Genomic DNA, 63,426 nt, shown 5'->3' on the forward strand with positions numbered 1-63,426 from the left:
CTTATATAGGCCACCAAGTTTGTTTAATTTTTCCCTCTTAGAAGATGGCTGGATAGCCCCTAGTCAGCTGCACTGGCTGGTCTCCTGTGAGGCAGGGCAACTTACCCGTGTTATGCCCCCTGCTCTTTGCGACAAATGAATGGAGCAGGATCTTTTACATGCATGAGTTGTGACTTTCTCACACACACGGCACCTCCATTCTATATATTCTATCCGAGGGATAAAGCGTTTTGCCTCGTACTAGATGGGACGGTATGCTTACACGTAAATGCTCCTTCAAATTCGGGAATCGAACCCGGATGTTTTAGATCTTTATAAACTCCTTTTTTTTTTCAAAGAATGTATAAATATGCTTTTATAAATATTGCCTCATTTTGAAATGACTATAGACATGAACATGTTATTCTTATACTATCTGTGTATCATTAAATGCATGTTAAATTTACGTGTTTTTCTACACTTTGTTGAAAGAAGTAAAAAGTAAAAATTTGAATTTGAATTTGAACTTGATCAGGAGGCAGAATAACCGAGTCAAATCATCACAGAATTGATTGAAGTAACAGAACTACTATGTTTGTTTATAGTTTTGAAGAATTTCTAAAAAGGATATCTCAAGAAATTAAGTTTATGTCATAGAGATTACAACATAACGCAAACTACCCTTTTGTCTTATGCTTTTCATTCTCACATTGATGATCTTACAGAAATATCTCACACATCCAAGATTCCTTTGGATATTTTTCTTCCAAATAGATAGCACAAATAGTATCTAAAGATAATGTAAAAGATTTTGATTATTGGATTTGATATTATGATATATCTAACCACCTACCTACAGGTATATTCTACTAATTTACAGTATCCAGCAGAAAATGTGAAAAACACATCTCAAACGAGATGGATTATGTATAGACAAGAATCAGATAAAGTGTTTCATTCTTTTGACAATGATTTAGCACAGCAGGACTGGCACGATGTATATCTTCAGAGGACCGCTGATAAGACCTAGGATGTATTTCTTGATAATTCTTGAAGTTATTATATTAACAATTTTCTAAATGGATAAATGATATGTCATAGATACCGTTGGATCACCATGGGGAATTTTTGTTTAATTTAGTGTTGCAAAGATATGGCATTCGTGATTTAACACTTTCATGAATTATTGAATAATTATCTTGTATAAAGTAATATGTCTTATTCAAATCTTCCGAATCTCAGAAGTCTAATATTGTGTGTGTGTGTGTGTGTGTGTGTGTGTGTGTGTGTGTGTGTGTTTGTGTGTATTTTATAGAGATCAATTCTTGGATCCTCTCCTGTATCCTATATATATCAATGATATCTTAAAGTCCTCCAGCACTCTTAATTTATATTGCCAATAATATTAACACTATTAATCCCCATGAGGACCTTAAAACGCTGATTGATATTTTACATAAATGCAAACAGATAAAGTTTCTCAATGGTTTGCATGCAATACATTGTCCGAAATTGTATACCTTTTAAACATAGTTTTTCACAAATTGATAATAATGTTTATTATAATGCATATATTGATAGAATGCCTTTGATTAAAGTGAAATTCAGCAAATTTTAGGCGTGTAACGACGTGTAATGATCATATTCACAATATTCACACATCTTATTCAAAGCAATGAGAATTCTATATTAAAAAACCCCTCACATTTCAAAATTCCCGTATTATTTCATATGCTCTGACTGTACTATAACAAACTGGGATATTGCATGGGGAAACTGTGGCTCAAGTAGAATAGATTATATTTTCATTCTTCAAAAACGTATTGTGGGATTAGTCACTTTTGTCTATTCCCATCCGGTCCCACATTTTATCAATTGAAAATACTGAAAGTTAATGATAAACAGACTTTTCGGACTTCAGTCTCTATGCAGAAAAAAAAAATATATATATATATACATATATACACATTCAACCTCTTCCTAGAAATGTTCGGTGTTGTTTTGGTGGGGTTTTTTTCACCGCATACCCTGCACTTCATTCATGCCCAGCTCGTCGATCATCAAATTGTAATCTCGAAAACCCTAGAGTCATCATAGCCAAAAAATCATTAGAACATCACGGGAAAGACGTCCCGAATTCTCTGTCTCTAAATCTGAAATAAAGTTCATCATGGAATATATATTAAAAAAAAAGAAGAAATAAAAGATATCCCTATATCTCAATATTTTCCGATACTTCAAAATTCATGTCATGAGTTTTTGCTTTTATTTATCTCAAATAACGAATTGAAGGTGATGAATAAGGCAGAAAGATTCTCTATCACCATATTTTTTTTTTTTTTGATAGAGATATTAGCGTGGTTTGCTAGAAAAGATCTCGTACCGATTGATTGTTTTTCTGTTGATTGATCATGTCAATGATGGCCGACTTTGTATTGTTTGCATACATTCGGGATGAACTTTTTATCATGTGAACTTCTGAAATCAAATAAAGATTATCTAAAAACAAAAAGTGTGTGTGTGTATATGCTTGAATAAATGTATGTATGTATGTATGTATGTATGTATGTATGTATGTATGGTATTACATTGATATTTAATGTCCAGATATACATCCGAGCAGTAAAAAAAAATGCCACCATGGGTCGTCTTAAAGTATGTACTGTTTGATATGGCACTGTATCCGTATTATATATAATGATAAGAATATGGAAGTCCGTGGCCAGAATTATTTTGGTATATTTTCATAGCGATTAGTTTCTATCGTACCATACTTTCACAGAGTGAGGGGTGTGTGATGCTGAGCCACAGTAGGCCTACATGAAGATTAGTAAATTTGCTTATCAAAGGGGACCATGAAGCATACCAGCCTACCTCGAAAATTCTTCAGTATTATGAAATCTATATAAAGTAGACCGCAAACGATAAAGCTAACAATGAAATGGACATTGTAAGACGGCGAAACACTCCTTCCAAATATGAAATATCATTGTCGTGGTGCAATGTGGAAGAAACTGGACCTTGACCAAGCACTCCTTTAGAATGCGAGCAGTTCGTGTTCAACCCATTTGTATAGATATACTGTACAAGCATTCGCAAAAGTGGAACACACGAAGTCATTCGCATCAACAGGTAAGCTTCAGGACATTTAATGAGAGAATAGCATACTCATAATATGCCTTTTAGGAGATAAATCTCAAGTCTAAAAAAAAAAGCCAACGTATAATCGGATTAAACAACGCATACTTGTCGGACGGGCAGAAAGGTAGGAATAAATGCTATATCAGGTCAGAGCTTTTGGCTTGCGCACGCTTGCGCTTACATGTAAACTTACCCCTTTTAATTCTCTCTTATTTTGGTCCCATCTTTTTATCCAATTATCCTTCTTCCCTTTTTATATGCTTTCAACGGGTAAGTTCAAACCGCTGTATAGCTGAAAAGAATCGCATGCTATGTATTTAGCCATTTCTACACTATCAATGGGAGTTGCTGTAAAGTTGAGAGGTACTTCAGTTGTTTGTATGACAACATGGTGGACAAGGAACACTGTTCGTAGAGACAGCAATGTGACGAACTTTTATGGCAGAAATTAAGCAGCATTTTGTCACTTTTTTCACCTCGTCAAGAAGTCCCTCATTTACCGTGTTACATACCACATACCAATCCATTTTTCAGGAATTTGTTTATCTTCGTTAAAACTAGGATCATGACGATCATAAGATCAAATTCAGCTTCTCTTCAGATTATGTGTATAATGTATGTATATAATGTGATCCATACCCTTTGGACTGTTGTAAAATCTGTATTTCATGCTCTTGATACGGATGATATGAAACTCGTATAGGTGCCGAAAGGAGCTTTAGCATGGTAACGTTTTGCTCGATTGCGCTTGTAGGTTTGGTACACGTTTGGTGTTTTTCATCGCTATTGCACGAACTTTCGGGATAACGCATTTTCTTGAGTTCCTATTGGCCAGGATAGTATACTCATCGAGTTTTAGCAGGAATGAAGCTCCTTGGGGATATGGAATGGAAACTAGAATGATGTCACCTTTCAGAATGAACTGCTTGATTGTGTATTCACTACATTATCAGATTAACCTGCATCAGCTGGTGATGTTATAGTTCGTGTGTATGCAGAATGTTCAGTGCACCTCAAATTCAATAATAAATTTCCTACATTTTATTTTTTTCTGTAATGTCACCTTTCATAAATGCGGGGATTTTTAAGATATTGATATTCCGACAATTAAGGTAAGTGTTGATTTAAAATGATATCAACATGTTTATCTTCACTGTAAAGATAACTTGGCAGTTTCATCCCTAACAAAGGGGGAGGCCGCCGAAAATTTGAAATTTACAGTTAATGCATCTCTCTATCGTATATGTGTCATATTAATAATAATATATAATTAAATGCATAATACATATATATATATATATACCGGGTGTCCCAAAAAAGCGGAACGGTGGATTTTCAGTATTTTGCGTTCTAAAAGTGATATATTTTTTGACGTCATTAGAAAAAGAATCTTCCGCAGAAGACAATGATACCAAATTCATTAATTTGTGTAAGCTCGTTGATCCATGTCAACAAAAGATACAGCTTTCACATTGGGCGCGCACACAGACACAGACAGACAGACTGACACACACACACACACACTGTTTTGTTTTGGGGTTTTTTCTGACCCGCGCCCAATGTGAAAGCTGTATCTTTTGTTGACATGGATCACCGAGCTTTAAAAACAATATTAAAGACCCCAGGTGATTTTCAGGTTAGTGCCCTGTAAAGTACATATATCTACAATGAGAGATAAACACGAGATTGGTTACAATGATGTAATAAATATGAATACGGATTATTGTAATGTATACGTTCCCGACGTTCGCAATCATTTTCAACATGCTCTCTATCATTTTCAATTTGCGTGATACAGGACTGAAAGACATTGGCCAGTATGGAAGGAAAAGAGCCTTCCTATGCCTCTGGTGTGCACATGTACAAGGGTATAGTGCTTCCTAATGTTGTGCTGGACTCCAGTATTGAAGCAATGCAGACTTTTGAAGTGCGCTCCGACGATATCTGGCTGTGCACCTATCCAAAATCAGGTATACGATTTTTTAGAATAAATTGCGCTCCATCTAAACTCCTTACACGATTCTTGTGAAGAGTTTCATGGCCCGAATTCACGAAGGTGGTATAAATGAAACCATGGTTTAAACCATGGGCAAAAACCATGGAGTGCCAAGTGTCGCACGGTATATTTCGTTACGAAATTGGCAATTTCGTCGAGAAAATGATTATTTTGTAACGAAATGACAACATTTTGTAACTAAATGAATATTTCGTCCACGAAATGATAATTTCGTTAACGAAGAGGTCATTTTCTCGACGAAATGACCAATTTCGTAACGAAATATTCCGTGCGACACTTGGCGCTCCATGGTTTTTGTCCATGGTTTAAACCATGGTTACATTTGTACCACCTTCGTGAATTCGGGCCCATGTGTCTAGATTGGTGCCAGCCAGCCAAGACTAGCTGAGAAATAGTAAATGAAGAGCTTGCTTCCAAAAGACGCTAAATCCATCATTTTCCATGGATTTAGCGCCTATGGGAGCAAGCTCTTGCATATATCTACGCGTACATATATATATATATATATATATATATATATATATATATATAGAAAACCTTGTTTGACTATTCAGACGTAAAAGCCCCCTTTATTTATCTTACCAAATATAAAAGACAATAAGAGTTCCTTTAATTCGCGATATTCAATTCATTTGATTCCCTGGTGTGTATGAAATATTTGAATTTGAACAATTAGTGTTTACTATCCTTTTCAATGAGTATCCGGTATTACACAATGCATGTGTGTGTGTGTGTGTGTGTGTGTGTGATATTTTAATTCAGAATATTACATTAAACGCACATTTCTGTCATTCCTGTGAATTCCCCTTTTCAGCATCTGTTCCATATAGTTTATATCCATGAAAAATCAACATGATTCAAAGCGGTTCATATTGTCAATTTGACATTCATTCATTTGTGCATCCTTTCAAAGGAACTCACTGGATGTTTGAGATTGTAGGTCTGATCCTCGCCAGAGGGGTGCCAGAAAAGATCAACCGGTCACTCGCCATCGGCGCCGTGGAGACGATCGACATGACGCAAAAGATGCCGGCTACCCGCGAGGAAGAGCTCAAGAATCCTTTGGACCTTTCTCCCTTTGCGGATAAGATTGCGAAGGCGCCGTCCCCTCGTGTCATCATTACCCACCTTCCTCTCCGTTTCCTACCGCCAAAGCTGGAAGAAAGAGGGAGGGTACGTCAGAGCAAGTCCATCAGTCTGTCAATTAGAAAGCTGAGCCTCTCATCAAGCATTGCTCATCAAAAACACATACAAATTCAAAGAAAGGGTACTGGTGGATTGGCGTGATCCTATAAAGTGAAAAAGCGTGTTATTATCATTGTTGTTGTTGTTTTTATTATAGATATTGTCATTATCATTTTTGTAATTATCATTATCATTGTAGTGTATAAATTAGGGAATGAGTTTATACGATATGATGTTATCATTATCATTGTAGTGTATGAATTAGGGAATGAGTTTATACGATATGGTGTCATTTAATCAAGTAAAGAAGGGAATGAAAATGGTCAACCACTGAACTTCTTATACCAACAAATACCCTTGATTTTGGCATTTGATTAGATTCTGTTCTGATCCAATCAAGCTTCCTGAGGTCCTTAAAGTGCAATTTAAAGTCAATTTCTTAAATTGTTATGTTTAATTGTCCTACCCTGATCAATGGAAATATCTTCGTGCACTCACAATGAACTCCCAATCGGGTGACGAAATCTATTTACAAAATTGTGACTAAACATTCGTACCTTAGGCTAATAATGTACACTGTATTAGAGCAATTCTATTTTATCATCGACATTTTTCGTTCTCGTATATTCCCTTATCTTTAGCCGTTAAAATGTTCTACTAAACTCTTAGATTACCAATCATTATTTTAGAGCCTACATTCTACAAACTTCTGCTTTTAATCAGGTTCTTGATATAGGTGTTCCCGGTCAATTTCATGCTTTTGTCATTCAAATTAATTCAACGTGCATTCAAATTCACACAGCGCACGCACGCGAATATATTCGGACATTCACGTTCAGAATCCGAGCGATGAATTTCATTTATGGGCATTATACACTTGTATATCGTTTTCGTGAAATCAAATTCACGATTGGGCGTTCAATTTCAAAATGCAACCATTGCAATGCATTGTTTCAATGTAGGCCTAGTCGAAATTGTTTTTTTTTTCCAAAGGTGTCAACCAACCTTACGTATCATGCGCGTATGTAGGCATATACATGGCTTAATGTTTGCTTTTGTTTGTTTGTTTGTTTGTTTGTTTCATTTTCCATCTAAGAAGATGGCTGCGATAGCTTGCGATAGCTGGTTTTCTATGGGGTCCAGTTGGATATAAGGTGGGAGCACTTCACCGGGTTAAACACTCTGCTCTTTGCGATGAATAAATGAAGTGGGATCGTGCATGAGTTGTGACTCTCTCACACATGGGACCTCCATTTTATGTCCTATCCGAGGGACGTGTGCCTGTCTATTCCTTTTCGTGAAGCCCGAGTTGATATTTTTCAATGAACAGGTGGACCTCTATACTGGTTTAATAACCTTCATCATAGATCCCAATATATTCAAAGCTTAACGAAAAGACACACATACACGGTCCCAAACTAACTAAAGCCAGGACTTCTTATAAATTGAATGCACTTATTTGGAACATGGTTGCCTATTCATGAATTTGAATAACCGACAAGATTCCGTCGCCAGCTTGACATGAATTTGAATGCTCATTGCTGAAATCCGTGCTCCTCTCTTAAATTTGAATGTTCCAATAGTGATTTTGAATGCTCCGACAGTGAATTTGAATGATCCGACAGCTAATTTCAATGCTCCGATGTGAATTTGAATGCTCCGAGAGATGAATTCGAATGACCGGATTTTGAAGATGATTGCTGATTCAGCGCTGTGAGCGCGAAATGCGTGAAATTGAAAGCTCGGAATAAGAACTTGAGTGACAAAAGAATTAAATTGACCAGGTAAACCTATCATTATATTACACGTCATCAAATCTGTTTATATACATTTGTTTATGTTCATCTTACATTGACTATTTTTGTTGTACTTTTCTTTTGAAAACAAATGTAATGTAAAATTGTATGAACTGTGACATATGGAACAATGAATAAAAAAAAAATACAAGAAATGCTATGCTTATCAAAAAACATTCATTTTATGATCATGATCATCCCTGAAGTTTCAAATGTTGCAGAATAAATCTTCTGACGCTTTTTGTTGTCATTCACAGGTTATTTACGTGGGTCGCAACCCCAAGGATGCCCTAAACTCGCTGTACAACATGGCAATGAGAGTTGAGACCAAGCCACCGGACTTTAGCTGGGAGCCCTTGCTGGGTTCATTTCTGGAAGATAGTAAGTGTATAGTCCCAAGTGACCTTGTAAGATGGCACCCAATGTTACTGGTGCTCTTTGACCATATCCTTAGTTATCGCCATCTCCCTTCGTATCATCTGTACTCATTAACAATAATTTCTTTTCTTTATTTTTTTTCACAGTCTAGTTTACGCCTGCGATCATTCGTAATTACTTTACGTTATGTTATACCTTATACCTTTATGTTTTGTAGGAAAAAGCATGAAAAGAAAATGGATCTAATTGAATCGAATCGAATCGAATCTAAATATCCATGATCGCATAACACTGCAACTAAGTTTGTCACTGCGTGATGGTGATAAGAATCAGTCTTTGTGACTAATTATTTTAGAAACTTATGTTATCCCTCTGTTAAAAACAATTTTGTATGCGTTACTTTCATCTTCACTCGCCCTCCACCCGCTTGCAAACCTTAATCTAATTCAAATCTTTCTTTGATCAAACTGTCTTACCATTATTCCGCAGTTAAGACTATAAGACGGAAGCCGATGCATATATAATTATATATGAAGACCTTGCTTCGAAAAGGCGCTAGATCTATTGAAAAATGATACAGTTTAATTTTGCACACAAATTTTCGAGCGACGCGCTCTTTCTCAAGTGTTGATACTGAGAAAACAATATTTAAACAATTAAGCCACAACAATATTGCAACCGTAATTGCAACCGTAATTGTAGTATAGTAAGTTTGAACATGGTTGATATGTCATTTCTGTGGCTACAGTGTAATGAAATTTACACCAGCCTTCAACCACAGTCAGTTCCTTATACTGATAGATGATATAAAGAGCTTGCTACCAAAAGGCGCGAAATCCATCATTTTCAATGGATTTGGCGCCTTTTGGTTGAAAGCTCTTCATATTATATCGACAAATCTGATATCACATTCATAATGTTAATAAAAATAATTATCTTAAACGTGTTTATCAAGACAAAATATAATCATAATAATGACAACAGGAATACATGTTGAACGTTTATATACCACTCCCTTTATCCGCGAGATCATTACTTTATCTTATTTTCATTTCGTTAAGTTTCAGAAAGCACTAATTATTCCTGATGTCTCTTCAATTTCTTCTGTCTTGTGATGCAGAGGGCATATACGGACCTTGGCGTGATCACGTCAGGGAATTCTGGAAAATCAGGGGAAAGAAAAACGCAGCATTTTTCTTCTATGAGAGTATGAAAAAAGTAAGCAGTAAAAAAAAAACACAGCACCTCTATCATTACCATGTTTCGTTAATTCTTAAAGAATTAGGATCTCCCTGAAGTGGAATGGAAACTTAGGACAACCTCTTTCCTATACGGATATTAGTAAAGTTAATAACAGAAATTTTGACTGCGTTGGCATAGATATATGCAGATACAGTAGATCACTAGCGAGAGGAAGTATGCAGTGAGGTATAAGTATGATATTCTGGACTTTAAAGCAGGATGTCGTGGTTCAAATCTTCCTTCTTGTTCTCAACCAAGGACGAGATGTTTAGATGTCCTTCACTACCCAACTGTAGGCATAAGTGTCTGGCGTAAATGTTCAAACGAAAAGGTGACGAGGTACCAATTTCAGCTTGTACCCTCCCCTAAAATATTTCTTACCGCTGTGGCGGTTTTCAATTTACCTGTCATTTCTGATTGCTTGATGGTGCATGCAGTTAATCTCGAAGTAAAAGGATAACGGCCTACTAGAAACGTTCAACTTTTCAATGCCTGTCACGAAACTTCCTCATCTCTTATCGTAACTTTCCTCTGTTCATTGAACATATATATTCTATTCACAAACTTCACAGATGCTTTAAAATGAATTTCTGTAATGTATATTTGATTAACAGACAAACAATAATAACGACATAAGGCTGCGTTCACATAGAAGTATACTATTCGGGTATTCGGGCTCGTTTTTCGAGGGCACGCGAATAGTTTGAATCGAACGATAGGATTTCCTCACACCGGTTCACATAGGAGGGCACTATTCGAAAGTACCGAATAGCTGCGAATAGTATAGCAAAGTGGGAGTCGAGCTTGCTCGATTTTCTTGCAGCGTATACCGTCTCTCGTTTATGAAATAATGACACTTTTGGTCTGGATTTGCCCTTTAGCAAAAATAAGCATGTAGACTGACATTCTGATGCAGTTTAGAAATTGTTAATAAGATTTGCTGGGATGTAGGAGGAAGAAATCCTCACTGCATGGGATGGTGAGTTGACGGTACGGGTGATGGTGTACTCGGTGCCCGAATAGCGAATAGCGAATAGCGAATACCGAATACCGAATACTTCTATGTGAACGCAGCCTTAAGGTTACGCAGCAGTGTGTTCATTTCACAAATAGGATCCAGTGGGCAGTGTTCGAGACGTGGCCGCGCATATCGGCGTTGACCTGACCACCGAGGAACTTCAGAAGGTTGTAGAGCACAGCTCGTTCAAAGGAATGAGTAAGACGTACGCGACCGGTGGGGCTGGCGCAAAAGAAGGCAACAAGGACTTCTTTGAACAGATCAAAACTTTACCGTTCTTGGGCAAAGGTAAGCCAGGACCCACATAACTGCCGTTTCTCATTTCCGATGCTCTTTCTTCTCCTGTATATTTCTATCGTACTTTTATTCACATTTTCACTTAGATTTATCATCACCTTTCAAGTTTCGAAGTTTTCTAGTCTTGTTATTAATTATATGAGTTCAAAATTCCTCAAATCCTGCCATTTGTAAATCACTCATGCCCTTTGGAATTCACTGTTGACAAATAATTGTATTTCATTATTCTTGCAGGCTATGCTGGTCAGTGGAAGGATCGCTTCACCGTGGCTCAGAACGAGATGTTTGATAAATTTTACAATGAAAAGATGACAGCAGAAGACCCTACGTTTGAGTTTGAATGAATGTGTCATCTCTGTCAGTGTAAACGTGTCTTGCGTCCCACGAATCTACAACATGGAATTCCTGGCATCCGCATTATATGTTTTAGGCTAAAGACCTTTCCTTTTCTACCCTCTTTCTCTACTTCTTTTACTTTTAACTAATCGTAGTCCACATAGACATACGCATAGTCCTCATATTCCAATCAATATCGATTATTTGCAGCCTTTTGACAATGGTATATACAACGCCAACATTTGACAGTTCAGTTAAATTTTAAATTGGGCATTCTTTTCAACACAAGTATAACGTGTAACAAAATTTGACAATTGTACCAACAGTACTTACAATCTTATATAGGTTACCAAGTTTGTTTGTTTAATTTTTCCATATGCAAAGAGGGGACAGTTATATACTTACACACAACATTGCTCCTTTAGATTCGGGAATCGAACCCTAATCTTTTGGATCTTTATACACTCCATTTTTTCCACAGAATGTATTCATATGTTTTTATAAATAATGCCTCATTTTGCAATGACTACAGGCATCCCTTCCTACCTGTGTATCATGTAGAATGCACGCAATTTTGTACTGCGTGAGTTTTTTCCGTATTTTGTACATTCTGTTGAAAGAAGTAAAACTAGAAGTTTGAATTTGAATTTGATCAGGAGGCAGATTGACCAAGTCAAATCATCGCAGAACTGGCAGACGTAACAGAAATTATGTGTTTGTATGGTTTTGAAGACTTTCTTAATTGGATATCTCAAGCATGTCAAGAAATTAAGTTTACAAGATTCTTTTGGATTTTTTTCCCGAATAGATCGCACAAATACATTATCTAAAGATAATGTAAAATATTTTGATAATTGGATTTTATATCATGATATATCTAACCATCTATCTATATTTACCATTTTACAGTATCCAGCAGAAAATATGAAAAAAAAAAACACCTAACGAGATGGATTATGATGTATAGAAAAGAATCAGCTCAAAATATTTCATTCTTTTGACAATGATTAAACACAGGAGGACTGGCATGATGTATTCAGAAGACCACTGATAAGACTAATCATGTATTTCTTGATAAGTTTTGAAGTTGTTATAAGAAAATGTTCTAAATAAATAGGTAATAATTATATGATAATGAATAAATGCCGTTGAATCACCAAGGGAATTTGGTTTATATGTTACAGAGACATGGCCTTCGTGGTTTAACACTTTCATGGATTATTGATTACTTGTAGAAAGCAATGAAAAAAATAAATATAATGTAAGTCTTTTGATTCTGATATTGTGTGTGTTGTTCCTCAGTAATCAAGTTCTTGGCAATCTCCTGTATCTTGATTATAAATCAATGCTATCATATAGTACTCCAGCATTCTTAATTTCTGTTCACTTGCCATTAATACTAACATTATTTATTCCCATGAGGACTATGAAACGCTGATTAATATTTAATGTCTGCATATAGATAAAGTTTCTCAATGGTTTGCGTGAAATACATTTTCCTAGAATGTTTGCCTTTTTAACATAGCTTTTCAAAAATTGATATTCAGTAATACTTATTATTATTTCATGTATGAATTGAAGTGAACTTCATGAAGTGAACTTCAGCCATTTCTTTTTGAATTATAATTGACTCTAAGTTAACTTGCAATAATTAAATTCACAATATTCACACATCTTGTTTAAAAGTAATGGCAATTCTAGAATTAAATAAAAACCCTCACATGTCAAAATTACCGTATTATTTCACATAATGCTCTGATATTACCACAACAAACTGTGATATTGCTTGGGGAAACTGAGAATCAAGTAGAATAAATTCGATTTTTATTCTTCAGAAACGTATTGTGCGATTAATCACTAAGTTTCTTTTAATATCTAATCCCATCCGATCCCATATTCTATCAATTGAAAATACTGAAAGTTAATGATATACATACTTTTCGGACTTAAGCCTCTATGCAAAAAATACACATACAACCGTCTTCCTGAAAAAAAAAAAAAAAAAAAAAAAAAAAAACTTGGTGGGGTTTTCACTGCAAACCCTGCATTGTATTCATACCCAATTCGTCAATCACCAAATTGTAATCTCGAAAACCCTGGAGTCATCATAGACCAGAAGTCATTAGAACATCACGGGGCAGACGTCCCGAATTCTCTATCTCTAAATCTGAAATAGAGTTCATTATTGAATATTCTTTAAAAAAGTATTATCATTATAATATCTGAATATTTTTCCAGTACTTGAAAATTAATGTCATAACTTTTTGCTTTTATTTGTTTCCAATAACGAGTTGAAGATGAATCAGGTAGGAAGATTCTCTATCACCCCCCCCCCTTTTTTTTTAATAGGCTATAGAAACTTTCGCGTGTTTTGTGAGAGAAGATCACGTACCGATTGACAGTTTTTCTTTTGATTAACAATAGTTGTGTATTGTTTGCAAACATTCGGGATGAAAGTTTTATCGTGTGAACTTCTGGAAATCAAATAAAGATTATTGAAAAAAAATGTGTGCGTGGGTTTGTGTGTGGGTGTGTGTGTATTATGTATGTTTGGTATTTCACCGACATGGAATGTCCAGATATACATCAGAGCAGGGAAGAAAACATGCCACCACGGGTCATCTTAAAGATGTACTATGATGGTACTGTATTGTTTATCATAATTTGATTAGAATACAATGTATAACTGTGGTTGAATTATTTTGGTATCTTTTCAGTGCGATTGGTTTCTATCGTTCTATGCTTTCACAGAGTGAGGGGTGTGTGATACTAATCCATATAGGCCTACATGAAGATTAGAAAATTTGCCTATCAATGGGTACAATGAATCATACCACCCTACCTCCTATAGCGTCTTCAGTATTATGAAATCGACAAATGGCCTGCAAATGATAAGGCTAACAATTTGACTACAATGGACAATGTAACACGGCAAACACTATTTCCAAATACGGCATTGTCCAGTCAGTCCGCAGCACGTATGCTAATGAGCCGATCCGGCAAGATTTATTCAGCACTCTCGTTGACGATCTTTGCGTTCGAAAGGTGTCTCGTCGTGCGAGATTTTGCGAGACTTTGATAGGGCTATGGTTTTCACAGTGTAGCGACTTGTACATACATTCGTCATGGCTACAAGTCACGGTAAATTGTTCTCCAGACTTTGATCTTTATTTTGATACTAAATTTGTGTATAACATCGGATCTTATCATGACTATATAATCAGTTGAATTTGAGTAAATTTTACCTGCTTTTCACGGAAGACTTTGTCGTCTAAAGTTCTTTTTTGGTTCCTGACCGGATTAAGAAACTGTTGTTTCTGATTTTGGCTTTTTCGTAGAGAGGAAACTTAGATGCTCATCATATATTGGAGTCAAGGAGACGCAAGCATGATTTATACTAGTTTTTCCGTTTTGAAATGTCTGTAAAATTCACTCCTAAGCCGGAAGTATGCTCCACACAAAGTGTACAGTGGCGCGAGAGAGCTTTCTCATTGGACAGTGCTTGCATCCAGCGCTTGAACTTGGCTTGAACTACACCCGTGCCAAGAAACCGCAAGTGGCATGAAACCGTTATGTAGCAGCGTAATAACGTAATGCAAGCGCTGAATGCAAGCACTGTCCAATGAGAGAGCTTACTCTTGAGATTGCACGGTTTTAAGCTAATCAGCACTGACATCGATGTATATTTTACTGGTTCCTGACCGGATTAAGCAACAAATTGTCAAGATATTTACACGGATACAAAGATTTGGAGATGGACTACCAAATAAAGCATTTTCATTGAGACGCAAGGTGACTTTGGTATATTTTTGAACGTCTTGAACGTGTACTGCACGAATTACTTTTTTCATCATTTTTCAAGCTCAAATTACGCTATGATATTTTTCATTTACAATAATTTGAGTAACATGTGACGATAGTTTACATATTTTCCTTGAATTTGATACCAAATTTGTGAACATAAGGTGTATTTTTGTTGCCGAAAGCCCAAAGACAAAATCCCCTTACGCAGCTCATTACGTATGCAAGCCTAGAGCGGGCTTGCATACGAGTTGAATAAATACGAGCGAATTATCGGGTGCTGCGGACTGACTGTGTCGTGATGCAACGTGGAAGAAAATGGACTTTGACCAACTGTTGACCAGGTACTCCTTCGGAATTCGAACAGTTCGTGTGCAAGCCTTTTGTACAAAGTTGCATACAAACATTCGCAGAAGTGAAACACACGAAGTCATTCATATCGACGGGTAAGCTTCGGGACTATTAAAGAGAGAATGGCGGCATGTTCATATTATGTCTTTTAGGAGATAAATCTTGAGTCTACTTATTAAAAACAAGAGCCAACGTATAATCGGATTACACAACAAATTCTTCTTGGACGGGCAGAAAGGTAGGAATAAATGCTATATTTCATATACGCAACAGGTGAGAGCGTTTGCCGTGCACATGCTTGCGCTCACGTGTAAACTTCACGGCTTCTTCTTATCCGTTTTTCTCTCTTATTTTGGTCCCTTTTACCCATACACCCTTCTTTCCTTTTTATATGCTTACAATGGGTAATTTCAAACAGTTGTATAATTGAAAAGATTCAGATGCTATATAGCCGTAAGTACACACGCTTATTTTCAATAGGAGTTGTAAAGTTGAGAGGTACTTGATTTGTTTGTATATATATCATATCTATAATGACAAGGAACACTATTCGCAGAGACAAAAAGGTGACAAACTTTTATGGCAGAAAATAAGCAGTATTTTGTCACATTTCGACGCCACCTCGTCAGGAATCCATCAGCCAAGTCCACTATTTAGCCTGCTACATTGCTTGCCACATGCCAATCAATTTCAGGAATTCTATATCTTCGTTAGAATGCAATAATAAGATCTCTCAGATACTCTTCGGAATATATGTATAATGCATGTGTACAATGTGATCACTTCTCTTTGGACAGTTGTAAAATCTGTGATTTCTTGCTCTGAACGAGCGTGATATGAAATTCGTATAAGCAGCGATTACTTGTATGGTACCCTTTTGTTCGCTTGCGTTCATAGGTTTGTTACACGTTTGGTGTTTTGCATCGCTTTTGCACGTACTTTCGGGACAACGCATTTTCTAGAGTTCCTGTTGGCCTAGATAATCCTCCAGTTTCAGCAGGTATATGGAATAAAAAAAAAAACGTGTAGCTGAAATAATGTCGCCATTGAGAATGAATTAATTGATTGGGTATTCACAACATTGACAGATAAACCTGCATCGGACGGTTACCCCACATAGTTCGAGTCTGCGTAGAATGTACAGTGCACCTCAATCTCCGTTTAAAATTTCATGCATTTTATTTTGTCTGTAATGTTGCATTTCATAAGCACGTTTAAGATAAGTGTTAAATTACAGTAATATCAACACATTTAGTACATCGAGACAAGGGTTGATAAACTGCGAGCAATGTTGATATTCAACAATTTTCGCCCATAATAGGGCTTTGTCAAGACTTTCTACTGTTCACTTTGAATAGCTTTACAACGCCCTTACTTTTACTTGCTGCCCGTTAGACCTCCTGATATGTAGGGCAGCAACAAAAGCTCTCAACTTTCAGTCTGTCTTGCGGCATTCTGTTCCCTAAAGTGATCCCCAGGTCTGCGGGAGGTTTACAGTCATTTCATTTTCCTGGAGCGCCGGCGGCGTCCCTTGACAAAGTTCAATGCTGAAAAAACTCACATGGAGTTTCTTGTACACTTGTCACTTAAAGAAAAAAAAGTCAAAAGACAGATGACAGGTATATTTTGGTGGAGGTATATAGTATAGCTTGGGCATGTTTTTGTTTACCCTATATATCTCTTACTAGCTTCCAGGGACAATCTATTGTGAATGAAAGAAAATCAATATTGGCTGGTTCGAAGTTCAATCACTTCATTCATATAAGGCAAGTTCGGCTGTTTTTTTTTTTTTTCTCAGTCATGATAATCTAGGTAAGGTCACGTTGTCCTCAAGCGAATAATAAAACAAACGGTATTTGGACTGAGCATCGCAGGTAAGTAAGTGTGTTACGTCTGATACATGGTTATGTGCCTATTCATACACCTCTGGCACTTTTACTTGAGACAGGAAAACAAATCGTATTGTCATTTTACATTATGGTTTAGCATTTCAAAAACAAACAAGCTAACGATCAGTCACTTAAACAAATTAACTTTATTTGGCTTGTAAGAGTCACATGTTGGTGGACCCATGGACCTACTACACATGGACATTCATCGCTCGTTAATTAATTCGTGCACCTGTTTCTGTCAAAAGCGTCACAAAAACATTTTGAACATGCTTTCCTGCTTTGATCCAGTGTTGTCCACCGACAGCCAGCCTGGATAAAAACAAGACGGCGCTTTGAGAAATCTAAAGACTACGTGCGCAGAAGATAATAACTCTCTTAAATCAAGAAAAATGTATGTGCAGTTGTAGTGTATATTGCGAAATCATCGCTAAAGCAATTTCATTTGCGAAATGCAATTACTTTACAAGAAAAAGCAAGTAATTAAGCAGGTTGACTGTGATTTGTAATCTATTTTTCCCCATTTGTCGCACATCGTTTCAGAGTAAACATGGGCAGTGACAGTAGACGACATGCTTGTCTTGCCATTCAGGGATGTGACATGCATGGCCGCAAGTGGCCGCTTCAGTAATTACAAATTTTGCGACGCAAAATTTGTCCTTGTTTCAGGTTTGCTGCTCCCCATCATTGGTGTTTATTCAAAGGCAGTTGAGTCTGAAAAGGCACCTCAGCCAAATAGGACGGAAATGAGGGAAACCGGGTTCTTTTGTCAGTGATAATGCACGATTACACAATCGTCATTGCCCAAACGTCTGAATGTACTCATTAAGATGCACATAATCAGGTGGCGGTGGTGAACATTGGATCAAAGAAAGACCTCCGTTCATGGTCCATATATGTAGTAGGTCCATGGTTGACCGATATGGTTTGTCAAAAAAATGAAGACAGCTTTTCCTAAAATCTCTTACTTATCAGATGGCTTAATGAGATTTGAATGAATATTTGAATGAATATGTTTGGTGTATATTTTTGAGGGAGAATGAATGCCCTCGAAGGTGATATCAACTTGCGGCCTGTATGCAGTGAAACGGCATTAGCAGATTTGAGAACATTTTGAAAGAGATGTGACAAACGTAAGTTGAGACAACATCTTAACACTGCATTTGTTTCCTTTTGTTTTTGCCTTCGTTGTCATTGCATTTAATTATGCTGATATGATTTTGTGGTATTACAAAACATTGCAAAAACATGTGAAAATCTACTCTTTTTACAAACGTTACTTTTATTTTCTCTTAGTATATCCATTACTATCCATTATCAACTTGAACAGGAAGCGGAGCTCATCTAAATAATGAACTCCGCTCCATTTCAACAACTAACTTGAACTTTTGCTATATAAGAGTTCAAGTTTAAAAGCAAGTTCGAGGAGTTGGCGTAATATCACTTTAATTTCGAAGAAAATGTTTTGAATGATGAAAGCGGAGTGTTGATGTGGGTGGGACATCTAACTCGTAAAGAAAATGAGCTTAGATATCGCATAAATTTTAGGAATAAGATAAGTTACGATGAGAATGAGTTACAGTTCCACTTTTGATTAATTTAGCATATGCAGGCTGCTTATTACAGTCCTCACTTGTTCTTCATCGGGTTCGAGCACTGTGACATACAAATACCTACATCCACCATGAAGGATAAATACAAGATTGGTTATAATGATCAGATATACATTCTGATTATTGCATGTTATACGTCCCCGTAGTTCGCAGTCATTTTCAGCGTTCTCTCTTTTTTATTTTCAATTTGCGTGATACATGCAGGACGGAAAGACATCAGCCAGTATGGAAGAAAAGGAACCTTCATCTGCCCCTGGTGTGCACATATACAAAGGGACTGTGCTTCCCAATAATGTGCTGGACTCCAGTATTGAAGCAATGCAGACATTTGAAGTTCGTCCAGACGATATCTGGCTGTGCACCTATCCAAAGTCAGGTATACGATTTCTCATGGGACAGCATTCCATTTAAACTAACACAATAAAAAATACAGATATGTCAGGATAATGATTGAAATGACGAGTTTCATGTGTCTGGAGTCGTGGTAGCCAGCCAAGACTTGATAATATAAATATAAATATATATATATATATATATATATATATATATATATATATATATATATATATATATATACATGTATATCATGTATCAAGGTCATTATACAAATATCAAATCTTGAAATTCTGATAAACGCGTTTATAATGTCATGGCTAAGAGCATTTGCGATTTCCTATATACCTGCTCGGCGGACCTACAATGTATATTGTGTCAATGTGTGTGTCTTATTGCGTCGTATGGGTAACTGCGAGGAATAACATGAGAGATTGAGTGTGGTAAATACGCCGATTATTCCTAGAGGATATGACGACAGTTAATAGTGAAAACATAGCATCATACCTATATTTTTGTATATATACACATTTGTAGCTACCTAGCTGGATGGATAGATACACTTGATAGGGAAAAATCAATTTCATGCTTCTTACGCACGCCTGCAATAGAATAGAATTAAATATCAATATGTATGTATATTGTGATATTGAAAGAATTTCCATCTACTTTTATGCATATATGATAACATAAGATAAGTCTTACGCCCAATAATGATCACACACATTTTTCTCTTCGAAGGTGTAGCGGTGTTTAATTCACCTATTCTGTCTCATACTTTGTTAGCGTGACACCATTTTATAACGTCGAGTAAATTATGTTCAACTTCCTTTAAGTTAATATTCTTAGTTCCAGATGGAAAAGAATGAAATAAACTCAAATCATTTCAATTTATTTTGTACAATGACAAAAACCATTGTGTACGAGTTTTGTTTCTATTGTTATGAGGCATGTACTCATCAACGCATTATGGTTTATTTTGTTACATTTTTTTCTGTCCTTTTTTTTACCTTCGAAAGGGAAAAAATCATTTAGGCGTAAAAATCCTCTTTATCTTATCCTACCAATGTAAACGAGAATGAAATTATCATATAAAACATATTTCATTCGATTCGATTCTATTTTTTTTTTTTTTTTTTTTTGCTTGTCAGCTGAAGAAACCCGGAAGAGTGGACGGGTAGAGATGAGCTGAGGACCTGTTTTTTTTTTTTTTTTTTTTTTTGCTTGTTAGCTCATGAAACCCGGAAGTGGGCCCCCACACTTTTGAAAACAGTGCGCCGGCCCGCGAATATTTTTTCCGTACATGGAAACGCTACAGGACATGAATTATTCATAAGTTGAGCTGAAAGAATGAAATGCGCATGCACATGGACTTCGGACAATGAACGCCACATGCACATGCACATGAATGCACATTCGCTTCATAGCGAAGTAGCCCTACTGTTCTGTGGAAGCGGTTTATTTACGAACGAATACGAGTACCCGATCGACAAAAAAAGGCGTGCGAAAGATTTCGGAAGAACTCTCATTTGGCCATTTATGCATGTACGAATAGTGGTAATGTGGCATCAATTCCAAGCCTATGGCTGTAGTTTAGGTTGTAGCTTGTAAAGCTGTTTATTTCACGCGAGCTGCGAATGTACCTGCTTCAAATCGACTGCACTTTCTTCGAACCCTGCATGCTCGCTCATGCTCGCCACGCCGGCTGCCCTGGCTGCGCTGACAATCACGATGCTGTCTGCTCCCCGCATATTTACCAGCGGGGTTACGTAGGGCGCTCATGAACTGCGAATCGTATGTACTGTATGTAATGTATGATTGAGGGTACCACCTATCGTCACCCTAAGGATCTGTAGCTTGTTTATTCCAAAAGTATAAAACAAATTCGCCTAAATCTTATCTCAATATGCCATAAGTACTGCAGTTTTGAATGTCGTGACCATTTTCTTCGCGCAGCGGGGTACTTAGATCGGCACCCCCTCCCTCCATAGGTAATACACGTGAATTTCACAGCCATGCGTCGTTACCGTGAGCGGATGTGTAATTGAAACGTGTTCAGTCTGGTTTGTTAGTTTGTTAGTTTCATAGCAAATGGCACTTAATCCCACGCGTACATTTCGTTCTACACGCAAACAGCCATGATACGCAGGGTGCCGATGTCAAGGTACCCTGCCGATAGGTGGTACCCCCTTACCATACACTGTATGTACAGTATGCGAGTCCGTTCATTCGTGTACAAATTGGCCGAGCTATAGAATAAATTGTGAAGTCCACGCGCTTGCGCACTTCAAAATTTCAGCTCAACTTATGAATAATTCATATCCTGTAGCGTTTCCATGTACGGAAAAAATATTCGCCGCCGGCCCTGTATTGTAACAAAAATGCACCCAGGACAGGCCCTCTGCGGCCAGAAAAAGAGAAGGTTTCCTGTCATTCAGCACAAGCCATTCACTCTCAGAGCTATTTACAGAGTAAAAGATAGAGGTTTACAGAGTTAATACTTCTTACCACATAGACTTCCAGGTGCCAGTGTGGACAATAGCAGCTTGTTAAGTATACGTTTAAGACATCCTTTACTGCTGGGTCGCAATCGCACCACCCTATGACATTAATTAAAGACTCCCGAAAGTAAAGAGTTAATTATTTTTGTTTATTTCATTATGAAGCCAAAAACAATAGATCCCCGTGGGAAGCTTACGTTAATTCATTCATTGCCGATGTTTCAGGTGTACGCATAAAGTAGGTATATATGCAAGAGATTCAGTTATTGGTAGAGTTAATCTCCTTATGTTTTTTCGAAGACTCTACCTAAAACAATGGAGAACTGTCTGAAACTTTGATTAAGCCTTTCAGTAATGCCGCAGAAAAGAGTTTAGGTAATGGAAGTGTTAATTTTGTTATATGTTTAAAGAAACCCCCAAACAGGGGGTCCTTGTCCAAAACTGCATTAAGTCACTCCGTGTGGTAGAATGTGCGGAAGGTACGCCCAAGGCATCTAGCGATTTGTTCCGTGGTATAAGGAGTTTATTAATTTATGTTTTATATGAAACCCCGGAAAGAAGGTACTGGCGAGTGTGGTGTTACAGATAGGGTAACAGATAAGTCGGTAAGGTCAAACGCCGATTGGTCATCGCTTGTATGGTTTGCTTTGTCTAAAATGGGAGAAACGAGAGTAGTTTTTGATTAAGAAGTAATGACCAAACGTAATGTAATGATTTTCTTTATCTGCCCTCCCATTTTAGTGGTCGGGAGGGGTATAAATATGTCCGGGTTCTGGTCTGGAAATGAGAGAGAATCCGACGAGCAGGATCTCAGAGAGCAGACAAGTTTGAAACAAGGCACGGGCCTGGACAGGTAGAGGCATTGGGTGCTGCAAGTCCCTACATAGAACAAAAAGCAACTTTGGTTTGTAAGCTACGAGTATATTTGCACATCGGCTTACCCCGGGCGGCGGGTTGGAGTCGGTGAGGAACAGAGGATAGCACAGACGGTTACTGAGCAGCGGCTCGGTGATAGACATGGGCAGCGGCCTGTGCACGCAAGTACCCTGAGTTTCCTCACTGCCCAGCTCTCCTCCCTCCCCTGTTAATTTAGTCCCGTTATAGTTAAATCTGTTAAGTCTCCCCCCCCCCACCCCTTCCGGGCGGCTGGTCGGAGTCGGTGGGCAACAGAGGATAGCACAGTCGGTTAAGCGGCGTTCCCACTACCGCGCGATCCATTACGAACGCCACGATTGGACATTCGTAACTGATAGTGGAAGTTTCGTTGAACTCGTCTGAAATTTCACGTTTGGATACGAGGTTATGCGAGTCAATACGTGTTGGTTCGCTTAGATGCGATATGGTCACGATTGGTCTATTTCAAGTATAATACGATCTGTCACGATCTTGTCTCCCGTTCAAATACGATCCGATAGGATTGTCCCGATTGAGTCCGATTGAGTCGGATTGGTTCCGATCTACCACGATCATTACGATTGGGATCCCCGATTTGGTGCGTGCAGCTACGTTCTGATACGTTCCAATACGAATACCGCGAACCAATGCGGGCTGTTGAGATAAGATACGATATCTTTCACGATCGGGATCAAAAGCAACCCCCATTTAAGTTGCGATTGGAACCGAACGGGAAATTATAGTCCGGCTGACAATGGACATGGATTTCATCGTTTCCTTAACTTCTGCAGAGTGATTAGGCCTACTATCCACAATATCATTGATGATGGCAAGGGTTGACAGGTTGAGAATGATGACAACGTGACCTTTGCAGTACAATGTATTGCGAATGACAATTACGTTATCATCAGAGAGAAAGCATCACCTACGCCAGCCACAACCTCAGATAGTCCCTCCTCTAATTTAGCCTATAGAAATAAATTATTGAATCGACCTGCTCACCCTTCCCCTCTTCCTCCCCCCCCCAAAAAAAAAAACAACAACAAACAAACAAACAAACAAACAAACAAACCCGGAATACACAAGATCAGATCATTGCCCTCTCTTCCCTAGAAAAAAAAAAGATAAAGACAAACTGTTTTCACCTTCCTTTGAAATACATGAAGCAACATAATACATTGTATGTGTTATATACGCTAGTTGGCCGAACTGTTAGTATTATTTCTGTGTTTGATTTCATATTCGCATAGTATGTATCATATGCAAGTTTGTTTAAAAATGTCGTTATCTCATGGGGTATTGAAAGTTTGGTTGGTTTGGCTTGATTTATTGTTGTTGTTTTTAACAGTGTTTAACAAAACCGATATACACACAACAGAAAGGTCACTCCCCTAAATAATGTCACTTTTTAACAATAAAAATCAAGCAAAATTATTTCGCAGGGGTATTTCTACATTTATTGATTAACTTCTATATGAGAAATAATGACAGTGATCTTTATAGTCATGCACGAGTGACCAAGCATCCACGACAATGGTCACTTTTCAAAAGTCACAAAAGTTACTTTGTGGGATATGTGAAACATTCTACTTCAGGTGGGTGTTTCAGTGATGTCGTTATTTCATATTTCATTGTGTCACCCCTCCCTTAATCAACCTCGCGGAATACAAAACATATACAATTTGCAGGTAAGATAAGGGCAAAATAAATGTGAAAAAAAAATAAGCAGAAGGAAAGTGAAAAAATCGATCCCGATTAACACGATTAAGAAGCACGATAAATTAAGATTTGCTGCGTTGTGATACGATCCAAGACAATCTGATGCGATGATCACAATCAAAAATTAATAGTGTTAATCGCAGAAAAATTTTGAACCGTCCAAAAATTTTCTACGATTAACGCGATTGCTACGATTGACCTCAAGATCTGATACGATCCAATAAGATCACCACGATTGCTTCACGATTAAGACCACGATTCCAATCGTGGCGCCAATCGTGATAGTGGGAACCCGCTTTACTGAGCATCGGCTCGGTAATAAACATGGGCAGCGGCCCGTGAACGCAAGTATCCTGAGTTTCCTCACTGCCCAGCTCTCCTCCCTCCCCTGTCAATCTAGTCCGTTTATAGTTTAATCCGTTAAATCTGTCTCCCTTTTATGAATATGTTAATTCTGGTTGGTAAATATAACGGTAGGTCGTGAGAACTTGACCTCGGCTGATGCTGTTTTGGTCTGGCAGAGCCTTATAATAAAAACATTAGGAGCAGCATCCGATGCTCTCGTGCCGCCAGGCTCGAACGTCATTTTCCCATGTGTTTCACGTCATGATCTGATGTAGTAATGTTTTCTACCACCCAACTCGATATTTGTTAAAACCAAGTTTCACGAGTAATAAAACCTAGTATCTGAGTTGTGCTCAGACTCCCAAATAAACTGTGTGGTTCGTGAGCTGCTTGCCCACTGACTGCTTAGACTGCTCGCTACCAGGAACGTTTTTGTGTGCCGATGTAGGACGACGCTGTTGTGATTGTGATGTTGGTGCTATAGTTATTGGGAAAACGTACAGACATAGACACACATCCCAGAGAGACACGAGTACACATAATATGCACACAGACAAGACGTTAGTATATAAGTGATATATTCCTCGTCACGTTGGTGGTTATAAATCATATCACAGAGGATACACACCACAACTTTTCGCCACAATATTATGTGTGTGTGTGTTTGTTTGTTTTTTTCAGAACATTACATTAAACGCACAATTCTTTCGTTCCTCTTAATCTCTTTGTGCATCTTTTCGAAGGAACTCACTGGATGTTCGAAATTGTTGGTCTGATCCTCACCAAAGGGGAGCCAGAAAAGATCGACCGGTCACTCGCCACCGGCACCGTGGAGATGATCGACATGACGCAAAAGATGCCGGCTACCCGCGAGGAAGAGCTCAAGAATCCTTTGAACCTTTCTCCCTTTGCGGATAAGATTGCGAAGGCGCCGTCCCCACGTGTCATTATCACCCACCTTCCTCTCCGTTTCCTACCACCAAAGCTGGAAGATAGAGGGAGGGTAAGTCAGAGCAAGTCCAGTCTGTCAATTATGCTGAACATTTTTTACCAAGCATTGCACATCAAAAACAGACAAGGATAGACCACGAGTGGATTTGCGAGATCCTACAAAGTAAAAAAAAAAAGTATTATTGTCATTATTATCAATATCATTATTATTACTATTATTACAATTATTATTATCATCATCACCATTATCACTGTAGTGTATAATGTTAAGGAGTGACTTTATACGATATGGTGTAATTGATAAACTTAATAAGGGAATGAAGTGGTCGGCAGTTGAGCCTCTTGTAGCCACCAATGCCTTTCATTTTGGAATGGAGTTAGATTCTGGTCTGATCTAATCAAGCTCTCTGAGATCCTTGAAGCAAAATCTCAAATTGAATTTCTTAAAATCTTGTGTTTAAGGACGTTCCTCAGTTAAAGTGACATCCATGTCATTTTTTTGAAACTTTCCATACCGTAACTTTGACCCATCCGAAGCCCAAATAGGTAAATAAAACCATAGGTTCATGTGCTTGTTTTTCTTCTACGGGACTTTGAAGAATATATGACTAATCTGCCGTCCTGTACCAAAATGATAGTGTTACAGGATCAAGACCATGATTGGCAACAAAATCTGCAATGACAAGCTTAGATCCCTATAATTCTTTCAAAATCCACGTCATTTTCTCCAAATTTGCAAGAATTGCAGAAAAGGGTACCCAAAACGAGGAAAAGGTTTTGAAGTTGGGGTTTACACTCTCATTCTTGAGCAAGCAGCGCCCTCACGCAGCAGAAAACACCGAAATCTCTCAAATCCTTCTCAACCTCGTTTTCTGTTAGAGGTGAGCAAAAGGACAAGTTTCATAAAATTTATGCTGTACATTCAAAACCAATGTCAATTTCACGAAACTTTACCAAATTGTAGACAGAGGCTTACTTATTCCAGAAAAACAATCAAAAGTGGGGTTCATGTGCTCGTTTTTGTGCTAGCAGCGCCCCTATGCGACATAATTATATCATCGTTAGTCCCCAAAATCTGGTCAGGAACTTGTGCAGGGATGCCCTGACAGGGTGGGTTCATAAAACTTATGCTGTACATTCAAAACCCATGTCAAATTCATGAAAATTTACCAAATTGTAGAAAAAGGCTCACTTATACCAGAAAAACAATCAAAAGTGGGGGTTCATTTGCTCATTTTTGTGCTAGCAGCGACCCCACGCGACATACGTAAAATCTGGTTAGGAACCTATCCAGGATCGCCCTAACAGGGTGGGTTCATAAATCTCATGCTGTACATTCAAAACCCATGTCATTTTCACGAAACTGCACCAAATTGTAGGAAAAGGCTTACTTATTCCAGAAAAACTATGAAAAGTGAGGGTTCATGTGCTCGTTTTTGTGCTAGCAGCGCCCCCATGCAACATATATCATCGTAAGTCCCCAAAATCTGGTGAAGAACCTATGCAGGGATACCCCGATAAGGTGGGTTCATAAAACCTATGCTAGCTGTTCATTCAAAACCCATGTCATTTTCACGAAACTTTGCCAAATTATAGAATAGAGCTTACTAATTCCAGAAAAACAATAAAAAGTGGGTGTTCATGTCCTAATTTTTGTGCTGGCAGCATCCCCAGATGGTAGAAATCACCTCACCGGACCCCAAAATCTGGTTATAGACCTCTCGTGGGTGTCCTGATTATAGGTGGGGTTGGTGAATGTCATGCTGTACATTCAAAACCCATGTCATTTTTACGAAACTTTATCAAATTGTAGAAGAAGGGTTACTTAACCCATAAACTGCTGAGGGTATTTTTGGCATCTTTAGTTGTAGGGCCACACAGATAATATGGAAATTATTGAAAAATATTATATTTCTAATTTTTATGTGATGTTCATTTTGAAGAGGATAGATTGAAAATTTGAGCTAAGAAAATAATTTTCCAGTAAATTTCAAGTATAATTTTCATATTCTGCATCAAAAACCAATTTTCGTATTGAAAAATACCGTAATATTTTTCAAAAATATGAAAAAGCATGACATAATTCAAAATTTCCAATATCGCTTTCCAAATTTTCTACCTAATTTTGTACATTGGTATGTTACGACACTAATACAAGAAATTCAGGTGTTTATCTCTTTTTACTGCTGAGATGTTTGAATAATTGTGAGTAATGTAATCAATGTCCATGTAGTTCCATATATTGATTTTACTGTTGTACTCTGTTTCAAAACGCATATTTTGACATCTTCTTTAGCTATAAAATTTCACTTTTATGATAAAACTTATTATTTCTGCTCTGGTTTGTTAAATGTAAATGTGTTTCAGTGAAATAGCTTAAGTTTTCACTTAAATACTTGTTCTTAATAACAAAATGACAAAAAATGTAGCTCAGGGCCACTAACGTGGCCCACAGCAGTTTATGGGTTAATGCAGAACAATTGTAAAAATGGGGGGGGGGGGGTTCATGTGCTCGTTTTAGTGCTAGCAGAGCCTTCTTGCGACAGAAATCATCGTAAGACCCCCAAATTTGGTCAGGAACCAATGCAGGGATATACCCTGCTATATAGATGCATGAATCTCATGCGGTTATGCGGTTAACTCGAAACCCCATTTTCTTAAAAAAAAAAAAACACACACACACACACAAACAAACAAAAAAACTTGCCACAATTGCAATGATATGGTGAAAAATATTCAGAAAGAAAGGTCCATGTGCGTTTTTGTTATCATTTCTCTTACACAGCCATAATGATGTCATGGATGCAAGCGTGGAAAACTCCATATTATTGACATTCACGCTTGTTTGTTTGTTTTACCCACTTGCTGTAACCATGTAGAGAAAGTGATAGTGAAGAAGAGTAAATATAAGGAAATGGGAGTTTTGGCATTAGTCTGACGGTCCTCCAAAGGAAAAACAAATCTTGATACAATGACGTTGATTGTAGATTGCATGTGTTGGTTGTTGCAGTGGTTGGTAAAGTGCGTGTTGTAAGCTATGGAGATGTACCTTGCCCCCCCCCCCCCCCCCCCCCGAAAAAAAAATCTTTAATTCTCCTTTTGTTACACCAGATTTGGTAATAAAAATATATAAATATATATATACGAATGGTGAAAGTGATGAAAAGTCTTGTTTGATAACACTTTCGTGACCTTCTATTTTGTAACCAAAAATAAAAGAACAATATTTTGTATTACTAGTAATGACAAATCTAGATCTAATTTAGATTTTAACAGAGATACTCAGATTGTTTTAGCTGCTAGACCTAAAGATGAAATGTGTGTCATATGCTTGTTTTGTTGTTGTTGTTGTTGTTGTTGCTGTTGTTTTTAACACCTAGTCCAATAGACTAGTGAGCCTTAGACCCCGACTAGGGCCTAGAGGCCCTTGGTACCTTAGCACTCGACTTTACCATGTTGATGACCGGATGATGAACTTCATGTCACAAAACAGATCTATGGATTGAAAATGGAAACAGCTCTGTTCCACTTCCAAGCTTCGCGATTCCGTCAATCAGTGTTGTGCTACAATGACCATTTACGGCTCGGAGTACAGATTGTAGCGCGTACAGTCGGCACGCGAGCCGAGCGTGGCCGCCCAACGCGGCTGCCCGGCGCGGCCGCGGTGGGGAGCTGTCGGGTATCCGTACGTACACGTACCATTACGTACACGTACCACACTTTAGCTCGATCAAAGAGTATAATCTCTTTGAGGTCAATCTACTAGCAGCTGCTCAGCTCAGCTAGCTCAGCTCATCACTCGTGCGTGTGCTTCTACGCTCTTTGTTACGTCACTGACACCTGCGCAGCTAGAATGCGCACAAACTCAACTGAGGAACGTCCTTAATTGTCTTATTCTAATCACTGGAAATATCTTTGTGCACTTACAGTAAAATCCCAACCGGGTGACGAAATTTATGTACCAAATTGTGACTAAACTTTCTTATCTTATGTTAATCATGAACTCTACAATTATCAGTGCATTAGGTAATTTTATTTTTTTTAAAAAATCATTACATTATCGACACATTACGTTCTCAACTTATGCTAGAGTCACACACGGCCGGACTGGGTTCATAAGGAATTAAAACCGTATCGACCCGGTTCGAGCCGTAGAGACCCGCACTGATCCGTATCGTAACCCGTGTCAATTCCTGATGGATTCCGTGGGCTACGATACGGCGGTGAAAAAAAAATTTGGTCATGTTTAAAATTTTGTCACGGATTTCAATTCCATATTGATATCCGAATTGAACCGGTTCGAACCGCATTGACTGGCATCGACCCGCTGCTAACCGCAGCGCAGAACCATATGGACCCTTGCCGTATACCGCATTGCCTTAATGCAACGGATGATGACAAGGTTTACGGTACGGGTCGAAGCTGGTCGCCACTGGTCGATAGGGGTTGAAAAGGATTCAGTTAAGGATTTATTAAGAGGATCTTTATACGGTTCGATACTTGTCAATACGGGTCTCTACGGCTCGAACCTGGTCGATACGGTTTTAATTCCTTATGGACCCGGTTCGAAATCCGGCCGTGTGTGACTGTAGCATAAATTTTTCTCAATTCCGGGACTAATCCGGCTCATTTTCACTCGGATCAAATCCGTTTTGTGACCCGGCCGTGTGTGACTCAAGCATTAATTCACCAGTCATTACTTTAGAGCCTACATTGTACAAGCTTCTGCTTTTGAGCAGGTTCTTAATGTTACACTTTATAAAATCTTTTTTTATATGTAAATTTGTTGTTGCATTTTTCTTTTGAACAAGTGCAAAGTGCACTACGTTTTCTTCTTTTTCTTTTCTTTGTTTCTTTTGAACTGTGGCACAATGAATCAAACAAGAAATGCCATGTTTATCTTAAAAAAAAAAAGCATTTTATGATCATCCATGGAGTTCCAAACGCTGCAGAATGTATCTTCAGACGCTTTTTGTTTCAAATCACAGGTCATTTGCGTGGCTCGCAACCCCAAGGATGTCCTGAACTCACTCTACAACATGGTGATGAGGGTTGAGACCAAGCCACCGGACTTTAGTTGGGAGTTATTGCTGGGTGTATTTTTGGAAGACAGTAAGTGCACTCTACCATGATAGTGGCAACAGGAAAACATTTCAATAACGTTTACCTTTCCACTACCCGAGACATGGCTGGCGCAACGTTTTTAAAAGTGTGTGTGTCGGGGGGGGGGGGGGGGGGGGGGCAGTTCATAATTATTTCTGGTGCTACTCACGGATTTCCTCAACTGAAAAGGGGAAAAAAGATAGAGTAATAAAAACTAAGGCCTTCAGCGCAACTTTCTAATGCGCCAGTTCCGGGTTTCTTCAACTGACAAGCAAAACACCACACACACGCACAAAAAAACACATACACAAAAAAAGTAACCACTTTTGTTTTCTCGTGCAACTTCCTGGGTTAAAAAAAAAGTAGGGGCCAAGTGGTTAGGCCCTATGTGTTCCTATGTATTGTCCCCCCACCCCTTCACCAACCCTCCCCCTCCCTCCTTGCCCTGGCCCCGCGAGAGATTATTTGATTAACTCATCTTCATTTCATTAGGATTCAAAAAGTACTAACTATTTCTGATGACTCGTATCATATAATATTTTGCTTTATTTTCTTCTTGTGCTGCAGAAGACGCTTTTGGACCCTGGCGTGATCACGTCAGGGAATTCTGGAAAATCAGGGAAAAGAAAAACGCTGCATTTTTCTTCTATGAGAGTATGAGAAAGGTAAACAGAAAAAAAGAAACAGCAGCTCGATCACTACCATGTTTCGTTCATTCTTTAAGGATTAGCATTCAGCATTTTTTTTTAATGGCATGGAAACTGAGGACAGCCTCCTTCCTATACGGATATTGGCAAAGTTGATAACAGAAATTTTGACTGCAATGACATAGATATATGCAGATACAGCATATCAATCGCAAGCAATACGATATCAATTCCTTTGGACAGAATTTAAATATGCGATGAGGTATAAGTATGATACTCTGGACTTGAAAACAGGATATCGCGTGGTTCAAAGCTTCCCTCTTGCTTTCCACCAAGGACGAGATGTTTAGATGTCCCTCGCTACCGAGCTGTAGGAATAGATATCTGGCGTAAATGCTTGAGCAAAAAGATGGCGAGGTAGCAATGTAGCAAATATTAGATTTCAGCTTGTACCCTCCCCTATAGTATTTCTTACCGCTGTGTCAGTTTTCAATCTACCTATGTACTATTTCCGACTTCCTGATGGTGCGTGCACACGATGCAATTTATCTCGAAGTAAAAGGATATCTGCCTAGAAACGTTCAATTTTCATTGCCGACTCGGTCACGACAAAACTGCTTCATCTTTTTTTTTTCTTTTTTTATATCGTAACTTTCCTCTCTTCAACGAACGTTCATTCCAATCACAACTTCACAGATGCTTTATAATGACTTTGGATTAAAAGACAAACAACAATAACAACAGTCAGGTCACGCAACAACGTGTTCATTTCGCAAATAGGATCCAGTGGGCAGTGTCCGAGACGTGGCCAATTTTCTCGGCGTTGATCTGACTGCGGATGAGCTTCAGAAGGTGGTAGAGCACAGCTCGTTCAAAGGAATGAGTAAGACGTACGCCACCGGTGAGGCGAACGCGAAAGAAGGCAACAAGGTCTTCTTTGAACAGATCAAGAGCTTTCCATTCTTGGGCAAAGGTAAAAGCCACGACCCCCATGACTGCCTTTTCCCTAACCTTCTTCTTCTTACCTGTTATCTCCCTTCTCTTAATCAAATGTTAATCGTCCAGTTTCTTCTCAGTCTGCCACATGCCTACTTCTTCTTTTACCCCCTTTTGCCCTTTCTTTTATCCTTCTTTGAAATCCTCTTGTCTTTTTTTCCCTAATTTCCTTTATCTTTACTTGATTGTTTGTTTTCACCCTTACTCTCTTCCATGTTTCCTGATTGTCATCTCTTTCAGCTGTTTATCAGCTCGCCCTTCATTTCTTCTTTTCCTCCTTCCCTTCAATCCAAATATGTAAAATCACATTGAGTGATAGTTTTAGTTTTGATTTGTACGCATGTGTTTCACTTTTTAACCTGACGATTACGATGATTATTGTTTAAGAGGTTAAAGGTTTAGAGTTGTATTTTTTTAAATTAGTTAATGTGAATATGATTATAAATGAAGTTAATGATTGGATGATTATATTAGAATTTTATTGTGTTTTTCATGTTTTAAAGTTTGATGTGGGTCATGGCGTTAAGGGGTGGGGATCAGGGGTTGAGGGATAATGTTTTAGTTTTGAATGATTGTTTGATGTTATTTAGGGGCAACATGTGTGAGCTCACATGCCTATACGGGCAAGAGTGAATGTCTTGACTTTTGTGTGCCCTGACCCTCATGTTGTCTCCATTTATTTCATATTCATTTTGTGTAACGTGTACAGTACAGTGTATTCCTTTGTAATATTCATCCTGGTTTTTGTTTCATGTTTGTAATGTTTATTATATGTATCCTATATTCTTTACCTGGTCGACTGAATAATGATAATAGTAATAATAAGCATAAACAAAACCAAAAAAAAAATCTTCCGCAAATCTCTTTCTTTTCATGTACCTCTAACGTCCTTTGATTTAACATGTTTCTCTCTTTTTAGATTTATCACCACTCAAGTTTGAATTTTTCTAGAATTGTAGATTATGAATTCCATGACTTCATAATTTCTAATATTCCCCGCCATTTGTAAACCGTTTACGCCTTATGGATTCACTCATGGCAAGTTTTATTTCGTTATTCTTGCAGGCTATTCTGGACAGTGGAAGGATCGCTTCACCGTGACTCAGAACGAAATGTTTGACAAATGGTACAACGAAAAGATGACAGGGGAAGACCCTACTTTTCAGTTTGAATGATCGCGTCATCTCATATGGGAGTTAATGCGTCTTTCGTCCAATTTATCTACAACACAAAGTTCTTAGCAACCAAATTATATGTCTCTGGTCTAAACGCTGTCTTTCATTTTTTTTTTAAGAAATCGTAGTGAGTTCACTCTTTATGATTTGATTTGTAATCTGAAAGAAATTTTGATGCAAATACCAACTTAAAAAAATATCATATGACTTTCCATTCAAGTACACAAGTCGAAAAACTGCCAAGAACAACGTTACGTCCATTATAATGAACTTTCCTAAAATGCCTAACAACGTTGAATGACAATGGAAATGTGTGTGACTTAAAGCAAACAACTAATAAAGCAAACGCACACAATACATGATATATGTATATGTAATGTATATATACCAAAAAAAAATGAGACTTAAACAAAATATGTGAATATCTAAAGTGAAAAAGAATGAAGACCATTTTTAGAATATAAGGACGCCAGGAAGATAAAAGAAAATACATAGTAGCACGGTCGGTATTCTATAATGCTACACTGTGTCAGTGTCTCAAGCTCTGTTGACGTTATCAGCAAGTTATCAGTTATAACAAAAAACAACAGTGACAACAACTACATCTCCACTTCTTGAGAAATAAACCCAACTGAAGTCGTTCCCTTTTGCTTGGACATATCAAGTTCTGTCATTTCCTGTGTAAAAAGCGTCGAGTCAAGATAACTTGATGCTCATCTGTGGTAACGTCCTTCTTACGTTTTGTTCCAGCCACGGTCTAGTCGATGTCTGTTGTCACTTATATAAACTATGTCATATATATATATATATATATATATATATATATATATATATATAATATAATACATATATGTTAAACATTTTGTATATACAAGATGCAGCAAATAATACACAGAAAACGTGTTGTGCTTGTACCTGAAAGGGTTTAGTATAAGGAGAGACGCATGCACATGACGCAGTCACACACTGGTACACATACTACCATTCCAATACTGTGTTACGTCTAAATCTGTTACTATTTCGTCGTTTCTATAATATGCATGCATATTGTTAGGAAATCAAAATAAAAAAGAGTGAATGAATAAATACACCCGTGCGTGCTTCCATATTTGTATATTATTGTCTCACTCTTTCTTCTTTATATATAATAGTATATGTATATATATATATATATATATATATATATATATATGTGTGTGTGTGTGTGTGTGTGTGCGTAAATGTGTGTGTTTAATAACTTAAGACACACGAGACACTTTGGCATTTACTTTCTAATTAATATTTCATGACGTATGTTATGGACTGAGTTTATTTTTACTGTAGTTGTGGTTGAGGTGCTCCAGTCATTTTTACGCTTAATAAAAAGTTTTCGTACCTCAAAAGTTTCCCTGAATTTCCTCGTCTTGGTTTGTGTTTCAGATTAAAGTACGTTGTCTGTGAGACTTACTCGCCCCAAAGTGCTCTCATGGAATAATTTGCCATTGAGAATTAGGTCAGCCTCAACACTATCCAACTTTAAACGTACATGTGGCATCTATCTTGAGGGAAATTTGTAAAACAAGAATTGATCAGGGAAGATGAATTTAAAAGTATAGTAAAATAGAAAGTATCTTTCTGCAATTCCATGTGAACTACAAGTATGTGCATGAGCGTTTTTGTGACACGTGTTTGTGTGATTGAATGTGTGTGTGTGCGTGTGTGTGTGTGTGTGCTTGTGTTGCATCTGTCCTATGTAAATATGTTACTATTATACTTCTTGTTAATATGTTTAAAACTTTAGTATGTTTTGTTTTATATGTTTATCCGGGACCCCTTTTTTACAAGCTCTGCTTCTTATGGGGTCCCAAACCATTCATTATTCTTAATGCTGTATCCTTTTGTAAAATGTCAAATGTTTAATGAATTGGTTAAATAAACTTGAAACTTGAAACTTGATGTCTTAGTAATCATGCAATAATGGTTTCGTACCAGAGCTGCCTCCGTACGGCGGCAAGGTAGTATTCAATTGTACGAAACCACTGACTGCGACCAGCAGCGTGCAGCCCCCATACGCATAGCTAACTGCGACCAGCAGCATCCGATAGCGTAATGGGGCTTCGCATTGTAGCATACAGGATCATGACAGATTTAGTATCGCGGGTAAATGTCAACGTAAAGTTCAAAAATTTATTCAATTTGAAGACTTACCAATTAAGTTGAAGTATTGAAAACAGGCTTCGGACAACGTTTGGTTCTGCCAATAGTCCCTTTCTGTTCGAATTGATGACTGAATGTGACTCGGTCGAGAGGACCTTTAGAGAGCTACATACACTGAATACTACGGCCAGCGCATGCGCACACAAACATCTTATCCGTTCATGGATTTGAAATTTGTGCGCATGTGATGTCTTCGCATGCACTGACTGTAGTATTCAGTGTATGTAGCTCTCCCAAGGTCCTCTCGACCGAGTCACATTCAGTCATCAATTCGAACAGAAAGGGACTATTGGCAGAACCAAACGTTGCCCGAAGCCTGTTTTCAATACTTCAACGTAATTGGTAAGTCTTCAAATTGAATAAATTTTTGGATTTTAAGTTGATATCTACCCGCGATACTAAATCTGTCATGATCCTGGATGCTACAATGCGAAGCCCCATCACGCTATGCGTATGGGGCTGCTGGTCGCAGTTAATTGCATGATTACTAAGACATGAGAGCACTTTGGGGCGGGCAAGTCTCACAGTGTTAGTTATATGAAAGGTACTTAAACCTGAAACACAAACTAAGACAAGGAAATTCAGGGAAACTTTTGAGGTACCAAAACTTTTTGTTATCTTTAAACGTTACTAGTATCTCATGTCGTTGTTGTCACCACTTTCAGCGTTCAGGGAGAGAAAGTTACTGAGAGAGTGTTAGAGGTGAACGCCTCAAGAGAACTTGTAGAAGTTCAACGACCAAACACATATCCACACATAAACATGAACTATGTATTTATAATATATAATATATACATTATATATATATATATATATATATATATATACACTGTATATATGTATTATATACATATATATATACATATATAAAACATATATAATATATATATGTAATATATATATATATATATATATATATATATATATATAATATGTATATGCACACCAACATGAAAATTATCAAATTTTAAGTCTTAAATAGGATTATTTCAATTACTTTATTTACTGTTTTGCATTTTCGAGCAAATATCCTTGTTACACTGCAAAGTCTTAAAAAGTGTTTTTAAGAGTTACCTTAGGAAAGCTATGCGCACATTTCACTTTGATAACAGCTCAACCTACACAAAATTCCTTAACTATACACTCCTGATAATAATGTTTAAACAATCCGTAACAATCATGTGCATCCGAACATTGAATAATATACAGAGCGAAACATGAAGAGCTTTGAGAGATTCTTGCTTTATATATCAACAACAACGTTACGATACTATAGTACAAATTCATTAAATGTTAAATAGTACAAATTCATTCCATCCTCATCCTTGGTTGACTTGTATTATACGCTTTATGTATATATTAACAAAGATGTAATCGCATCTACTTCTCATTTTCATATCTATGTACCTTGTCAAATTATGTTTTGCAAGTATTACAAATATCCTGTACAATTCATATGCAATGTATATACTTTCTATTTTGATGGAAGTGAAAATAAAGTTGAATTGAATTGAATTGAATTGAAATGTTTTCAGCGCAGTGTGTGTTTTTTGCATTTCGTAAGGAGAGTGACTGGGACTTGTTCGCCTGAACTAGAGGATATAAGCAGGGAGGTGACACCTCAATGATATAAGTCGTATTAAATCCATTATTTACACTTTATAGTTGAGGGCTAAAACAAGGGCGATATAGGCGCAATTCGTTTTTTGTCATCGCATGATAATTATCGGATGTCTATAACTTGGCCCAGGCAATCTGTTACTCTCGTTTATGCACTCAAGTTAACGTACAAGTTATCAGGACTGCATTTCGAATTATGTGTTTGTCTGTGTGTGTGTGTATGTGTGTGTGCATGTGTGTGTACGTCTATATGTGCGTATGTGCCTGTGTGTGTGCATGTGTTTGGGTGTTTTCTTTTTTTCCAATTAAGTTTCCATCTTTCAATCACCGAGTTAACAAACATAATTTGACAAGTAACTCCATACAGTAGGCCTACCTGTCTTCAAGTGACTGGCAAGTTGTCTTTGTATTGTTACATGAACTTTGTGCAGGAGGATGATACTCATGGCTGGATGACACTTTCGAATTATAAGGTGGATTTAAGGTGGTTTGACTTAATCAATAAACTGCCAGAGAACATTGTGATTAAATTGCTTTTGGTTTCTTTTTCTTCTCTATCTTTCTCTTTCTATAATGGAGCATAGTTATTCACATAGGTTTCAAGCCATGATTTCTTCATCCGCTTAGTTTTTTGACACATACTAGGCATATAAATCTGTATCGATAACAAACATGAGTGATTGGAAATAAAAATTTCATTTGAATTTGAATATATTAAGAGCTAGCACGTGGTCGTTGGCTTGCTTGTTTGTTTATTTTCAGCTATGCTTTTCTGGAATTTACTTTTCTGAGCAGCAGCGAACACTCCTTTGATTAGCCTTATTTGGAACTTTTCTGTGCAGGGTCACCTGAATGAGCTATTCTTGCTTTTGCACAATTATATCAAAATAACGATGAATATGACTTGGATTGATAAAGTGAAGTAAATGATAACGGCTTATAAGTACCGGAGATATTGTCAGCCGATAACAGTCAACTATCTAGTATTCAGATTTATATAAATTAGCTTGGAATGAATACCAATGACAATGTACAGTAATATCGATATGAAGTGATATAATTATTGAGAAGTCAATTTGATTTACAGTTATGCCTTAATGCAATAAACACAACATATGATCACTATCAATCTATCTCTTCATTTTTTCATGCTATCATAGGCTTCAAATTCTAAACTTCACACATAAAAGTTCACTAGAACTGGTATATAACTATACATTCACTAAATTTTAAAAACGACAATTAAATGGAAATCCTTGAATAATAAATAGCAATCACACTTACATGGAAATCCTTGAATAATAAATATCAATCACACTTAAATAGAAATCCTTGAATAATAAATAGCAATCACACTTAAATAGAAATCCTTGAATAATAAATAGCAATCACACTTAAATAGAAATCCTTGAATAATAAATAGCAATCACACTTAAATGGAAATCCTTGAATAATAAATAGCAATCACACTTAAATAGAAATCCTTGAATAATAAATAGCAATCACACTTAAATGGAAATCCTTGAATAATAAATAGCAATCACACTTAAATAGAAATCCTTGAATAATAAATAGCAATCACACTTAAATAGAAATCCTTGAATAATAAATAGCAATCACACTTCTGTCTAGAAAAAAAAAAAGAAAAAATAATCATCCGCACAATTCACTGGCTAAAAATAAGTCCATTGCAATTTGTATGTGAAGGGTATAGACTATTAAAGAAAGTTGGATAATTGTAGAAAAATAAGCAATAACAATGTTAAACTCCCCTCCCCCCATTTACAAAGTGGGGGATGACACATACAATCATCTCTTCAGGTTTCGGGGGTATATGCATATCTCTTTTTACCAGTGACATTCTTTTTATCACGTATTATTACTATTAACACTGTTTTTCTTCCCCATATCCATCTTGTTATTATCATTATTGTTATTATTATCATCATGATCATTATCATTATTATTATCATCATCATCATCATTACAATCACCATTATCGTATCATATTCTTAGTCATCATCACCTTGTCTTTTTCAGTATTAAATCTGATCCCTAAAACAATCTTCCCCTGCCTCTAATCCATGAGTTGGTTCCTTTAAATGTTTGACAAGAGACGTATACAAAGGAGATGGCTTAAATGTATATGACAATGCTTGCTATTGTTATTACCAATAGAACCATCACTATTGTTACCGTGATTACAAAGATCTTTTAAATGACACATAGTACGCTGTAAAAAAAAAAAGAAAAAAAGGAAAAAGCATGCATTGCACAACTGGACGGCTACGTTTGTGATATCATGTATTTCGTTCTTCACGATATCTGGCATATACGTTTTATTAAATTTATTTCAATTTTTTTCTGACGATTCCTTTTGCCTGCCAACAACATGCGTGTGTCCCCAGGGTTAAAAGAAACACGACGATAAACATTTTTTGCTAAACTTGTCATTGCACATATCACTCAAATTTGGTAATTCTTCTTGTATAGAGATGACCCCCCCCCCCAAAAAAAAAAAAATACAATTAATTACTTGTTTTGTTTCGGTGTGTAGAAGATAACAACACATGTTTGTGGCAGGACCGTAAGATGGGGTGGAGGTATAAGTTGCCCCCCCCCCCCTCCCCCAATGTTTAGAGCTATCTTTTTCTTTGGACCCGGAATGTCCCGGATATGATATTTTCAGAAAAAAAAATGATCAATAACTGAGAAAGTCACGCAAGAATTAAAGGATTTATTTGTTTTTATAAGTTTCTCGAGTTTGTTAATTCCGTCTCTCAGAGCGATAGAATAATGGCAATATGGTGGTCTTTCATTGTCACTGCCAGTGAGCGCTATGAACCTCCATAGACTTAGTACACACCTGACACGGGGAACAATACGTGACAGATTCTACGATTTAGCTATTCAAATTGTCCCTCAATATACTTTTTTGATTAAAAAAAAAATCTCCAAATTCAACCAGAAGTGTGCACAGATCATTAGATTTTAATTCTAAAAATGCAAAAACTCCCCCATGTAGGAGAAAGACCACCTTCCACACCCTACCCGGCTAGTTCCACTTCCATAATCTTAGTACAATGGAAAGAGGTGCACCTGGAAATACCATGATTTAAGTATAGACATTGCCCTGACTATTTTACTTTCAACTTTTCGACTGCCTATTTCCAAAGTACCCCCACCCCCCCCCCCCCAAAAAAAAATAAAATGTGAACAAGATCGTTGAATTTCAGATCTAAAAATAACCAAAAGCTCCCTGGTGTAGCAGTGGGATACTCCCTTCCCATACCTTCCCCTTTTTCTCTCTCTCTCTCTCTCCATATAAGACAAGAAATGTAGGACACATTGAAGACGCACACATCAAGATATAGGTGACAGATGCATTTTAGCTGTCCACATTGGCCTTGAATATTAATTTTCCTTTTTTACTCTTCCATTGAAAAATTTCGAAATATTAAAAAAAAAAGTCTTCTTCATTTGGAAAGGGGACCCCACCCTTCAACACACACATCCTCTAATGGCCTTCTTTCCATCTCTTTAGACACCGTGATAGACTCAGTACACGGTAAAGACGCAGACGCCGAAAAAGAGGTGACACATACAATATTATCCAGTTAATTAAAAAGTTCCCGAATATCCCTCTCCCCCAAAAAGTGCACACAAGATGGTTGAATTTCAGTTCTTAAAGTGCAAAGGCTCCACACCTTTGGTCCTTCTCCATGGATATAGTACACGCACACATAGCAGTAAAGACACACACGGACAAAGAGGTGATAGGTACCACAATTTAGCCTCTCGCAATGCCCTTGAATGTTAATATTACTTCATACTTTTTTTTTTAATTTTCCCCAATTCCAATCCCCCTCCCAAAGTGTGCTTAAAACCGTTCCTTAAAAGCAAAACCTCGCTTGTGCGGGAGGGGGATATTCCCCTCCCATCCTCCCCTGCTCAGTCGCTTCTCTCCCTTGCTGCACCGTTATTTCAAAATATTGAACATAATGTTCTTGCCCCTGCCCCTAGAAAATCATTCCTGCGTATGGCCATGTATGTGAGTGTGGTCCGAGGACAAGCGTGGGCAATGTAGTAACTTGAAAAACAAAGTGGATGCCCTTTAAAGATACTATGAGAGTCATGATACACAATGTTCATGCATGCAGGGGCCCACGACGGCGAGACTGAGAAAGTAAAGCTCTGCTCCAGCCTATTTCTCGATATAAAATTCAGGGCCCGCGAGCCCCGCAGTTTAACACGGGGACAAATAAAGCAAACTGAGCATTGGGAATTGGGGATTACACCTGGTCATTGAAAACAATGACCATTTTCTCCAATTCAACGGCTTGATCACCTCCCAGTCCATCAAATGGTATGGGATGCAGGACGGAAGTCGGATTGTCCGAAGCGTAGTCTCTGGTGACCACCACACCGTCCTGCCGAAGCCAGTACACGGTATCGTTGAAAATGCTCACGTCCCTCATGAATCTGCTTGTGGCTGCACTTTGAATGTCAACTCCTGGTATCTTAGTTTGCCCTGCGCTCTCTGGGGACAGGTCAGTGTAGTAGGCTGTGTCGGTTCCCTTCGAGTCACAATAGAGCAGTCGACCAGCTGTGGAACAGAACAAAGACATGAGAAAATATATAATATATATTTGATTTAACATAGTTGTTTTAACAAACATGGTAACTGTGTAATAACAGAATGAACGAGCAGTCTTGAAACTTCCCTGTATGTCCAGAAATAATGTGGGCATTTATCAAAGTTTAGTATGAAATGTTAACTTACTGTCAGTACAGTAACAGTCATTCGTCAAACTACGTCGTGATTTACTAAGACCAACCTGGAAAGCCAGTAATAATGATAATAATACTCATAATGTCTTATTTACCCAGGGAAGCCTCTTCAGTGTTGCCACTGCTCTACCAGAGGGCCCTGCCATTATTATTACCCCAGCGTTGCCAGGTACCCATTTATACACCTGGGTCGAGAGGGACATTGTGGGTAAAAACATCTTGTCCAATGATGTAACTCTGTAGGCACTGGGCGGGATTCGAACTCGTGTCCTCCGAATAGGAGTCGAGAATCACATCCACTATGCCACAGCATTCCCACAAAGAGACAGTGTTGTTATAATCAAGAACTAAACGAGAGTACTCACTCGCCATTCAAAGCATATAAATTTGAACAATGTCAAAAAGTAGGCCATCAACTTCAGAACCACAAACCTGGAACACCCACAGAAAGATGCATTCGATTCATGTGTGAGTCCTTTCAGAATGAAGTCATAAGTGAGGTACTTCTATTTGTTTGTGTATTCTGGCATATAAGAAGGAAGGAAACATTGGCGGATGGTGAAGAAGAAAAAAAAAGGCATAAAGGCGCGAGATTTGAAAACAAGTAAATTCACCTAAACTGAAAAATAATCACTCTGGCTACAGCGCATGCTTAGCAAGATAAGCTAACTCATTGGAGAAAAGAAATCTACTTCTGTCATTTGGCTGCATCCGTGGTCGTATATGACTTTTTTCACACGAGGTATTGTGTTTTGACAATTTTGTTAGTCGTCCAATGTTGTTCCTGCGTTTATAAATGTGAATTGATATCAAATCATTTCTGGGAATCAAGAGTGTTTTGTCGGTCTAGGAAATATAAGCATATATTTCATCACCGTTTGCTCCTTTCCCCATATATGACCACATCTCCAAGTCATGATTGCATTAAACTTAACTTGAATAATTCAGTGTACATCTTACTCACAACTTGTGTCGATTGACAATCCGGTGATGAAGTAGCTACCAGGTGTGTTAATAAACATCCCAGTACAATCTGCATCGTCTTGACGAAGGCTTTTACACATAATTCCTCTGACGTTCTTTCTCGTCCAGTACATGTAGCTAAAACACAGAAAAAGGACTGGCACAAATTTGTCACATGGTCGACGTGTTTAACTGATTAGTGTGCGGGTTCAAGTCACGAGTTCGACACCCACGAGTCATACAGCCCTATGTGTAGGTAATACAGCCCATGAGTTCGACACTAGGCAAATAAGACCGATCAGGCTGACACTAAACAAGACCCATGGAGTTCGATAGCAAGCAAAGACACAATAAACAACAAACAAACAAACAAACCCACAGGTTCGACACGTTAAACGTAATGCCGAAGTCGTGGACCGTATGACTTGCTGGTGTCTGTCTCGTGGGATGACCCTCGTGGGATTACAAAGCTCATTTGCGGAAAGTTTTACGTGGTGTCAATGCATAATAGCAAGTGGAAACGTGGTATCACATTTATGTTCGTTAAAGTGTTGGAATATTCTTGATTTTCGGTCGTTTTGATTATCATTCAGCAGGTTACTATTATGTTTTGACTGGCCCATTGTGTTCGAATGCCCAATCCACAGCACATTCCGCTAACATCAGAACAGCCGACTTTCCAGAAGCTATCATTATCTGGCTCTCGGCTTTTGTTTTGTTTTTGTTTTTTTCATTTTCTATGCAAGGCTTGCAGAAATCAGTTTGGGAAAATAAGTTCTATATCGATGTTACTATATTGATGATACTTCAAGTAAGGGGAAAAATATATATTGGCCTATTCTTACCCGTTGTAAAATACGAAAGAAAACCCTTTAAAACCAGGGAGGTCCATTACATGCGTCTGATTTCCTTCCGGGTCAATTGACATCTGAGTAAGCTTGGTCCAGTATAAGAGGTAAAGCGTCCTTGGTGGCTCCTTAATAGCGATTGCTCTTATTGCGTCTAGAAGTATGATAATAGTGATACAAAATGATGTGTGAATTTGATCATAATTTCATAAATTCACGGCAACCGTCAACATAACCATCATGGTTTTCACTTCATTCAAATTATTTTTGCTGGTCCACATTCAAATTTGTTTGTGCTGGTCCACATATTCAGAATTTTATTCATAGTACACCAAATTCAACCTTGATTCATTATCAGCACGTTTTTTTATGCATTAAATGAATGCATTAAATGCCAATTGCCTTGATTTTAATTAAACATCAGAATTTTCGGGGACCTCCCCCTTCGTCAGGGATGAAATTGCTAATAAATTTTATGTATTCCTCTATTGTGACATTATTATTGCTATTTCTAGTACTGCCAATACGCGGAGCAAATACAATGTTTGGAACAATAAAAATATGTATATATATATATATATATATATATATATATATATATAATATGATAATGTAAATATTGACTTAACATACTGACAGCCTTTGATACAAAACATGCATTTCTATTTTTAAGATGAACTGTATTGGAACAGTAAATAACTGCACTGTCCACGGCTCCATGACTTTTGCTCCTGCGACAATATTGCTTCCATGGAATATCTGCACACTGAACCAAACATAGATTCTACCCACAAACATATCCTTTAAAACGCTACATAATCCTCACATCAAACTAGAGCCCAAGGGAAGATCAGCTATAATTTGTAATATACGGCTGAGTGGGTGATCCTCCGTTTCGTCACAATATTTTCTTGGATGTTGTCTATTCTAACTGAATATGGAAATAATCACAACAACAACAAGAAGAAACAACAACAACAACAAGGCAAGTTTTATCTGAGTTTATATACGAGTGATTGTTTTTATCATATCAGTGTGCAAGTGGATGTTTGCCTATGCATGTGAACGTACACTCTGAAAAAATCTGCGTCCTTTTAGATTCGGTGACTTGTTCTGGAGCCTTGTTGAAAAGACCGGAGCGCCAAACGCCAATGCTGCTGGGTTACGCCATTTCCTGACCCACTTTATCTGACACACTCTTTCTGACACACTTTTTTTGCCATTCACTTTGTACACGAGGCAGTTTTCATGAGAGGGCCTCTGTTATTGGCTACTGTGCTAATGAATATTCAAGACTATGGTATGGCTTGTCGAACGTCGCGCTCAAAGCCGGCCAATAAGAGGCGGCCAGGAGCTGGTGAGCTGGAGGCGCGCGGCAATTTCTAACCTCATCCACGTGTAGGCCTTGCTACTACGTGCGCTTCCAGTACCCTTGGGCCTCTGTGTAATCTGTAATTTCGTGCCTGCCTAGTAAGTCGGCAGTGAACTTGGGCGCGATCTTCCCTACGGCACGATCTACACGCGAAGGGTATTCATACGTCATTGAAAAACTGCCTGTGTCATTCCCACGACAGGAGGGATGATGCATGTACACTTGTGGGAATGTGCACTAAGTTGACTCAGTACAGCACTATTCATGTGAATTTTATGAAAAGATATAATAAACTGTGAAGGAATTATGAAAAAATAGCTAACCTATTTTAGAATAAAATCGTAATCGATCTATGCTTAGATAACCTAATTCAAATTGGCAGAGACATAGAAAAATATTTGTTTTACAATCGTGATACGTTCAACTACTCATCTGTGCTGAAATCCGCATGTCTGCTCCACACATGTTATCGCTATCGCTCAAACTTCGATCGCGGTGCCGGTGGTACGTGGCTTGTGTGTGTTTACAACATGTGTGCATATGGAGGAAGCATGGGGCTGAAAAAACAGCACCACGTGGTGAGTTAAAAAAACAAATCGGACGTAAGAAGTCTTACATTCAAGAGCTAAACAGACAAATAGCGAAATCAAAGTCCACTGAAAAGGTCTTGACACTGTAATGTATGTTCCAAATTCATGTCTGGCTTAGTTTCGAGAGAATTTTCTGCACTTGTGAAAGTTTTCTTTGCAAGAGATCAGGAGTGAGATCGGTGAAGTAGCTAAACGTGTACTCTATGTGACCGTTGCATGCATGCGTGCACGTGGCTGGGAGAGTGCGGCAAGAACGCTAGGAATGCACCACCAGCAGGTACGGTGGGCTGCAAATTCTTGGGGCAAAATTAGACTTCATTGTTCAGCCCGTCTAGTATTTATAATATATTCATGATAATTCTAATTCTTCATGAAATCACCATAAAAATACTTCATATATTCATAATACATTTTAGAAGCGTAATATGAAATATTTTGACTTTTTTTTTGCAATCCAAAGAAAAAAATATTTTGAATAAAAATTAATAATAAATGATAGTTCTTGACTCAAGTCTAAACTTCGTGCGTCTTCTTGCAGTTACCCCGCAGTTGCCCATGGATACGACGCATAAATAATCAGCTGTTTGCTGAGTCATTCCTACCCTACTGCCTCTGTTCAAATTGAGAGCGATTGTGATTTTATCGGTGGCATTTATAGTTTCATGACCTAATCCAATAAAACTAGACAAATGTAAACATCAAATTTGTGACAGTTTTTGTCAGAATTCTCTATCAATATCACTTGTTGCCATGACGATAGTTTTCAGATTTCACTAGCTTCATTATCGAAGCTGTTCTGAGGCTGTTGGACATTTGAAAGAACTGCTTTGTAAGAAATCACCTTTCATTTATTATTTATTTTCACGCACAAGAATTTTGATGACGTACATAATCTTTTAAAACTATTCTAATGTCATAATATTTCATGATGGTATGTGTTCTGTCTTTACATGGCAAGATGGGATTTTTTTTCTTCCATCCAGGGTCAAACTAAGAAGGAAGTGACAGGAAGGAAACCAACACGATAGGGAGGAAATGAAAAGGATAGAATGAAACACCTGCTCAGCGGGCTCTTTTTTATTGATTTTTACAATGGTGAATGCAGTACATCAGAATTTAAGTACAGTTCTAAATAATTTATTATTTGAAAAATGAGCACAGAAAGTGGGATATCATCGAGTTCTAAATGAAAACTAAATTAGCATCGCCATTTAGATCTAATATTTACTAAAGAGTAGCCCTGGTGCAACCTTTTTATATTGTCAAGCTTTTGGTTGAGTTTCTTTAGAGAAACGAATTTTTGGAGCACTCACCCAAGTGAACAACCAAAAGGTTTTAAAGAAAATGATGAAATGCAGGTCTCTAGACCACTCCTGTGCATGAGCGAGCAACAGCCCCCGTGGACAGTGTCACTCTCGTCCTTGGCCTAGGCTAGGCTACTCGTGTCGTTCTCGCCATCATCAACGTCATGGTCACACGAAATAAACTGCATCATCAAAAGGGTTCGTATATCATCACCAGAATCATTATGATCATCATCACTATCATCTCAACCACAGCAAAACCCTGAATATCATTCCCACCATAGTCACTCCCAGCTCACAAAAAACACATCTTGATCAGCAAACGTACAGACATCGCAGACTTTGTAGCTAACTACGTTAGACTTTAGATCAATGTTAGTTGTACACAAAATGAAACGGAGGTGGAAAACTAGTAATGAATACATGGAGATCATCAACGATGGCATTTTACAGTAGAAAAAAATACACTGAACATCTTGCACCGCAAAAAAATTTGAGGTAAAAAACTACGTTGAAGAAAACTAGGGTGAAAACCCGCTGCTTGGAAGGCGAACAATGAAGATACTGTACGGTAAAAATGCACACGAAAAACAAACGAGTGGGTACCACACAAAGTATGACTGTTCTCGCACATACGTAGATAATCTACATCGTGTTCAATACAAAAACTCAACAAACACTCGAACAAAAACTCACCTCTAAATTGTTGCAAACGAGATAATCACTTCAAAAATGGGGAAAAAACACTTGTGGTAATACGATTGTACTCTAAGAATAACAGAGATAAGATGATACGAAAGCAAAAGAGAGAAAAAGAGAGAGAAATGGACAGGAGACCTGCAGAAGTTCTGCCACACTCACTGACACTAAAACGCAATTCGACACACACACGCACACAGGTAATCAGATATCGTCATGGACCCCCTTGAGGAGATCGATATCACGATACCACGCGTAAGTCAATAGCTAAAAGCCAATCACAGACACAGAATCAGACCGAGTGACTCATTATGAAAAAGAAATCGTAAGGCTGTTGAATATTCATTAGCACAGTAGCCAATAACAGAGCCCGTCTCATGAAAACTGCCCCGTGTACAAAATGAATGGCAAAAAAAGTGTGTCAGAAAGAGTGTGTCAGATGAAGTGGGTCAGGAAATGGCGTAACCCAATGCTGCTGCACCAATAAAGCTTCTTGTCTGCTGCGTCATATGCAACGTCTTTCGGCCCTAACGCCAGGTTGATAAACACGGTGAATTCGAATCTTTCAAGGTCGGCCACCAGAATCCGCTTGTTGGGTTTGTCGGTGACGAACATTAGCGGGAGAGCTATTGAGACAATCAAGTCATATTCGATATGTGGTATGTACATAATCATAATGTGTATGTATATACAGCATGACGCTTACATGATCATTTTTTTTTCTAATGATCAACATACAGTGTCAGTGTAAACTCGTATTTTTCTATAACAGTGAGCCCTTACACCAAGTGTATGTGAACAGGATGAGTGTTGATGGAATCCTAAAGTCGTTTAAATTTCTAACTGAGATCAATTTGTGAGAAAATAAAATGTAACTCTGAAAGAGCACTGAGAAGCCAGTCAAACAGCACATTGAACCAGCGGCATTAACTTATATTCATTTCCTTCAATTTTACCTCTACAATCCTTAAAGCCCCGTCACACAGCGCTTTACGGCTTAATCACGGCCAAAACACGTCAAAAAGTGGTCTCCAGTGAAGCAGACGATGTTGTTCGGGTTGATGTCGAGTTTAAGACGAGCCACGGTCGATTTATAGACGTGGCAGGACGCGGGGAAAAATCGGAACGGCGTCGGACGCGGTAAAAAGTTTTGAACTGCTCAAAATTTTATTCCGCGGACAACCACGGGCGGCACACGTGATACAGACGTGCAGGACACGTGAAACACACGTGATAATCCGTGTTCCGGCAGTGATTAAAACTTGGGGAGACGCGGTAGGACGCAAAAGTTTAGCGGTCTGTCACTGGCAGAGTACGGTCATCTGACGCGTGTTACGCGTTGGTATCACGGAAAATAGCGTGTGTTTAGCGGCTTATCACTGACAAATGGATTTTTCCGCGTACATACACGTGGCTGGACGTGGTTAGCCGTGCTTAAGCAGTGCTTCAGCAGTGGAACAGCCGCGAACGGCCATACCCCGTACAAAGCACGGCCAAACCAAAATTGACCAAAAAAAATTACCACTTACGACAAAGTCCACCAGATTTTCATAACTTTTTGTACGTGATTTAGACGTGGAGTGCTGTGTGACCGGGGCTTTACCCACCATTGTGAACACGGGTAGGAGTTCACGCTGACTGCGTCCTCTATCCTGACGCGAAATTTGTGTATTGTATCATAGATGGTATCTGGGATATTTCTTATTTTCCTTCCTGTTTCATTCATGAAATTCCTACTGATCGTTGCAGTTATTAGTCTAGGATTTGTGTAACGAAAACAAACGGTGATAACCAGAATAAAACGGTAATGACTAATGATATTTCTTACTTTAATCATATAACATCTTATGAAGATGTAGTCTTTAGATCAGTAAAAAACTATACATTCAGGACTGTCGTGAACAAATTCTTATCGAACACTTTCTGAATCCCAACCGACCTGTTTGGCAATTCGACCCGCCAAAACCCAGTGAACACAGGCATGAGTACATGTTGGCTTCATCTTGACACGTTCCTCCATTCTGACACGGATTGCTGTCACACTCATTGATATCTGTAAAGGGATAATGAAATCAAATAAATGAAACTAGGATACAATAGATGAAATAACAAACAGGATGCAAAGGAATGTTAAAAGACACTGATTATGTAAACATAACCTATCGGCCATAAAAAAAATAAACACGATTCGACTGTTTCTTTGGAATTTAACAATCTGCGTGCAGACGAAAGGATAGTTTAGTGATTACCAGGATCACGTAACTATCCCATTACACAAGTGATACGATAACATTTATAATCAATTATGTGTTATGTACAAATTTCTTTGTTTGACATTCTAGGAACCGTTGCATGTTAGATTCTGTCCCATTCCGTGATTCAATGCTTTTTTGTTTTCGAGCTCTTTGAATTGTTTGCAAGAGATATCGGTAGAGAGTTCCCTGGGCTATGCTGGTCCAAAGGGAACCAATACGAGAGAGGTAGCACTGCAGCAGGACGGGTATGTTGTCTCCGTGGACGAGAGCCGCATGTTTTTCAACGAAGAGACGGGAGACAACGAGCATGACGATGAACCGGAGAAGGCCTTCATCACGAGACGGTTCGGGGTAGTGGCAGCTTAAGCCTCTCTTACATCCCGTCTTGCGTGTTTAGAGATCGTGCGGACTCGGAGTTCCCGTCAGGCGTGGAGTTGTCGCAGGGTAAAAATTAAATCGGAGGGGAAGTATGTAGTAAGTACTTAATGAGTGGATGTGTCTTGCTCAAAAAGTGAGGCCCGCAAGTGGTCTGTACGCCTTTTTGGAAGTAGGAAGAAGTAAGGAGCACGTGAGATCTCTACTTCTGTCGCACACTATGAGTGGGATAATTGTACGTGAATTGCAAGTGAAGCGTACGTTTTCAGAAATCGTACTTACGAAGTAAGAGAAACGTAAGAGAAACGTAAGGAGCACGGAAGTGTTAAGCAAGACAATCGTGCGTCAAATTGGAAGAACGCACGGATAATCACAATAATATAAAAGGGTGCACTGAGTCTCTTCATCATTCATGTGGACTCACTGCAGAAAATGTCTACGCGGAACTGAAAGCACGCTGTCCGTATCAGCTTTTATATAGGAGCACGATGCACCTGAGCATGTCTCAACATGTACTTCTGACGCACTTTTTTTTGGTGGTCGCAAACACGACGCATAGCACGCAGCCTGAAAACTGGCCGGCCAGTTTTTCGCTACGACCAGGGGCCCGTTTCATAAAACTTGTCATCAGTGACAAGTTGTCATAGATGTAAAAAGCTACTGAAATCCTTGCATCTGATTGGCTGAGAGCAAATTTGTCATAGAAATATGGCAGTTGTCACTGATGACAGTTTTATGAAACGGGCCCCTGGTCGTAGCGAAAAACTTGCCGGCCAGTTTTCAGGCTGCGTGCTATGCGTCGTGTTTGCGACCACCAAAAAAAGTATTTTCCACTTGCGTGCATCTCACTACTTTGCCCATTTTTGGCACGCAAACCACTCGTAGTACCACGCACGACCGGATGTAAGAGAGCCTTTAGTGATCATAATGGGTCGGCATCTATTAGGATTTTTTTAAAACTGTTGCTACTGTTCCCAGATGGATACCTTGATTTGTTGAAGTACCAGAGTGCCACTGCCTTCCACATAGAAAACGAGTGTATAAAGACACAATCAATTTCCGACTGCAGGACAACGCTAGATCGCACAGGGCCGCTACAGATTGGGAATTCCTCGATGCAGTATGGCGTGGAGCAGTTGCATGGCCATCACTCTCGGCGGTGTTCCATAACATAATTATGCTCTGCCGACATTTGCTCCGCCGACATTTTCTCATTTGACAACAATAATCGCTCCGCAGACAATTGCTCCGAAAATATATCAATCAATCAATCAATCAATCAATCAACTTTATTTTTTCATTTCCAATAACTAAACAGGGAAAATCATATACGATGCACTAACAGAACATATTTGTAACAATTTCAAAAACGTACACGTGATCACGTGTAACAACATAAATTCATTTGGAATGGAAATGGAGGTTCCCACTAAAAAGCAAAGCTTGAAGGGTATGGGACCCTCAGAAAATACATGAGAGAACAAATACTGACTACATAAAACTACAAACATTATATGAAACAAACTCAAAGAAACCAATGTCATGAAATCAACTTAGGAAGGAAACAAAGAAAATAAAAGGAAAAAGAAGAAAAAAGGAAAAAAAAATGAAACTACAACACGCGCCATCGTGAACACAAGCAGACTGGATTTCATGATGTAAGTGTAATGATAAGACGCATCCTGGATTGATATTGCGAAGGATTGGGTACATAATATGCCGGTAAGAATGCAAAAGAGCGGACATATACATCTTCTCCGCCTATGATTATTCCGAATACATGGGACATCTGCTCCGTTGGATTTTGTTAAATTTCATTTCTGTGTTTTTTCCCTCATATCTCCCCATTACTGTCCAACAAGTCATGTCCATTTTGTATACCAGCAATCTTCGAAATTTATGAGTAAGCTTAGACAAGGAGTGAAGGGAGTGGGCGGTACATTACAGACATGACAGACAGACATGACAGACGTGGACTATTCTTACAGTCACACTTCATTTCAGACGTTCGTTTTAGGCGGGGGCGGGGGGGGGGTTTAGACTTATCACTATATAAAACAAGATTAGCCCATGTATAAGCAACCATTCCTCATGTTTAATTCAACTTGGCAAAAAGTTGGAGGTGGGCCATTTTTAAAAAATTAAGGTCTTTAATTAGAAATAAAACAAAAGCTTAATGCTTCTCGCTATGCGGCATCAAGCAGTGGATAGATTATTACTATACCCCTTACTGTTTCCCCTTTATGTGTGTTTGTTATGTTTGTGTGTTTATTATCGTCTTTCCCCTACGGCCGTGAAAGCGACTTATTTTTTTTTTTCCAGTATAATTATTTTTTTTTTATACTGACATTCGGTCTAATCGCTTGCTTATATACGGCGTGCCAGCAACACAACCTTGAAATGATGCATCAGAGTCGACGAGTTCATCGACTTCAGTTGGCGCCAATAGTATGTAAATCATATTGAGCGTGTGCTTCAAGCAAAGACAGGCACCCTTTCGCTTGTTTTCCACTCCAAATTTGATAAAGGTTTGTTTTCAGTTTTCCGCTCTTACATTGGTGTCGGATGTATATGATACTCTGTATTTTATTAAGTAACATTCATTTGATGGTTATTTTTTTTTAATCGGTTCCTCCACAGTATGATCTAAAAAACAACTGTATTTCATAATTCCCCTATTGAATCTGATTATCACGGGACCTGCGGCTGTACAAGCTTGCTTTTACGTAGGCCCCATCATACAACTCTCGCATTATGACCATGGCTCAACTGTGATGAATACAGACCTTGTGTTTTTTATACCAAGACATTTTTTTTTTTTTTGCATTCCGGTGAAGTTTCATGTAATTTATGATTTGCATAATTTACGTATTGTATAATTATACTTTTTGTGCTATTTGTGAGAAATATGAAACTAAATTGAAATTGAAATGATAAAACGAGAACACTGTAATTAACATTCACCTTAAACAGTAAAAAAAAAAAAATCATATCACAACACATTAGAAGTCTGCATGCCACGTTGCCTTCATCAAATCCTTTTTGAATATTTACTTTTTGTAATATAATCATTTCTATTCCAGTATACTAATTTGTACAACTTAAGTTGTATTGTATGTTTAATACATTCCATTTTCATTGTCAACTTGAATGTTATTTGTTATCATGGTTGTGAGTGTGTGTGTGTGTGTATACATATATATAATAGAAAACTGTAATAACTAAACTAAATGCAATAGAAACATTTAATTGTTACAACGCGCTGTTGAAACTAGAATGTATATACATACATTTGAATTATCAATTTTTGCATATCTTTGACAACCTTCCATCATGTCTATACCCTAGTCACATTACCAAGATGGATTCATTGGACATATATTTTCAAACTTGAGGGGGAAAATGATACTTGCCGGTATTAAACAGTCGTGTCCGCAAACAAATATTATGCATAATACACTGGCTGATCTTCATGCTTCAACACATTATGAGCATGTAAGACTGCTCATGCTTTTAGTAAAATGCCTACCATGTTCACCTAATGCCAACCTTTGCAAGTCTATAGCAGAAAATAAAATGGTACATTTTTGTTTGTCTGGTTGTGCGTATGGTTACATACGTTAACAGTTCAGTTTAGTTCAAATTTATTTTATTTTGCTTTTTTCATAATGAAATCATATATAAATATAAATCTCAATTTCTTTAGTGACAAAAACGATGCATGGAAATGTATACAAAGAAAACAGTCAATAAAAACTTACAGTAAGGATACATTAAAATACTAATAGTTGGTAAAGTAACGAAGGTGAAAATTGTCAATATGCATTATGTGGAAAAACCGTTATAATGATATGATGATCGAATGATCCCATGCGTTTACATTTGTTGTGCTGTTTTCACATGGGAACCACAACTGCACATTTTCGAGGGGAGGGGATAGGGAGGGGGAAAAGTTAACCTATTGTACTAAATTGAAATGACGTTATAAAGCCATCAATTTTATGAGTTTTCTGGTGCGATGATAATTCAGGGCCCATTCAAGGTGGTCTCTTTGCTCCAGAGAACAAGAGCTTAATCGCGCTAATGACCGACCAGGCCGACAGCTGGCGAATAATAACAATAACAATAATGAAATTGATTTTGAATTTCATGATGTTTACTTTCTCTTTTTGAACTAATGTACTTACAGTAGGCACTCCCTAATGCGAAAATCCATTTCATAATTGCCCTGGAGGGAGATAGTGCGAAAACAAAAATGTCATCGAACCGTTCTATCAGCTGAAGTGGCCTAATTGATATGGAGCTAAAATACATAAACTTAATTGGTCTTGGTGGCAATGACAATAAAATGAATTTAATCATAAGAGCACCACTTGAACTTGCGTACAGTATCTGACCTTATCTGAATACCAGCTTGGCTTATTTGGTGAAGTGTATTGAGCATCTTCCCTCGCCATGTCTTTTCTTAGTCACATTAATATCACAGAAACATGCAAGTTTTGCTGAGTCGAGAGGAAGGTGCATTCAAATGTCTTTTGTTAAACATTTCAGTACTTCAGCAATGATTTACAGATGAGGTCATCTCAAGAATATTTGTTTGGAAGGATTTTTTGTGGGCGTTCTCAAGTTATTAAAGAAGAATAGAAGAAAAAATCGTTAAAAATATATGGAATGTTTCTAGATATTCGTTTCACCGCAAAAGTGATGTTGAGGGTATCATAAATCAACACATATCAACATGCATTTGGATTTCAGGGCCCCTTCAAACGCTGTCTGTGCATTTTGAGAGACCTTGTAGACGGCACCGAGATTTGAATTCGACATATCTTCGCAGTTCAGCCCCATCTTTAATAGACTTTCTCCCCGGGTGCGCTCGGGTGCGCCCGGGCGCGCCCGGGGAAGATCCACAGATTCAATGAAACACAGAGTACCCCGTTTTAACAGGCTTTGCTCGAAAACCTTCTCCGGGGAATACACGTTCTCAATAGCCCCGTCTTAACAGACCTCCGGGCGCGCCCGGGTGTTCGTCGGTGAAGATTGCATTCCACAAATTCCATAAAACACGGGTTAACCGCAAAAATGTCCCGTTTTAACAGGCATTGCTTGAAAACCTTCTCCGGGGAGGATACGCTCTCTCTTGGCCAATCACATTACAGGTACGCTGAAAATGAAGCATTTCACATGCACATCATTGTCATTGCACTAGCATGTGGTTGAGTACTAATGTACAAATTTGTACTGCTGACACAGGCATGTTGGAACAAGTATCTATACCGAGGCGTTTCAAAATATATTAGACAAACTGTGTTTCCTTAGAATGTGTTAACTGTGAAAGCGCCTTTATTTTGTCTTTTCATAATGATCTTTCAAAAAGAAGTAAAGAAAGAAGAAGTCATGAAAACAGCCACAGGTTTTTATCAGAGCACGTCTATCACATGGTTGGTCTATTACCATAATGTTCAACCCACAGAACTCGAGAAGTGTTACGACTGTTTATATGATACATAGGACGTGTTACAAAAAGCATTTCACACTCTACAAAATGAATCTTTGAATATTTTCATTTTCGAACTACCTCCAGCAAAATTGTACTCTCTTCAGCTATTGATCATATCAATGCCAGTGTTACATGTATCTGATGTATAGTTTTTTTTTAAACCATATAACAAACATCAAAAGCGGGATTTTTTTTTTGTAACACCTATTGTTACTAGTACGTGGGTACACATAAGCCCGATACATCTGGTCGTGCTACTAGTAATACATAGGGAGAGTTCGTGGATTTGCGCTGGTCACGTGACGCCTCGGGGGAAGTTTCACCCCGCGAGCGTCTTAACAGACACCATCGCGGGGTAGCCCCTGGCGGTTCGCCCCAGGCTACCCCGCGTCTACCCTGGTCGATAGAAGGGTGAGGTTTTGCCCGAGGCTACCTCGAGGCTACCCCGCGGCTACCCCGAGGCTATCCACTGTGTTGCGTCTTAACAGACAGAGGGGAAGATTCTTCACCCGAGCCTACCCCGAGGCTACCCTGCGTTTTTTAAGACTTCGCCCGAGGCTACCCCGCGGCTACCCCGAGCCTGTCCACTGTGTTGCGTCTTAACAGGCACAATCTTCTCAGGGGAAGATTCTTCACCCGAGGCTACCCTGCGTTTTGTGGCCTGTTAAGACGGAGTATTAGAGTCTAGGCATTGGCTTGTTTTTCAAGCTCGGTGACAATTCGATAACTTCATAAAATCTGGATATTCTTCTTTATTCTCAGCCATAAGGGATGATATGATGAAAGCAAATAGAGGACTGAGAGGAAGCTTTTAGGAGCATCGTGGTGTGGATGGGTAACATAACGTCCATTCTTATATCATATTTCACTGTCAATTATACCTGTCTAGTTTGGAGAAACGGGGGAGGGGCACCTCTCGATCTGATGTAAATAAACGTATACAAAATAATTTAAATTGTATTTACAAGTTGTTCTTACCAGAGCAAAAGGCTTAGGTGAGCGAAAACAGACGTTCGCTGTTCCGTATCATCTTACCTTCTTCGCAGTTTGGTCCATCATAACCGGCTGTACATGAGCAGTTGTACATGTTGACTGCATCCTGACATGTTCCGCCATTCTGACATGGGTTACTTTCACACTCATTAACATCTGTAAAATAAAAGGGAAGATAAAGCCAAAAAATAGTGAAAAGCAATGAATATAGAAATGACATAGTATAAATTTACCATAATATGAAATCGAAATTGAACAAACATGATGTGAAAGAACGCCGAAGCAACCAGAGTTATAGAAAGGTGTGATATACAATTGTAATAATAATAAACTTTCTAACTGAAATTGTGTGTATGTATATATATATATATGTGTGTGTGTGTGTGTGTGTGTGTGTGTAAGGATTAAAAACATGATGAAAGGAAAGTCCTCTCAATACATAGTGACAAAAAAGGTGTATAAAGAGTAAAATTTACATTCAGTTTCAAGCTGTAATATTAAAACATGGAGCTACAACAGACGTAGCTTCATGGCTAAATGCCTTACAAGAATAAAAAGCATGTGGTAGGCCCTGTTTGTATTACGCAAAATGCACACTGAGAAAATAGCGAGAGAAGCTGAAAAACATTGAAAAACAGACGTTGCCAGGATAACCTTACTTTCTTCGCATTTTGGCCCTCCATAACCGGCTGTGCATGAGCAGTTGTACATGTTGATTGCATCCTGACAAATTCCACCATTCTGACAAGGGTTACTTTCACACTCATCAACATCTGTAAGATAAAAGAGAAGATTAAGTCAAAATTGAGAAGCCAACTTTAAAAACTTTCGGATTTGAATTGTGCACGTCTAAGAATGAGAGGTTAACGTTGAATGCCAAAGAACAATGAATAAATCACACATACTGTATGAAAGGTGTAAAAGGCGTAACACCCATACTTTCGAGCTGTGATGTCATTATGTTGCAGTTATATAGCGCATGTTCACCTTAAACACAGCACTCATAGATTTTCACCGAAGAAGAACACAGAAAACTTGGGAGAAGCTCTAAGAGCATGGGGGGGGGGGGGCAGCGTCTATTGGTATATTCTGTCTTACTGACAATAATATCTGCCAAGTTTGTAGAAAATTTGGCCAGAAGTTTTCAAAAGACGATGAAAACTGCCCCCCCCCCCCAGCTCTACGGCCACAAATGGGCCACCCTTGCCACCCTTGGATCTGGCATGAACAGACTTAAAAGGACACAGAATAACAGGGGCGGATCGCAAAAAAAAAAAATGGGGGTGTGCACCTTTATAGAATTAAAGAGGGTGCACGCTCGCCCATTAATTTCTTTTGTTTTGTTTTGTATAGGGGGCGCCCGGTGCGCCCGGTGCGCCCCCGCCCCCGGATCCGCCACTGAAATAATGTTAACTGAATTTGCACGGAGAATTCATGGCTCTTATAGATTTTTCTAAAGGATTATCCCCGGATCCACCATGAACAAACCTTAAAATACATTTACCAATGTACATAAATATTATTCATGTCACTAACCTGGCTTCACCACGTCTCCTTCCAGAAAAGGGAATTTCTAAACATTCTTTAATTTGGCGGTTTGGGGGCCCTTCGTAATGGGCCCCAATGGGTGAGAGATGATGCCAATTAGAACAAATTGAGATTACAACACCCTGGAAAATGTGGAAGTTCGTCGATAATCTGTCATGGTGTTTCCAGGAAGGAGCCAGATCTCAGGCTCACCATGAGTCAAAGTTCTAGGTGAGCAAAAAACAGAGGTTCGCTGTCGCGATCATCTTACCTTCTTCGCAGTTTGGTCCAACATAACCTGCCATGCATGAGCAAGAGTACGCGTTGAACTCATCCTGACACGTCCCACCATTGTGACATGGGTCACTTTCACACTCATCTGTGTTTCGAATAAAAAAACAAAATCAAAGACACTAACAAAATGTGAGATGCTAAAAGTGTGTGTGTCTTTACTTCGGATAACTGAAGAAAGTGATGTCTGATTTGAATTTTCTGGCAATGAGATTAGGAGACCACTGCTTTCAGAGTGACTTTTTTCTCGATGAATAATTATTCCAAACAAAATGATAAAGGATCTGTCATAGAATAACAGAGTAGTTCCATCTGTGCAATGAAGACGTTTTACCTAAAGATATGATTCCTAGACAACTTCTTAGCGGCGATTGCCACCTTCGGCTTACGCTACTGTATACAACTGGCTCAGATACAAAGTATGGTTCGCGTTGAACTAAATTTCATATTATGATATTTCGTATCATACCAGTAAGATCTGCGGGAAAGCATGTGACGTGTCGTTGAATTCCTGGGTCACTGAGGGGAGGAATTATCTCGTATGGAAAGGTTTCCATGAGCTCTCCGTTCTTTCCAACGACATTCCGACAAGGGTTCATAATGCCGAGATCTAGGACGTCTGATACTGGGACTAGATTCCCCTGGTGAGGCCATAAAGTGGATGTTAAGCCTCCTCCAATTATGCCTGCTGTTGTGATTACAAGGTTTCGAAAGTTTTGTAGAAGTTACAGACACAATAGGTGTAAATGTGGCAGAAAGAAAAGAAATTTGGAAGAAATGACAAAATTCAGTCCCATTAGTTTTAAGGTCGTCGTGGCCAGACATTTTCATACGCTTCAAAGCAAGAAATATTGGTGTTATTGTAAATACAATCTTTCGTGCGACATAGATTTTTAAGCAAGATTGGCTTGATTCATAGAAATTTACTAAACCTATAAAAAGTGAAAGAACATGCGTATAAGAGTACGCCCAAAATAAATGAAATTCTCAAAATTGAGACGGGGGGGGGGTACGTTAAACAAGAGAACACAGAGACACCCAAATAAATTTGGCATTTCGTCATCATACTTATTGATTTCATAGCAGATTAACTCCGAATAAGGATTTTGGAGAGTGGCAAGAAACAATTGTCACTAGAGAGAAAGAGCAAATTAATCAATTATCTTTTGGAAAATGAAAAAGATGACGACTCTCGGGTGCGTAACATTTTTTAATATGATAACTCTTTACCCAAATCAACTTATACTACAATACTTTCGGCTTTGTGTTTAGATATCCTCGTGAAAGGTAATCTGGTAACAAAGTTTAGACTCTGCTGTAGCTTTGTCATGTATATGACTTAAGAAGCTACCGACAGTTGAAACTAACAGTAAGGACTATAAACATGAATTCGGATTGGTTTATTTATCACTGAAATGCTAGAATTATATTTATTGAAATGGTTATCAGTGTCATTTTTCTTTATAATTAGCCTTTAGGTACAAAAGTCTGAATTCAAATTGAACAGATAACCCAATGTTCTTACTTGAAATGGCGTATAAAATGGTCACTTAGAAAAGGAACAATCGAAAGAATTTCAGGTATTGTATGGGGAGTAAGAATAAAAGGTTTGTCTTGCCTGTCAGCATCAGCAATGTGATTGCTGTCTTCAACATGATGCAGGAACACCGACAAAGTTGGGGATTGGTCTGTGGAAAGTGAAAGTGAAAATATGAGATTCACGTCTGAAACTTTTTCTTTCCCAAGATTCAAGAAACCATGGTTTCCCCAGGAATTTACAAACAACGATTTCGCAAACAGATACTTCACAATTAATTCTGAAATTCTTGCGTAATGATCGCCATATATTCCTACTAACCTAAGATTAAGGGCCTACCCCCTTACACTGACTACCAGAATCTCATCTGATCCCCATAATGCAGCACGGCTTACTGATGGTGATACCGATAGCAGAAGAGCCCCATAACCTGGACTCAATTAACTTAACAGAGTGTCAGAGGACGCCCGATAGACGCAAAACACAAAGCTGGCTCACATCAGACTGACTGGACACGTATCCGACACTGACTCGACTTGTGACCGAAATGGTCTCCGATGGCAAACTAAGCTCTGATGAGCTAAAGGGATCCCATTTGCCCTATAGGCCCTACGTAAGATTATGTTCTCATGATATTTGCCGTGCGTGCCAATGTTCGCATGGTGCATGTACATGCGTGTGCGTGTCTGTGTGTTTACCGAGTTTATTTCACGCTTGTGAAAGTTGGAAATAATTCACAGCTATAATATTTCTATTCATTCTATTAAATTCAATTCAGTAAATTAATCAACCGTTTCTCTGTGTGTATATTCATTAGGCCTAATGTGGATATACCAAAATTTGCCAAATAGGAAACCGTAGAAAAGTGAAAACATCTGAATATGAATTACAGGCCAAATTAATTTTTATTTTATTAAGTATGCATGAAAGTATACCCGCGTGGAATAACCATTGAAGAAGGAGAGACAAAGCTCTGAGAGATATTTTAGTCTCATTGCTTTTATCTGATGCTGACAGCATTCTTTCGTGTCGTCTTTGTGTCTGTGACAGGTTATGTATCATTTGGAAAACCTAATTTAGATAATCTAGAATTACCAAAATTCAGCAATCGATTTTTTTTCGGGATATTCCGAGATTTTAAGGAAGCTTTCGTGGAGACGGGTCATATGTCTTTTTTTATTGGGGGGGGGGGGGAGGGCGTAAAACTAGATCAATAAAAAACCCAAAATAACAAGAACATCAACAATCGGTTTTGATCTGCAGCTCATTATGTGAGAAAAGGAAACATGAAGCTAGTAACCACATTAAACATCTGATACGTATTTAAGTAGAATCGCAGCGAAAGTGCCGGTATGGTATTTTTCTCTCTATTTCACTCGTTATCCTTACGAGTACACATTGATAGATGATATGTTTGTGTGCTCAAAAATATTTTTTTTTTTTCAATGAATATGTCAGCATATTATTATGGCTATTGTGTTGATGAATAAAAATACTCTTTGAAGTACTTACTTTCTTGCCCTTCTGTCCCCTCCTTGACTCCAATATCTACTTCCCGTCTGCTGAAAATATCGTACAATATGTCCCTTACGTGTTCAGATGACGAAGTCACTGGAACATCAAATTCAAACGAGTTCGAAGATGTCGCTCCAACTCCAATCAGGATGATATGAACACTGACAAAATAGGGCTTTCAAAATGCGCCGTTAAGTTGAAGTTCATTTATTATAATCATAAATGCCGACCTTCAAAGAATAAGCCACGCCCATGGATCATGTGATATGGGCTATGGAATCTCATTGGATGCTTGCAGTGGCCTGTATGCAGCCTTCCATTATGCGTCTAAGAAGTGACAACATTGACCCTGACGTGCTGTCGATTGGCAGTATGCCAGTATAGATACACCATGCCCATTTCTATCGCGTTGTTGTTTTAGCTATCATATACTGATGAAATGCGTGCTAATTCCAAACATGATATGTTGAGCATAATTCAAAACACTGCTGAGACTGCGCCATATCTGAGGATGATGAATAACTACAGCTGTATGAAGATATATCACGTGCCAGTATATCTGATTTGAACACCTGTAAGGCGTCTAGAATGATACAAAATCAACCACAAGTCAGCATATTATGTCGTCATAAAGAGGAATAACTTCAATGAGTCCAGCACCCAAAACAGCGCCAGTTCAAAGGCGTGGTACAGTATTGGTTGAGATGAGGATACAGCTTTTAACTTTTGGTGAGATACTCAGAAACCACTCAATAAATGTTTAAGAGCATACTATTCTAAGAGAAATTCGAAGTTTATTTGATGAAAATCGCTTTTGGAATGTCTGAGATATTAAAAACAATGTAAAACAAAGCGATCCTTATAAAAGGTGGGTGCCACCTGTTATTAGGATCATTTGTTTTGTCTTTTGTAATATATATGTTCTTTCATGTATTTCAAAAGAGGTTTTTCATTATCTCACAAAAAAAAAAAGTTGGAAACTTAGAGCCCCATCTCAACCGAAACCATACCATCCCTTTGTGCTGGTTAATAAGCTGTCGTCACCAACCAGCATGACCAGAGGTACAGTCCTTCCTCACTTTGACATACTTTCCAGTATACAGTTAGCAAATCACTTTGTGGAGCACTTCGAAAGAAAGATTGGAAAGTTGAAGGACGAACTGAAGCTTGGTATCTGTCAAGAACTTTCCGTTAAAGGAAACCAAAGCCCATATGTGGATTGAGTGAAAGCAGCAATATTAGCAGAACACATCAGTGAAATTTGACAAAAATCGGACATAAAAAGTTGTATATTGAAAGTTTCATTTTGGACAACAACCTAAAAAAAAAAAGATCAAAGAAAAGTC

At 38.2% G+C, this 63,426-nt stretch overlaps 2 protein-coding genes across 2 annotated transcripts; both read left to right on the forward strand.

Annotated features, from left to right (window-relative positions):
* The first annotated feature begins 4,939 nt into the window (after positions 1 to 4,939).
* Positions 4,940 to 11,397, forward strand: LOC140240732 (sulfotransferase 1A1-like). Its single transcript, XM_072320496.1, has 6 exons — positions 4,940 to 5,090; positions 6,051 to 6,310; positions 8,376 to 8,499; positions 9,617 to 9,714; positions 10,852 to 11,044; positions 11,288 to 11,397. Exons 1-6 carry the CDS (start codon positions 4,940 to 4,942, stop codon positions 11,395 to 11,397), a joined length of 936 nt encoding a protein of 311 aa, XP_072176597.1.
* A 7,856-nt stretch (positions 11,398 to 19,253) lies between these two features.
* Positions 19,254 to 34,007, forward strand: LOC140240731 (sulfotransferase 1A1-like). Its single transcript, XM_072320495.1, has 6 exons — positions 19,254 to 19,419; positions 25,579 to 25,838; positions 30,775 to 30,898; positions 31,457 to 31,554; positions 32,317 to 32,509; positions 33,598 to 34,007. The coding sequence occupies exons 1-6, from the start codon at positions 19,269 to 19,271 to the stop codon at positions 33,705 to 33,707; spliced, it is 936 nt and encodes a 311-aa protein (XP_072176596.1). The 5' UTR covers positions 19,254 to 19,268; the 3' UTR covers positions 33,708 to 34,007.
* Positions 34,008 to 63,426: the final 29,419 nt, after the last annotated feature.

Source organism: Diadema setosum, chromosome 17 (genome assembly GCF_964275005.1).
Source record: "Diadema setosum chromosome 17, eeDiaSeto1, whole genome shotgun sequence".
NCBI lineage: Eukaryota > Metazoa > Echinodermata > Echinoidea > Diadematoida > Diadematidae > Diadema > Diadema setosum.

Bases quoted from the DNA above. Each gene is read 5' to 3' on its own strand.
- LOC140240732 (XM_072320496.1), top strand. From the start codon at position 4,940: ATGGAAGGAAAAGAGCCTTCCTATGCCTCTGGTGTGCACATGTACAAG. The intron at 8,500-9,616 runs GTAAGTGTATAG...CTTGTGATGCAG, and splicing joins GGGTTCATTTCTGGAAGATA to AGGGCATATACGGACCTTGG. The intron at 9,715-10,851 runs GTAAGCAGTAAA...TTTCACAAATAG, and splicing joins TCTATGAGAGTATGAAAAAA to GATCCAGTGGGCAGTGTTCG.
- LOC140240731 (XM_072320495.1), top strand. From the start codon at position 19,269: ATGGAAGAAAAGGAACCTTCATCTGCCCCTGGTGTGCACATATACAAA. The intron at 19,420-25,578 runs GTATACGATTTC...ATCTTTTCGAAG, and splicing joins GTGCACCTATCCAAAGTCAG to GAACTCACTGGATGTTCGAA. The intron at 25,839-30,774 runs GTAAGTCAGAGC...TTCAAATCACAG, and splicing joins AGCTGGAAGATAGAGGGAGG to GTCATTTGCGTGGCTCGCAA.